Here is a 72,089-nt window from a genome sequence, read left to right as displayed (position 1 = left end):
GGGACTTAAGCTTTCTTGGAAACAATTTGAGCCTAGAGTTGAAAAGCAGGACCTTTTGTCCTGGCTCAAAGACTCTGGATGACAATTTCTTGTCATGCCATTTCTTTGCCTTTTCCTTATAGATTTTTGCATTTTCAAAGGCATTGAGTCTGAATTCCTCTAGCTCATTTAGCTGGAGCAATCTTTTTTCACCAGCTAACTTAGCATCCATGTTTAGGAATCTGGTTGCCCAGTAGGCTTTATGTTCCAGTTCCACGGGCAGATGACAGGCCTCCCCATACACCAGTTGGTATGGAGAGGTTCTTATAGGAGTCTTGTATGCTGTTCTGTATGCCCACAGAGCATCATCCAAGCTCTTTGCCCAATCCTTTCTACGGGCAATAACAGTCCGTTCCAGGATTCTTTTGAGCTCTCTGTTGGAGACCTCAGCTTGCCCATTTGTCTGTGGGTGATACGGAGTTGCTACTTTGTGGCTAATTCCATATCTAACCATAGCAGAGTACAGTTGTTTATTGCAGAAATGAGTGCCCCCATCACTGATCAGTACTCTGGGAACACCAAACCTGCTGAAGATGTGTTTCTGGAGGAATTTCAGCACGGTCTTAGTATCATTATTGGGTGTGGCAATTGCTTCCACCCATTTAGATACATAGTCTACTGCCACTAGAATATAAGTGTTTGAGTATGATGGTGGGAAGGGGCCCATGAAGTCAATTTCCCATACATCAAACAATTCAATCTCTAAGATCCCTTGCTGAGGCATGGCGTAACCATGAGGCAAGTTACCAGCTCTTTGGCAACTGTCACAGTTACGCACAAACTCTCGGGTATCTCTATAGAGAGTAGGCCAGTAGAATCCGCATTGGAGGACCTTGGTTGCTGTTCGCTCACCTCCAAAGTGTCCTCCATATTGTGATCCATGGCAATGCCACAGGATTCTTTGTGCTTCCTCTCTGGGTACACATCTGCGAATTATTCCGTCTGCACATCTCTTAAAGAGATAAGGCTCATCCCATAGGTAGTACTTGGCATCAGAAATCAATTTCTTTCTTTGCACTCTGCTGTACTCCTGGGGTATGAACCTCACAGCTTTATAATTTGCAATATCTGCAAACCATGGAGCTTTCTGAATGGCAAAGAGTTGCTCATCTGGGAAGGTCTCAGAGATCTCAGTAGAAGGGAGGGACGCCCCAGCTACTGGTTCTAGTCGGGACAGATGATCAGCTACTTGGTTCTCTGTCCCTTTTCTGTCTCTTATCTCTATATCAAACTCTTGCAGAAGCAATACCCACCTTATGAGCCTGGGTTTTGAATCCTGCTTTGTGAGTAAGTACTTAAGAGCAGCATGGTCAGTGTACACAATCACCTTTGATCCTACTAAATAGGATCTAAATTTGTCAATGGCATAGACCACTGCAAGTAACTCTTTTTCTGTGGTTGTGTAGTTCTTCTGTGCGTCATTTAGAACACGGCTAGCATAATAAATGACGTGCAGAAGCTTGTTATGCCTCTGTCCCAACACTGCACCAATGGCATGGTCACTGGCATCACACATTAATTCGAATGGTAATGCCCAGTCTGGTGCAGAGATGACTGGTGCTGTGACCAGCTTAGCTTTCAGGGTCTCAAATGCCTGCAGACACTGTGTGTCAAACACAAATGGTGTGTCAGCAGCTAGCAGATTGCTCAGAGGTTTTGCAATTTTCGAAAAATCCTTTATAAACCTTCTGTAGAATTCTGCATGCCCCAGAAAGCTTCTGATTGCCTTAACATTGGCAGGTGGTGGTAATTTTTCAATTACTTCTACCTTTGCCTTATCCACCTCTATTCCCCTGCTTGAAATTTTGTGCCCAAGGAGAATTCCTTCAGTCACCATAAAGTGACATTTCTCCCAGTTTAAAACCAGGTTAGTCTCTTGGCACCTTTTCAGGACAAGTGCTAGGTGGTTAAGACAGGAGCTGAATAAATCTCCATATACTGAGAAGTCATCCATGAAGACTTCCAGGAATTTCTCTACCATATCAGAGAAGATGGATAGCATGCATCTCTGAAAGGTGGCAGGAGCATTACACAGACCAAAAGGCATCCTCCTGTAGGCAAACACGCCAGAAGGGCAAGTGAATGCTGTTTTCTCTTGGTCCTGAGGATCTACTGCAATTTGGTTGTAGCCTGAATAGCCATCCAAAAAGCAATAATAATCATGCCCAGCTAGTCTTTCTAGCATTTGGTCTATGAATGGCAAAGAAAAATGATCATTTCTGGTGGCTGTATTGAGCCTTCTGTAGTCAATACACATGCGCCACCCTGTGACTGTTCTTGTAGGAACCAGTTCATTTTTTTCATTATGAACTACTGCCATGCCTCCCTTCTTGGGGACAACTTGGACAGGGCTCACCCAGGGGCTATCAGAAATAGGATAAATAATCCCAGCCTCTAGTAATTTGGTGACCTCCTTCTGCACCACCTCCTTCATGGCTGGATTTAGCCGCCTTTGTGGTTGGACCATTGGTTTGGCATTATCCTCCAATAGGATCTTGTGCATGCATCTTGCTGGGCTAATGCCCTTAAGGTCACTTATGGACCACCCAAGAGCTGTCTTGTGTGTCCTTAGCACTTGAATCAGTGCTTTCTCTTCCTGTGGATTAAAAGCAGAGCTTATAATCACTGGAAAAGTGCCACCCTCTCCCAGGAATGCATACTTCAGGGATGGTGGTAGTGGTTTGAGTTCAGGTTTGGGAGGCTTATCCTCCTCCTGAGGAATTTTCAAAAATTCTTTTGTTTCCTCTGGTTCTTCCTGATCAGGCTGAGCATCCTTGAAGATGTCCTCAAGCTCTGATTCTAGACTTTCAGTCATATTGATCTCTTCCACCAAAGAGTCAATAATGTCAGCGCCCATGCAGTCATTTGGTGTGTCTGGATGCCGCATAGCTTTTACAGCATTCAACTTGAACTCATCCTCATTGACTCTTAGGGTTACTTCCCCTTTTTGTACATCAATGAGAGTTCGTCCAGTTGCTAGGAAAGGTCTTCCTAGAATGAGAGTTGCACTCTTGTGCTCCTCCATTTCCAGCACTACAAAGTCAGTTGGAAAGGCAAATGGCCCAACCTTGACAATCATGTCCTCAATTATGCCTGATGGATATTTAATGGAGCCATCAGCAAGTTGGAGGCATATCCGGGTTGGTTTGACTTCTTCAGTCAACCCAAGCTTTCTGATAGTGGATGCAGGTATTAGATTGATACTTGCTCCAAGGTCACACAGGGCTATCTTAGTGCAAGCACCTTCTAATGTGCATGGTATCATAAAGCTTCCTGGATCTTGAAGCTTTTCTGGTAAGCTTTTCAGAATGACTGCACTGCATTCTTCAGTGAGAAACACTTTTTCAGTTTCTCTCCAATCCTTCTTATGGCTTAAGATCTCTTTCATGAACTTAGCATAAGATGGTATTTGCTCAAGTGCCTCTGCAAACGGAATCTTTATTTCAAGAGTCCTCAGATAGTCTGCAAAGCGGGCAAATTGCTTATCCTATTCCGCTTGGCGGAGTTTCTGTGGATAAGGCATCTTGGCTTTATACTCTTCAACCTTAGTTGCTGCAGGTTTATTCCTTACAGAGGTGGTTGGAGAAGTCTTTTTAGAGGGGTTACTATCAGCACTCTTAGGTGTCTAGTTCCCCTTTTGCGTTTGAACGCCAGGATTGGGTGGAAAATGGGCGTTTAACGCCAACTTTTCCCCCTTTTCTGGCGTTTGAACGCCAGAACTGGGCAGGGAATGGGCGTTTAACGCCAGCTTTCCCTCCTTTTTTGGCGTTTGAACGCCAATAGTATTCCTCTCTGGGCTCTTACTGTCCTCAGAGGGATTTTGGATAGTGGTTTGGCTATCCTCTGTCAATTGTTCCTTTACTGACTTTTTGCTACTTTGAGCAGTGTTATTCAGTGTCTTCCCACTCCTCAGTTGAACTGCTTGGCATTCTTCTGTTGTCTGTTTAGATAGCTGTTGTTTTGCCTGATTCAACTGTGATTCCATGTTCTTGTTAGCAATTTTAGTCTCTTGGAGCATCTCTTTAAATTCTGCTAACTGTTTTGTCATCAGGTGTAATTGTTGAGTAAGCTCAACCATCTGTTCTTGAGGATTAGGATCAGTGGCTAATGCCATAACTTCTTCTTTTGTAGAGGACTCATGGCTAGAGTACAAATGTTGATTTCTAGCAACAGTATCTATAAGCTCTTGAGCCTCTTCAATAGTCTTCCTCATATGTATAGATCCACCAGTTGAGTGGTCTAGAGACATCTGAGCTTTTTCTGTAAGCCCATAGTAAAAGATGTCCAACTGCACCCATTCTGAAAACATTTCAGAGGGGCATTTTCTCAGCATACCTCTATACCTCTCCCAGGCATTGTAAAGGGATTCATTATCCTCTTGTTTAAAGCCTTGGATGTCCAGCCTTAGCTGTGTCATCCTTTTTGGAGGATAAAAGTGATTCAGGAATTTGTCTGATAATTGTTTCCATGTCTTTATGCTTGCTGTAGGTTGATTATTCAACCACTTCTTAGCTTGATCTCTTACAGCAAATGGAAACAGTAATAATCTGTAGACATCCTGATCCACCTCTTTATCACGTACTGTGTCAGCAATTTGTAAGAACTGTGCCAGAAACTCAGTAGGTTCTTTCTGTGGAAGACCGGAATACTGGCAATTTTGATGCACCATGATAATGAGTTGAGGGTTTAGCTCAAAGCTGCTTGCTTTGATGGGAGGTATACAGATGCTACTCCCATATGCAGCTGCAATGGGGTTGGCATATGACCCCAGAGTCCTTTTGGACTGTTCATTCCCATTTATGTCCATATTGGAGAAAAGGGAATTGATGTGAATAGTAATCAAGATATATATATGTATATATATTTTTTTTGAAAAGAGGAAAGATAAAAACAACAAAGAGACACCAAACTTAAAATTTTTCAGAAAATCAAACATGAATTTTCAAAATTTTAAAGAAAAACACAAAGAAGACACCAAACTTAGAATTTTTAAAGATCAAAAAGGGACTAAGGACATGCAAATTCGAAAATTAAAAGAAAAACAAAAGCATGCAATTGACACCAAACTTAAAATATGAAATTATACTTAAATAAAAGACTCTAAACCAACAAAAACAAAACGGTCCTAATCTAAGCAACAAGATAAGCCGTCAGTTGTCCAAACTCGAACAATCCCCGGCAACGGCGCCAAAAACTTGGTGCATGAAATTGCAATCACACTTTTGCAATCCCGCACAACTAACCAGCAAGTGCACTGGGTCGTCCAAGTAATACCTTACGTGATTAAGGGTCGATCCCACGGAGATTGTCGGCTTGAAGCAAGCTATGGTTATCTTGTAACTCTTAGTCAGGATATCAAAAATTATCAGGATTGATTGTGAAAAGCAAAAGAACATGAAATAAGTACTTGTTTTGCAGTAATGGGGAACAGGTTGAGGTTTTGGAGATGCTCTATCTTCTGAACCTCTGCTTTCCTACTGTCTTCTTCTTCAAGGACGCTAGGCTCCTTCCATGGCAAGATGTATGTAGGGTTTCACCGTTGTCAATGGCTACCTCCCATCCTCTCAGTGAAAATGTTCAACGCACCCTGTCACGGCACGGCTATTCAGCTGTCGGTTCTCGATCATGTCGGAATAGAATCCAGTGATTCTTTTGTGTCTGTCACTAACGCCCCACAATCGCGAGTTTGAAGCTCATCACAGTCATTCAATCATTGAATCCTACTCAGAATACCACAAACAAGGTTTAGACCTTCCGGATTCTCTTGAATGCCGCCATCAATTCTAGCTTATACCACGAAGATTCTGATTAAGGAATCCAAGAGATATCTACTCAATCTAAGGTAGAACGGAGGTGGTTGTTAGGCACGCGTTCATAGTTGAGAATATGATGAGTGTCACGGATCATCACATTCATCCGGGTTAAGAACAAGTGATATCTTAGAACGGAAGCAAGCATGATTGAATAAGAAACAGTAGTAATTGCATTAATCCATCAAGACACAGCAGAGCTCCTCACCCCCAACCATGGGGTTTAGAGACTCATGCTGTAGAAGATACAATGAGAAACGTGTAAAGTGTCATGAGGTACAGATACAATGTCAAAAAATCCTATTAATAGTGAACTAGTGATCTAGGGTTTACAGAAATGAGTAAATGACAGAAAAATCCACTTCCGGGCCCACTTGGTGTGTGCTTGGGCTGAGCATTGAAGTATTTTCGTGTAGAGACTCTTCCTGGAGTTAAACGCCAGCTTTTATGCCAGTTTGGGCGTTTAACTCCAATTTTTATGCCAGTTCCAGCGTTAAACGCTGGGAATTCTGAAGCTGATTTGCAACGCCGGTTTGGGCCATCAAATCTCGGGCAAAGTATGGACTATTATACATTACTGAAAATCCCAGGATGTCTACTTTCCAACGCCATTGAGAGCGCGCCAATTGGGCTTCTGTAGCTCCAGAAAATCCACTTCGAGTGCAGGGAGGTCAGAATCCAACAGCATCTGTAGTCCTTTTCAGTCTCTGAATCAGATTTTTGCTCAGGTCCCTCAATTTCAGCCAGAAAATACCTGAAATCACAGAAAAACACACAAACTCATAGTAAAGTCCAGAAAAGTGAATTTTAATTAAAAACTAATAAAAAAAATACTAAAAGCTAACTAAATCATACTAAAAACATACTAAAAACAATGCCAAAAAGCGTATAAATTATCCGCTCATCACTTTGTCAACATGTGAGCCTTCCCGTTATTCCGGGTTTTCAGCTTTAATCTATACAACCAAGTTATGAATCATGAAATAATTGATAATTGCGTTAGAAAATTTTCTAATGGAATTGAATACAAAATACTCAAAGTAAGGCCTCATAAAAACCTAGATTAATAGAAAAATAGTGTCTTTAATTCTTAACACCTAAAGAAAATTTACTAGGAAAAATATTTATTTAAGTGAATGGCACTCCATGTTCTTGAAACCTTGAATCCATGTAAGTTTTCCAACTTATAGCCCCTTACCCAAATTTGCTTTGATTCTGAATGTCTTCTTCCAAGTAAGGCTGAGCTTTCCTTGACTTCCCAAGGCGACGACATCAACTTGTTTTAACACTAAGTCGCCAGCTTGGAAGCTCCTAGCCCTAGGCTTAGCATTATATCTTTTTGTAATCCTCTATTTTAATTGAATGCTTGTTCAATCAAATTAGCAAGGGATCTGACATCATCAATAAGTTTCATGTCAGAGTGATTTTCTGAGTTGTCGAGGAGTAATTTTAGACTGGGTTCTCCAATCTCCAAAATCACGGCTTCTTCACCATAAGTGAATTTGAATGGTGTCTCTTCAGTGGAAGACTGAGGTGTGGTGCGATAAGACCAAAGTAATGACCACACTTCATCAGCCTATAAACCCGAAAAATCGTCTAATCTTTTTTCTAAATCCTTTAAGGATCACTTTGTTGGCAGCTTCAACATGTCCATTAGCTTGAGGGTATTCTACTGACATAAATACTTGATGGATTACCAACCCACTCAAAAAATCACAGAACTTAGCATCTACAAACTGTGTTCCATTATCGGTAACAATTACCTCTGGAATTTCAAATCTCGTCAATATATCATGCCATATAAACTTTCGACATTGAGCTACCATTATTTTTGACAAAGACATAGTTTCAATCCATTTGATGAAATAGTCTATTGCCACTATAAAAAATTTGACTTGTCCAGATTCTTGGAAAAATGGTCCCAAAAGATCTACTATCTATTTTGCAAAAGACCATGTCAAAATACAGAGACAAGTTCCTGAGGTAGAGCTTGATGAAGATTTTCATGGAGATGACATTTTTTGGTACTTTTTCACATAATCAATTGCATTTTTATAATTGTTGGCCAGTAGTATCCGGCTCTACCAACCTTCTGGGCTAACAATTTACCCCCTATGTGATGACTGCAACACTCTTCATGAATCTCCTACAACACATACATGATACATTATTTGTTGGGGTGTCAAACATTTCAATAGGGGTTGTGAAATGCCCCTTTTATATAGTTGACCATTAATCATGGTATAATTAATTGCTTTTATTCGCAACTTTTTAGCTTCTTTGGAATCACTAAATAAAATTTCATGTTCCAGATACATGAAAATCGGGTCTCACCAAGTATCATGATTACTAGAGTGTGAAATCATGACACAAGAGATGCTAATAGAAGGTTCTAAAATCATCTCATGTATCAAAGTTCAATTACCACTTCTGGGGTTAGTACTTGCTAGTTTTGATAACACATCAACCTGTGCATTTTGTTCCCTATGCACATGCTTAATGCAAAAGGAATTAAAATGTGAAATCTCATCTTGTACCTTTTTTAGGTATAACTAAAGAATTTGGAGTTTGATACTCGCCATTTACTTGAAAAGTTACAATCTGAGAATCATTGTATGCTATGAGTTTCGTTATGCCAACTTTTCGGACTAACGTCAATCATACAATTAAGGATTCATACCCAACTTGATTGTTTGAAATGGAAAAATCAAATTTAATGGAAATTTCAATAACCATGTCTTCCCCTTTAGTGAGGATAATACCGGCACCTCCATTTTTCACATTCGAAGCTCCATCTACATGAAGCTTGCATCTCGGAAAATCGATAGCAGAATAAGTCATTTCAACTAAAAAATCAACCATTGCTTTGGCCTTAATAGTAGAGCGTGGCTCATATTGAATATCAAATTGTGATAATTTAATCAACCAACTTACTATCTGCCCTGCCAAATATAGCTTTTGCAAGACTTTTTTTAATTAGTTGGTCGGTTTGAACAATTATTAGGTGACTTTGAAAATATTGTCTTAACCAACACACCGACGTTAGAAATGCAAAAGCTAGATTTTTTAATTTTGTATATCTTAATTTTGGTCCTTGAAGAACTTTGCTAATGAAATACACAGGTGGTTGATGCTTACTTTTATCTTCTAATACTAAAGGCAAAGTCACATAATGAGTTACTGACAAATATAAGTATAATGGTTTCCCATGTTTCGGATTTGCTAGGACAGGAAGGGATGACAATAAATTTTTAAAATGTTTAAAGGCATTTTCACACTCCTTTATCCATGTGAAAGCTACTCCATTTTTCATTAAATTGAAAAAAGGCTTTGCTTTTTTAGCAGAAGCATCCAAAAACTTGGATAAAGTCGCTAATCGACCTATAAGACTCTGGACCTTCTTGAGATTTTGAAGGCTTGCCATATCTAAAATAGCTTGATACTTCTCAAGGTTGGATTTATTACCTTTTTGGGTAACCATAAAACCCATAAATTTTTCTCCCCAAATACCAAATGCACACTTAGTGGGATTCAATCTCATCTCATGTAGTCAGAGGCTCATGAAAATATCACGCAGATCAGTGATTAAATCGACATCTATCTTAGTTTTTATCAACATGTTGTCGTTGTAGACTTCTATGTTCTTCCTAATTTGGTGCTTGAACACCTTGGCCAACAATCTTTTATCAGTGGCCTCTACATTTTTTAAATCAAAAGGCATTACAGTATAACAATAAATTATTTCTGGCATAATAAAATCAGTTTTATCTTCATGTGGTTGATGCATTGGTATTTGATTATAACCACTATATGCATCCAAAAAACTTAAAATTCGATAACCCGATGTTAAATCGATCATTTATCTATGTTTGGTAAAGGAAAACTATCCTTAGGACAGACCTTATTTAAATCAGTATAATCTACACACATTCACATTTTTTTATTAGCCTTCTTTACCATCACAATATTAGATAATCATGTCGAGTAAGTGAGTTCTCTAATAAACCCAACATCCACTAACCATTGAACTTGCTTTTTGACCTCGTCAGCACGGTCTTGCGACACCTTCTGACGTCTTTGTGAGATCGGCCTAAATGTGAGATCAATCGCAAGTTGATGGGACATGAATACGGGATTGATTCCCGGTATATCGGATTGTTTCCAAGTAAATAAATTTCATTACCTCGTAGAAAATCCTAGAGTTCTGACTTCAAGGGTATAAGGTAGGTCCTTATTTATCATGGTGTATTTCTTTACATTTTTTCCAATCTAGAATTTTTTTCGTATTACCATTAGGCTTTGGCCTTGATTTTTTCTGAACTCAGGACTTCAAGTACACCAGAAATACTCCTGTAGAGTTTTTGGCCTTATCCCCCAAAATCAAGCTTGCTTTATTACACCTGATAGTGGCTATCCGATCTTTGCAGATTGTAGCCACACGAACTTCAGTGGTCAAATACTTGATACAAAATTTTGTCAAGATGAATGCACAAAGATCATTGAGCATTTTTCTTTCAAGGATCACATTGTAAGCTGTGGAATCCTTTAAAATAGCAAACTCAGCTTGCTCCACCCAAACATTGATTGCTTCTCCCAGAGTAAAAAGGAGGTCTTCCGCATCATCGGGCTTGATGAAATGATCTCCCAAACCCACCCCACCGAGAAGATGTGGTTCAGGTGCTGGTCCGTTAAACCCAACGCATCAAAAGCATTTTTGAAAATCAAATTTGAATCTGTCCCTATTTCAACCAGGATCCTTGACGATTCCATTTCCCAACTTGGCAGTGATCACACTGTAAGATTCTCGCCATTTTTTTGTGATTTTTTTCCATTTTGTAGCAGTTTCAATCCCCATAAAATGAAATATGGTAGTTTCTAAAATCTCCAAAATTGGAGGTGTCACGAGCTTATTTTTGGTAGTTTTATAAAACCGTCAGGACATTATTTAGTAGCGGTTCTTTGGCAGTTTTGTGGAAAATTTGAGTTAATGGATTCCGGCAGTTTTTGTCATTTTTTTGGTGGTTTAAAATCCCCACAAAGTTAATATTCAAATTAAAAAAAAGGGGCCACAAATTAAACAACATCAAATCACTACCATACTACAAGAATAAAAGATGAATTAAACAAAATAAAAAAAGAAAAGAAATAAAAAATAAAATAAAATAAAATAAAACAAGATCTAAGTTAGTGATTTAACCGGACGTATGTTGTCAATTTCAATTAATCCCCAAAAATGACACAAAAAACTTAATGAGCCAAAAATTAATGTACTCGGATATTGGCAAGTGCATCAAATCATTCAAGTAATACTACTGTGAATAAATATCGTTCCCACGAGAATTAACGGATTGGGGTAAGCAACGTCTAATTAAATCTCTAATTAGATCAATCAGACCTTGGCAAGAGGATTATGGATCTTAAAGAAAAGAAAGAACAGATAAGAGAATATTGATTTTATTTTGATTATTGGGCGAGAGAAGGCTTAGAGAGTTAAGAAGTAATCAATAAATGAGAATGTTGAAGGCTTCGGAGATGTTTGATTCTTAGGAGGAATAGTGCTTGTATTTTCTTACTTTAACTCATGCAAAAATCTTTTCACAGCAAATTATTTATAATCAAATTTTTTATTTCTGGGTAACTTAATTTCTATTAACTTAATTAATCGTCAATCCCTTGGCCAAGTAATTAAGAGAAGAGGTGAATAACGATTTCAATTTTAAACCACACAATATTTAAGATCCATTCCTAGCTGAATTATATGTCATGTATTCAAAGACTAATTCTAAATAATTGAAGATTATGAGATGAGCCTCAAGCTAATTTTAAAATTAATATTTCGAAGTAATAACAGAATCCAAGACAGAATTAGAATATTTGTTAACAATGCTAACCATTAGTGATGAAGAACAAAACTCAATCTTGAAAAATAGAAAAACATGAATTAAAATAAAAAAAATACTCACATTATAAATCATAAATCAAACAGAGCTCCTAAACTTCAACAATAGAGGTTTAGTTACTCATAATAATGAAGAAAACTAAAGAGATGAGAAAGATGCACGTATGTGGCTTCGTGGATGCTCTCTCTTGTGAACTTTGTTCACTTATTTATATGCTAAGTTCTATCTAAAATTCAAATTAAAAAATAAACTCTTATCTTATTTTATCTTTAGGAATGATAAGATAACTACCTACTTAAATTCAAATCAAATCTTAAAGGAATAGTTCAAGAAAGAGTTAATACTAACTAATTAATTGAATCTTGAATCTTCGGTTGATATTAGAGCTTTACAGGAGTGCATATTGAAATTGGACCTTGACAAGTATTGTATCCCTGGGAGTTTGGAGCTTGAGGCACTGGGGCCATTTCTTGAATTTGGGTGTTGGCCTAAAATGGCCTCCAAGGGACGAGGGCCACTGGGCGTCGATGATGGGTACTAGTGGTTGGCCACTTGACTTGATGTTTTGGGTGCTCAGTCTTGGTGTTTTGGGTCCTGGTAAGGCCTTTCTTGGATCATACTTGTATTTTCTTGTTAAAAATATTTTAATTCTTGATTACCTTGAGAATAAAAACTCCTAAAAATACAATAATACTAAAATAACTCTAAATACCTTATTAGTTTTAAAATTTCACTTGAAAACATAAGAATTTTGATCAAAATCTAAGAAAACAAATTAAAAATAAACATAAAAACTACTAAAGATGTCTAGACATCAATAAGCTTGATGGTGGCACCGGCAGTAGCTACGAACCAAGTCTTTTTCTGATCTAAAAAATTATTGCGTGTAGATGAAGGAGACAACACATTGACGTAGAAGCTTGATGGTGGCAATGACGAGGACATGAATGGCAGTAGCAGTGAGCATACTCTCCCTCTGATCTCATACGCTATGGTGAGCTTGATGGTGACAATGGCGAAGTGATAAATGTGGTGGTGGCAAGTAGATCTAGGGTTTCAGATCTCATACTTTTTTTGTTCTAAATTTTTTTGAAAAAGTTTTTGCTTGGAGTGAAATTTGTTTAGGTTTAATTAGAGTAAGATAGAGTCTGTATTTGTTTGGACAATTGGGCTTAGGAATTTACACTAGTATTAATCAATGATAGTTTTATATTTTGCTATAAATAAAATATGTTATCGAGGTTTTCTAAACCTTCCACACACAAAATCCCATAAATAAGCAAAAATCTTATAGTATCACTAAAGGCTCATCATCATCAGATGTGGCGTGCTGAAAGTCTTCTGAATTAAATTGAACATTCAAAAAATTTTGCACTCTCAACACTTTGGAACTTTCAATCTTAATGTCCTTCTTAAATGCATTCCTGGATTTCGTTAATCCATTCTTTTGTACTACTACGTTTATTACTAGTTGAGCAACGATGTCTTGGTTTTCATTGGGTTTAGTATCTCTAGGGTTCCTAGCTTCCTGGTCTTTATCATTCACTATGCCATCAAGATGGCCTAATGTGTTGAACAATCTCGGAAAGATTTTCATCTTGAATAGCCTGTTCCAAAGCATCATTTAGATCTATATAGTATTCTGTTTTATGACCGTAGGACTTGTGAATTGTGATAATTACAGTATTGTGATTTGTTCAAGGAAGCCCTTGGTCGTATTTGTCTTGCCTTGGGAAGTAAGCTCGTATGTAGGAGTGCACAAGACCTGGTCCGGCCCGAAAACCGGACCGAACCTGACGACTTCGAGGCTAATTTGGCCCGGCTTCGTTGTAACCCGGTCAGACCCGAGATTTCAATAGATATCCCCGGTTATTTATTAAATCAGGTTTGGGCCAAGGCTCGGGTCACCCGGCCCCGGCCCGTTAGACCCGTGTAGGTGTTAGTTAAAAAAAACAAAAAATATGCATTCTGTTTGGCTTTGTGTTCAATACTTCAATGTTCCTTCTTCACACTTCACAGTCCACAATGCTCAGGTGCTAGGGCACAACCCACACTCTCTCTCACTCAAACTCTTTTTTCTGAGGCGTAGCGTCACAGCCCCAACGGCCAGTGGAGAGCTCTTCCTTCACACTTCCATGCTATTTATGCTTCTTAATCTTATTTCCTTCACCACCAATCTTCTTTAATTTTTCGATGTCCCTTTTTTCACCTTCTTTCTCTTTCTGCACCACGTTAGATCAATTACCACAGTAACTCATCGTCAACCACTGTGCGTGCTAGCAACTCGCCGTCAACCTCCTCTCAGAGACTCAGAGTTCTCACTGATGCAGTGTTCATTGTATGACACAGAGCAGGTAATTTTTTTGTTAAAAATCATTGATTTTTATTTTTTTTTCCTGCAACTACTGGCCTATTGGGTGCTAAATAGTAAATACTTCACCTATTTTGTTTGCTTTGTTATTTTTTGGGAGAGAACTAATAAAATTGTTGATATTGTTCTTGCCATAATTAGTTTAATTTTGGAAAAAACTAACAAAAATGATTTTTTTGTTTAATTTTTTGGTTTGTATTTTGAATACTTCAATGATGAGAGTTACGGCTTAGATGAAAGCAGGGAAAAGTTGTTGATTAGAAATAGCAATTAGCAAATCAGAGGAATTGGGATATATTGTAAATCTCTGTTTAGGAAGTAGGAACAATAATTTCATTTTTATAATTTACACCACCAATAATTATAATTGATTCCTTCAATTTCAAATTTGATGTTATTTAGAAATCAAATTTCCTGATTTGTGCACTTTATGTTATTGTAAGTAAACTAAATATTTCTGATTCATGCCAATATCGGAAAATATAGTAAATGCCTCACTGTTCAGCAATGAAATATTCCACTAAGGACTAGGCTAGTGATATAATCAATACTAAGATAATCAAAGGGAGTTATCCTATATTATATTGTCCTTTTTAGAATAAAAGTTAAGTAAAAAAGGGTATACAAGCTTTCCTTTAAGTCTTATAATATGGTTAGGAGATAGAAAAAAAAGGAGAAAGGATAATAAAGTAAACTAATTCCTTTGTTTCAGAGTTTGAATACAGCTAGCAAGTAAAAGGAACTCAAGGGTGATAACTTGGCTCAAAGCTTACCTAGACCATTTCTTACTTAAGACGTCATAACAGAGAAAAATATAGTAAAATGTATAGTGATGATCCAAGTGCTATGACTTTTGAATCTTTCTTATTTGTTAAAATTTAAATGATGAGACTGAATAGTTGTTTAAGTATGTTTGGTGTTATTTAGATATATTGTATTTATGTTCAGTTATTTAAGTATGCTCAGTTTTTTTAGAGTTATTGTTAAATGAACTTTTTTTATGTTTAGATAAACATAAATGGGAGGAGGAGATTCTAGTTGTATTGCAGTCCAAAGTAATGAGAACAACAAAGCTATGGACATAAAGCATGAGGTTGCTACTGCTCCTATCCCAACTCCTGTCGCACCTCCCATCTCAGAAAATATTAATGAAGAAAACAAGGTTGAAAATAACGAAGGACGGTAGGCTAACGACGGACCGCAGGCTACTCGCAAGGGAAAAAAGTCTTATGTTTGGACGCATTTTAAACAGCTTCCATTTAGCGAGACTAAGGGAGAGCACAAGGCCAAATGTAATCACTGTCGAAAAGTATATCTATGTCACCCAACTAGACATGGCACAAATTCTATGAATAAACACTTGAAAGTTTCTCACAATTGGATATTTACAAAAGTAGGAAAAAATGGGACACTTCATGGCTATATGCCTAAGGTTGGTGAAAAAGGTGAAGCCGGTAAAACTTTCACCAAAGTCAATGACTATAGCTTGGAAGATTGTAGAAAGGCAATGGCTGAGTTTATCATCCTTGATGAACACCCTTTTAAAGTGGTCGAAGGGATTGGATTTCGCAAAATAATTAATCGATTTGAGCTAAGATTCACTGTACCATCTAGGATGACAATGTCAAGAGATTGCTTTCAACTTTATTTAGATGAGAAGAAAAATCTTAAAGCTTGGTTGGCAAAGTCATGTACTCGAGTTTGTTTGACATCAGATTGTTGGACATCAAATCAAAATGTTAGCTACATGAGCCTAACTGCACATTTCGTTGATGACGAATGGAGGCCTCAAAAGAGAATTCTCAACTTTTGCTTGATTGAGAACCACAAGGGCGAAACAATAGGAAGAAAAATTGAGAGATGTTTGAGGGAGTGGGAAATTGAAAAAGTCTTCACAATCACATTAGACAATGCATCTTCAAATGATGGGACTATCACTTACCTTCAAAGGAAATTAGCTGCAAGGGGTGGATTGGTGTGTGGAGGAAAATATTTGCAAATGAGGTGTTGTGCTCATCATCTAAAAGTCTTGTTTGTCTGGATGTTCCAACTAAATGGAATTCCACCTATCTAATGTTGAACATGCTGAAAAATTTGAAAAAGCTTTTGATAGACTTTATGATCAAGAAACTGATTTCTTTATATGGTTTTGAGAGGATAGTGGGGGTAAAAAGAAAGTTGGTCCACCCACAGCACTTGATTGGCAACATACTAGGCTATTCATTGATTTTTTGAGAATTTTTTATGAGATTACTTTGTGTTTCTCATCTTCTTTGTATGTTACTTCAAACAATGCTTTTATGAAATTGCATCTATACATTCTCAACTAACATCTTGGAGCCACAACAATTCTGAATTATTGGGAACTATGACATGCTCTATAAAGGCTAATTACGATAAATATTAGGAAACAGTTGACAAGTTTAATCCTTTGATACTTGTTGCCGTTGTTTTAGATCCTCGATACAAACTTGATTATCTTTCACGATAAGAAAGTGGCTACTAGTATGACTAGTTTTGTGAAATTTACATTGGAGACATTGTACAAATTTTATTCAAAAGAAATTGTAGATGATAAAGTTCTTAATAATGTTGGCAGTCCCTCTAGAGATATTTTGGATGATAAAGATACTGGTCAATCTAGTGCTAAGGGTGTTGCTGCAAATAGAGTGAATTTGTGGAAAAAACAAAAGAGAAAAAAAGCTAATGCAGATAGCAAATCAGATGTTGAAAAATATTTGGCCGAAGATTGATGAGCGGATAATTTATACGCTTTTTGGCATTGTTTTTAGGTAGTTTTTAGTAAGTTCAAGCTACTTTTAGGGATGTTTTCATTAGTTTTAATGTTAAATTCACATTTCTGGACTTTACTATGAGTTTGTGTGTTTTTCTGTGATTTCAGGTAATTTCTGGCTGAAATTGAGGGACTTGAGCAAAACTCTGAAAAAGGCTGACAAAAGGACTGCTGATGCTGTTGGAATCTGACCTCTCTGCACTCGAAATAAATTTTCTGGAGCTACAGAACTCCAAATGGCGCGCTCTCAACGGCGTTGGAAAGTAGACATTCAGAGCTTTCCATCAATATATAATAGTCCATACTTTATTCGAAAATTGACGACGTAAATTGGCATTGAACGCCAAGTACATGCTGCTGTCTGGAGTTAAACGCCAGAAACACGTCATGATCCGGAGTTGAACGCCCAAAACACGTTATAACTTGGAGTTCAACTCCAAGAAAAGCCTCAGCTCGTGGATAGATCAAGCTCAGCCCAAACATACACCAAGTGGGCCCCGGAAGTGGATTTATGCATCAATTACTTACTCATGTAAACCCTAGTAGCTAGTTTTGTATAAATAGGATAATTTACTATTGTATTAGACATCTTTTGACAGTTTAATCTCTTGACTGTTTAGTCTTTGATCATTTGGTCTTTTGATCATTCAAGGGGCTGGCCATTTGGCCATGCCTGAACCTTTCACTTATGTATTTTCAACGGTGGAGTTTCTGCACACCATAAATTAAGGGTGTGGAGCTCTGCTGTACCTCAAGTTTCAATACAATTACTATTACTTTTTATTCAATTCTCTTTTATTCTTATTCCAAGATATACGTTGCACAACACTTGATGAATGTGATGATCCGTGACACTCATCATCATTCTCACCTATGAACGCGCGTGACTGACAACCACTTCCGTTCTACCTTAGGCCGGGCGCATATCTCTTAGATTCCCCAACAGAATCTTCGTGGTATAAGCTAGATAGATGGCGGCATTCATGGGGATCCGGAAAGTCTAACCTTGTCTGTGGTATTCCGACTAGGATCCTGGGAATCCGGAAAGTCTAACCTTGTCTGTGGTATTCCGAGTAGGATTCCGGTATTGAATGACTGTGACGAGCTTCAAACTCCTGAAGGCTGGGCGTGATGACAAACGCAAAAGAATCAATGGATTCTACTCCAACCTGATTGAGAACCGACAGATGATTAGTCGTGCTGTGACAGAGCATTTGGACCATTTTCACTGAGAGGATGGGATGTAGCTATCAACAAGGGTGATGCCTCCAGACGATTAGCCATGCAGTGACAGCGCATAGGATCATTTTCCCGAGAGGATTAAAAGTAGCCATTGATGATGGTGATGCCCTACATACATCTTGCCATGGAAAGGAGTAAGAAGGATTGGATGAAAGCAATAAGAAAGTAGAGATTCGAAAGGATTCTAGCATCTCCACAGGCCTATCTGAAATTCCCACTATTGATTTACATAAGTATTTCTATCCTATTTTATGTTTATTTTTTATCATATTTTCTAAATTCCATAATTTTATCCTCCTGACTGGGATTTACAAGATGACCATAGCTTGCTTGCTTCATACCAACAATCTCTGTGGGATCGACCCTTACTCACGTAAGGTATTACTTGGATGACCCAGTACACTTGCTGGTTAAGTTGAACAGAGTTGTGTCCACACATAAGTGCCATAATAATGATTCCATACAACAACAAAGAGTACTACATTGATGTGATCACAATTTCGTCCACCAAGTTTTTGGCGCCGTTGCCGGGGATTGTTCGAGTATGGACAACTGACGGTTCATCTTGTTGCTCAGATCAGGTAATTTTCTTTTCAAAAATATTTTTCAAAATTTTTCTATTATTTTCGTTTTTTCTAAAGTATATTTTCGAAAAAATAATAAAAATTAAAAAAAAATTAATAAAATCATAAAAATCCAAAAATTTTGTGTTTCTTATTTGAGTCTTGAGTCAATTTTTAAGTTTGGTGTCAATTGCATGCTTTAAAAATTTTTCTTGCATATTTTCGAAAATTCCATGCATTCATAGTGTTCTTCATGATCTTCAAGTTGTTCTTAGTAAGTCTTCTTGTTTGATCTTGATATTTTCTTGTTTTGTGTCTTTTCTTGTTTTTCATGTGCATCTTTGCATTCATATTTTCCAAGCAATAAAAATTTCTAAGTTTGGTGTCTTGCATGTTTTCTTTGCATCAAAAATTTTTCAAAATTATGTTCTTGATGTTCATCATGATCTTCAAAGTGTTCTTGGTGTTCATCTTGACATTCATAGTGTTCTTGCATGCATTTTGTGTTTTGATCCAAAATTTTCATATTTTGGGTCATTTTTGTGTTTTTCTCTTTCATCATTAAAAATTCAAAAATAAAAAAATATATATATATATCTTTTCCTTATTTTTCTCATAATTTTCGAAAATTTGAGTTGACTTAGTAAAAAATTTTTAAAATTAGTTGTTTCTTACAAGTCAAGTCAAATTTTCAATTTTAAAAACCTTATCTTTTCAAAATCTTTTTCAAAAATTATATCCTTTTCATTTTTTTTCTATTTTTCGAAAATTTCAAAAAAATCTTTTTCAAATTATTTTCAAAATCTTTTTCTTATCTTTATATCATATTTTCGAAATTACACTAACATTTAATGTGATTGATTCAGAAATTTGAAGTTTGTTACTTTCTTGTTAAGAAAGGTTCAATCTTTAAAGTTCTAAAATCATATCTTTTAGTTTCTTGTTAGTTAAGTAATTTTAAAAATTAAACCTTTTTCAAACATATCTTTTTATCTTTTATCTTATCTTTTTCAAAAATTTTATCTTTTTCCAAATTTTATTTTAAAATATCTTATCTAACTTCTTATCTTCTTATCTTTTTAAAATTTGATTTTAATATCTTTTTCAACTAACTATTTGACTCTTTGTTTGTTTCTTATCTTTTTCAAAACCACCTAACTACTTTTCCCTCTCTAATTTTTGAAAATATCTCACCTCTTTTTCAAAAATTCTTTTTGTTCTAAATTTTAATTTTAATTATATCTTATATTTAATTTTCGAAAATTACTAACTCCTTTTTCAAAATTATTTTCGAAATTCTCCCTCTCTTTTCATATTCTAATTAATTATTTATTTACTAACACTTCTCTTCACCTATCTTCATCTAAAAATCCGAACCATTCTTCTTCACTCTTCCCCCCTTTCTTTTTCTACTAACATAAAGGAATCTCTATACTGTGACATAGAGGATTCCTCTTTCTTTTCTTGTTTTCTTCTCTTTCATATGAGCAGGAACAGGGAAAAAGACACTCTTGTTGAAATTGATCCTGAACCTGAAAGGACTCTGAAAAGAAAACTAAGAGAAACTAAATTACAACAATCCAGAAACAACCTTTCAGAAATTTTCGAACAAGAGAAGGAGATGGCAGCCGAAAATAATAATAATGCAAGGAGAATGCTTGGTGACTTCACAAAGCCAACGTCAAATTTGATGGAAGAAGCATCTCCATTCCTGCCATTGGAGCCAATAATTTTGAGCTTAAGCCTCAACTAGTTACCTTAATGCAACAAAACTGCAAGTTTTATGGACTTCCATCTGAAGATCCTTACCAGTTTTTAACTGGGTTCTTGCAGATCTGTGAGACTGTAAAGACGAATGGAGTTGATCCTGAAGTCTACAGACTCATACTTTTCCCTTTTGCTGTAAGAGACAGAGCTAGAATATGGTTGGATTCACAACCTAAGGATAGCCTGGACTCCTGGGATAAGCTGGTCACAACCTTTTTGGATAAATTCTTTCCTTCTCAAAAGCTAAGCAAGCTGAGAGTGGATGTTCAAACCTTCAAACAAAAAGATGGTGAATCCCTCTATGAAGCTTGGAAAAGATACAAGCAGCTGACCAAAAGATGTCCATCTGACATGTTTTCAGAATGGACCATATTAGATATATTCTATTATGGTCTATCTGAATTTTCGAAAATGTCATTGGACCATTCGGCATGTGGATCTATTCACCTAAAGAAAACGCCTGAAGAGGCTCAAGAACTCATTGATATGGTTGCAAACAACCAATTCATGTACACTTTTGAGAGGAATTCCGTGAATAATGGGATACCTCAGAAGAAAGGAGTTCTTGAAATTGATGTTCTGAATGCCATATTGGCTCAGAACAAAGTGTTGACTCAACAGGTCAACATGATCTCTCAAAATCTGAATGGATGGCAACATGCATCCAACAGTACTAAAGAGGCAGCTTCTGAAGAAGCTTATGATCCTGAGAACCATGCCATGGCAGAGGTTAATTACATGGGTAAACCTTATGGAAACACCTATAACTCATCATGGAGAAATCATCCAAATTTCTCATGGAAGGATCAACAAAAGCCTCAACAAGGCTTTAACAATGGTGGACGCAATAGGCTGAGCAATAGCAAGCCTTTTCCATCATCTTCTCAGCAACAGACAGAGAATTCTGAACAAAATACTTCTAATTTAGCTGAGTAAGAAAGTCATTGAAACTCCTCCTAGTATTCTCCCAAGCAATACAGAAGAATCCAAAGAGAGTGCAAGGCCATTGATATAATCAATATGGCCGAATGCACAAGGAGGAGGAGGACGAAAATCCTAGTGAGGAAGACCTCCTGGGACGTCCCTCAAGCAAGAAGGAGTTTCCTATTAAGGATCCAAAGGAATCTGAGGCTCATATAGAGACCATAGAAATTCCATTAAATCTCCTTCTGCCATTCATGAGCTCTGAAGACTATTCTTCCTCTGAGGAGGATGAAGATGTGACTGGAGAGCAAGTTGCTCAATATTTAGGAGCTATTATGAAGCTAAATGCCAAGTTGTTTGGTAATAAGACTTGGGAAAGTGAACCTCCCTTGCTCATTAGTGAACTGGATACCTGGATTCAGCAAATTTTACCTCAAAAGAAACAAGATCCTGGCAAGTTTTTGATACCTTGTACCATAGGCACCATGACCTTTGCAAAAGCTCTGTGTGATCTGGGGTCAGGAATAAATCTTATGCCACTCTCTGTAATGGAGAAGTTGGGGATCATTGAGGTACAACCTACCTTGTTCTCATTACAATTGGCAGACAAGTTATTGAGACAAGCTTATGGAATAGTAGAGGATGTGTTAGTAAAGGTTGAGGGCCTTTACATCCCTGCTGATTTCATAATCTTAGACACTAGGAAGGAAGAAGATGAATGCATCATCCTTGGAAGACCTTTCCTAGCCACAGCAGGAGCTGTGATAGATGTCAACAGAGGTGAATTAGTCATTCAATTGAATGGGGACTACCTTGTGTTTAAGGCACGTGGCCATCCCTCTGTGACAAAAGAGAGTAAGCATGAAGACCTTCTCTCAGTTCAGAGTTAAGAAGAGCCCCCACAGTCAAACTATAAGTTTGGTGTTGGGAGGCCACAACCAAACTCTAAGTTTGGTGTTAAGACCCTATATCCAAACTCTAAGTTTGGTGTTGGGACTATACAACATTGACCTGATCACCTTGCGGCTCCATGAGAGCCACTGTCAAGCTATTGACATTAAAGAAGCGCTTGTTGGGAGGCAACCCAATTTTATTTATCTAATTTTTATTTTATTTTATTTTATTGTTATTTTGTGTTTTATTAGGTACATGATCATGTGGAGTCACGAAAAAAATATAAAAATTAAAAACAGAATCAAAACAGCAGAAGAAAAATCACACCCTGGAGGAAGCACAGGCTGGCGTTCAACGCCAGAACAGAGCATGAAACTGGCGCTGAAGGCTAGAAACAAGCAACATTCTGGCGCTGAACGCCAGGAATGTGCCTAGAAGAAAAGCTGACGCTGAACGCCAGTAACAAGCATGAAACTGGCGTTCAACGCCAGAAACATGCTTTACATGGGCGTTGAACGCCCAGAACGTGCACCACTCGGCGTTTAAACGCCAGAATGGTGTGCAAAGGCATTTTACATGCCTATTTGGTGCAGGGATGGAATTCCTTGACACCTCAGGATCTGTGGACCCCACAGGATCACCTCAGGATCTATGGACCCCACAGGATCCCCACCTACTATATTCCCACCTTACCTCCTAATCCTATTTTACTCTTCCCCATGTCACACTTCCCAAAAACCCTTCACCAATCACCTCAATCTCTCTTCCCAATCACTTATTCACCACTCACATCCAGCCACTCTTCCCCATAAACCCCACATACCTTCAAAATTCAAAAACATTTTCCCACCCAATCCCACCCTAAATGGCCGAACCTACCCTCTCCCCTCTCCCTATATATACCCTTCCATTCTACTTCATTTTCACACAACACTACCCCCTCTACTATACCTTGGCCGAATTCATCTCCCCTCACTCTCCTCCATTTTCTTCTTCTTCTTCTTTTGTTCTTTCTTCTCTTGCTCGAGGGCGAGCAATATTTTAAGTTTGGTGTGGTAAAAACATAAGCTTTTTATTTTTCCATTACCATCAATGGCACCTAAGGCCGGAGAATCCTCTAGAAAAGGAAAAGGGAAGACAAAAGCTTCCACCTACGAGTCATGGGAGATGGAAAGATTCATCTCCAAGAGCCATCAAGACCACTTCTATGATGTTGTGGCAAAGAAGAAAGTGATCCCTGAGGTCCCTTTCAAGCTCAAGAAAAATGAGTATCCGGAGATCCGACATGAAATCCGAAGAAGAGGTTGGGAAGTCCTAACCAACCCCATGCAACAAGTCGGAATCTTAATGGTTCAAGAGTTCTATGCCAATGCATGGATCACTAGGAACCATGATCAAAGTATGAACCCGAGTCCAAAGAATTATCTCACAATGGTTCGGGGAAAATACTTAGATTTTAGTCCGGATAATGTGAGGTTGGCGTTCCACTTACCCATGATGCAAGGAGATGAACGCCCCTACACTAGAAGGGTCAACTTTAATCAAAGGTTGGACCAAGTCCTAATGGACATATGTGTGGAAGGAGCTCAATGGAAAAGAGACTCCAAAGGCAAGCCAGTCTAACTAAGAAGACTGGACCTCAAGCCTGTAGCTAGAAGATGGTTGGAGTTCATTCAACGCTCCATCATTCCCACTAGCAACCGATCTGAAGTTACTGTGGATCGGGCCATCTTGATTCATAGCATCATGATTGGAGAGGAAGTAGAAGTTCATGAGGTCATCTCCAATGAATTCTACAAAATAGCCGAAAAGCCCTCCACCATGGCAAGGCTAGCTTTTCCTCACCTTATTTGCCATCTATGTTACTCAGCTGGAGTTATCATAGAAGGAGACATCTCCATTGAAGAGGATAAGCCCATCACCAAGAAGAGGATGGAGCAAGCAAGAGAGACCCTTCACGGTTCTCAAGAGAAGCATGAGGAAGCTCATCATCAAGAAATCCCTGAGATGCCTCAAGGGATGCACTTTCCTCCCAACAACTATTGGGAACAACTCAACACCTCCTTAGAAGATTTGAGCCACAATGTTGAACAATTAAGGGTGGAATATCATGAGCACTCCATCATTCTCCAAGAAATAAGAGAAAATCAAAGAGCAATGAGGGAGGAGCAACAAAGGCAAGGAAGGGACATAGAAGAGCTTAAGGACATTGTTGGTCTTTCAAGAAGAAGACGCCACTAAGGTGGATTCATTCCTTGTTCTTATTTCTTTCTTTTTTTCGGTTTCTATGTTATGTTTATCTATGTTTTGTGTCTCTACTTCATGATCATTAGTATGTAGTAACCATGTCTTAAAGCTATGAATAAAATCCATTAATCCTTCACCTCTCTTAAATGAAATATGCTTTAATTCAAAAGAACAAGAAGTACATGAATTTAGAATTCATCCTTGAATTTAGTTTAATTAAATTGATGTGGTGACAATACTTTTTGTTTTCTAAATGAATGATTGAACAGTGCATATTTTTGATCTTGTTGTTTATGAATGTTAAAATTGTTGGCTCTTGAAAGAATGATGAACAAAGAGAAATGTTATTGATGATCTGAAAAAATCATGAAATTGATTCTTGAAGCAAGAAAAAGCAGTGAAAAAGAAGAAGCTTGCGAAAAAAAATGGCGAAAAAAATATATATAAAGCAAAGAAAAAGAAAAAGCAAGCAGAAAAAGCCAATAGCCCTTAAAACCAAAAGGCAAGGGTAAAAAGGATCCAAGGCTTTGAGCATCAATGGATAGGAGGGCCCAAGGAAATAAAATCCAGGCCTAAGCGGCTAAATCAAGCTGTCCCTAACCATGTGCTTGTGTCATGAAGGTCCAAGTGAAAAGCTTGAGACTGAGTGATTAAAGTCGTGATCCAAAGCAAAAGAGTGTGCTTAAGAGCTCTGGACACCTCTAACTGGGGACTCTAGCAAAGCTGAGTCACAATCTGAAAAGGTTCACCCAGTCATGTGTCTGTGGCATTTATGTATCCGGTGGTAATACTGGAAAACAAAATGCTTAGGGCCACAGCCAAGACTCATAAGTAGCTGTGTTCAAGAATCAACATGCTTAACTAGGAAAGTCAATAACACTATCCAAAAATCTAAGTTCCTAGAGAAGCCAATCATTCTAAACTTCAAAGGAAAAAGTGAGATGCCAAAACTGTTCAGAAACAAAAAGCTACAAGTCCCGCTCATCTAATTATAATTAATATTCATTGATATTATGGAATTTATAGTATATTCTCTTCTTTTTATCCTAATTTATTTTCAGTTGCTTGGGGACAAGCAACAATTTAAGTTTGGTGTTGTGATGAGCGGATAATTTATACGCTTTTTGGCATTGTTTTTAGGTAGTTTTTAGTAAGTTCAAGCTACTTTTAGGGATGTTTTCATTAGTTTTTATGTTAAATTCACATTTCTGGACTTTACTATGAGTTTGTGTGTTTTTTTGTGATTTCAGGTAATTTCTGGCTGAAATTGAGGGACTTGAGCAAAACTCTGAAAAAGGCTGACAAAAGGACTGCTGATGCTGTTGGAATCTGACCTCCCTGCACTCGAAATGGATTTTCTGGAGCTACAGAACTCCAAATGGCGCGCTCTCAATGGCGTTGGAAAGTAGACATCCAGAGCTTTCCAGCAATATATAATAGTTTATACTTTATTCGGAAATTGACGACGTAAATTGGCGTTGAACGCCAAGTACATGCTGCTGTCTGGAGTTAAACGCCAGAAACACGTCATGATCCGGAGTTGAACGCCCAAAACACGTTATAACTTGGAGTTCAACTCCAAGAAAAGCCTCAGCTCGTGGATAGATCAAGCTCAGCCCAAACATACACCAAGTGGGCCCCGGAAGTGGATTTATGCATCAATTACTTACTCATGTAAACCCTAGTAGCTAGTCTAGTATAAATAGGATAATTTACTATTGTATTAGACATCTTTTGACAGTTTAATCTCTTGACTGTTTAGTCTTTGATCATTCGGTCTTTTGATCATTCAGGGGGCTGGCCATTTGGCCATGCCTGAACCTTTCACTTATGTATTTTCAACGGTAGAGTTTCTGCACACCATAGATTAAGGGTGTGGAGCTCTGCTGTACCTCAAGTTTCAATACAATTACTATTATTTTTTATTCAATTCTCTTTTATTCTTATTCCAAGATGTACGTTGCACAACACTTGATGAATGTGATGATCCGTGACACTCATCATCATTCTTACCTATGAACGCGCGTGACTGACAACCACTTCCGTTCTACCTTAGGCCGGGCGCATATCTCTTAGATTCCCCAACAGAATCTTCGTGGTATAAGCTAGATAGATGGTGGCATTCATGGGGATCCGGAAAGTCTAACCTTGTCTGTGGTATTCCGAGTAGGATCCTGGGAATCCGGAAAGTCTAACCTTGTCTGTGGTATTCCGAGTAGGATTCCGGTATTGAATGACTGTGACAAGCTTCAAACTCCTGAAGGCTGGGCGTGATGACAAACGCAAAAGAATCAATGGATTCTACTCCAACCTGATTGAGAACCGACAGATGATTAGTCGTGCCGTGACAGAGCATTTGGACCATTTTCACTGAGAGGATGGGATGTAGCTATCAACAAGGGTGATGCCTCCAGACGATTAGCCGTGCAGTGACAGCGCATAGGACCATTTTCCCGAGAGGATTAAAAGTAGCCATTGATGATGGTGATGCCCTACATACAGCTTGCCATGGAAAGGAGTAAGAAGGATTGGATGAAAGCAATAAGAAAGTAGAGATTCGAAAGGATTCTAGCATCTCCACACGCCTATCTGAAATTCCCACTATTGATTTACATAAGTATTTCTATCCTATTTTATTTTCTGTTTATTTTTATTAATCATATTTGATTTTCTAAATTCCATTTTATCCTCCTGACTGGGATTTACAAGATGACCATAGCTTGCTTCATACCAACAATCTCTGTGGGATCGACCCTTACTCACGTAAGGTATTACTTGGATGACCCAGTACACTTGCTGGTTAAGTTGAACGGAGTTGTGTCCACACATAAGTGCCATAATAATGATTCCATACAACAACAAAGAGTACTACATTGATGTGATCACAATTTCGTCCACCAAAGATCCTGTGGACATGGAAGATGAGAATTTTGATATATTGGCTTGGTGGAAATTAAATGGATCAAAATATAGAATTCTTTCTCCCATAGCTCGTGATGTCTTTGGTATTCCAGTTTCAATTGTCGCATCTGAGTCATGCTTTAGTACTGGTGGTCGTGTGGTTGATCTTTACCGTAGTTCTTTGTTACCAAAAATGGCAGAAGCTTTAACCTGCACTTAAATTTGGTTGTATCCATCTAAGCAGATATTTGAAGAACTTGAGTTTGATCAATTTGACAGTAGTGACAAGATTGTTAATGGTATATTTACTTTATGATATTTTTATTCCTTCTTTATTACTTAATTTAATTCATATAATAATCTTGAGAGACTAATTTTTATGTTTTGCAGATGTTACTAAAACTTCCACATAGCAAGAATCAAGTTCACAACCTTGAGAGTAAGCTATGAATCAAATGAATTTTGTTCTATTGTTGTTTGCTATTTAATATTTTGTTGTTATTGATTAGTATGACACTATAAATTATTATTATTATTATTATTATTATTATTATTATTATTATTATTATTATTATTATTATTATTATTATAATCTTGTGTTGGTTGTTAACTTTGTTTTAATTGTCTTTTGAACTTTGAATGTTTACTGTGTAATTGACATAATTATTATTATGAAATTTTAAATTATTATTATTAGACTCTAAATTATTATTATGTGAATGTTGTGATGTTATGGAATAATTATTTTCCAAAATTTAGAGGTTTAAGAGATGTAGAATTCAACTTTTGGTGATGTCGTGATAAAGTTGATCAAGACCCGAGCTTCACCCGGGCTAGATCCGACTTTAGTGTGGCCCAAAAGTAACACGATTTCATCGGGTCTAGGATCGGGTAAGGGTCTTATAAATAGACCCGGTCATTATTTAGAGTCGGGTCTGGGTCAACGCGAACCCAGCTTCACCCGGCCCATGTGCACCCCTACCCGTATGTGATACTTGTTGATAAATTTCTACCAATGACGCAACTAGAGTGGTATACGTGGAGAACTTCCCTACGCGAGGAACTAATGACTTCAGAATAGTTTGACCCGAGCTCCCGACCTTATTGGTGAGGGGACTGGATTATTTCGTTTCGTCGAAATTTCTCTGAAAACATCCTCATTCCTCGTGTATTCTAGAGCAATATGATGAATTTCTTCCATGAATTTGACATTTTTAGAAGTGAGATGCCTTCTAAAACCTCCTTCAAGTAATCCAGCAATGAGACAAAGACACATAATCTTGAGAGTTTGTATGTTTAACTCCAAGAGCGCTTTATTAAAGTGATTTAGGTCATCTTAGATGCCTTTTTCAGATATTTTTTCCATGGCAAGTAATGAGATGGGATGCTTGGCTTGAGTTCGTCTTGTGGTGAAATGAACAAGAAACTTTATTTTGATATCATGAAATGAGGAGATAGAACCAGAAGGTAAAATATTAAACCATGTCATCGTTGGCCTAGATAAAATAACTGAAAATGCCTTACATCTTATAGAATCCCTTACACCTTCTAAGTTCATTCATACCTCGAAGGCATCAATGTGTTCTCCGAGATCGGGATCGCTGAGATTGTGAACGTTCTTCAAGTCTACGCTCTAATTCTTGCATCTTATTATGCATTTCCTGCATTGCATGAACGTAATCTGCCGGTCCCAGGCCGATGAAGTGCCGAGCTTTCGTGTTATAGTCCTGATGCTGCCCAAAACCTGAAGGAACTTTATGTTCATCTGTTGTATTGGGATTAGTTATGTTCCCATCCTCATGAAGCATTTTCCTATGAGGCGTGTTTGGGTTGATGGTTGATTGTATTTTGTGATCAGCCATGGTGCTAAGCGTCTCGAAGTCTCTACAGACGGTACCAACTGTTCGTACTTTTGGTTGGTTACGAGCTTATAAGTGTTTGGGACCTAATGTAAGCTGTGCGGACACCAGGCATGGAGGGCAACCTGCAAAGGCACTCCAAAACTTAAGTCAATTGTGCACTTAAAATGATTGTAGTGATAAAATGTGTCTTACCTTGAGGTCCCTTTTTCCTGTATTATACTGCTACTATGAGACTATTAGGCATTTACGGCCTTGAGTGTACATTTTGGTGTTGCGATTTGTCAGATTTCTAAGTTACGACTCCAATTATTTCTCTAATATGTTTTACCTTTGTGTCAAGCTTGTAACGTATGAAGAACATTTAATTGAATTCTCGGTATACTATTCTTATCCAAAACGCAGAGTGTTATATTTTTTATTATTATTAAACAAAGAAAAAAAGTTTAATGATTAGCAAAATTTATTAATTTTTGCCAATACTTTAGTTATTAGTCAAATTTTTTTAGTTTAGCAATTTAATAATATATTTTTAATTTATATTTTTAAATGTTAATGATTAAAAATAATAAATTTGGTTGGTTTTCTAATATTTTTTTAAACAAATTTTAATTTTTTATTTATTATATTTTATCCATAATTTATATTTAAATTTTTAGGGTTTTATGTTTAAAAATTTAAAATTTAAGATATTTTATTTATTTTTTTTATTTTAATAAAACTTAATTTTCAAAATATATTATTTTTTCAAAATACAGTAGCAATTAATATCTTTGGTAGAGACTTGGTGAAGTTCGATTAGGTTATTAGGCCCGGTTGATAATATAGTACATGGATGCCGCTTGTAGAAAAAATTTTTAGGTGTATATTAAAATTAGTCACTAAAATTAATGTAAAATATATATTTAAAATAATTTAAATTATATATATTTATATAAAAATATATAATAATTAATTTTAATATATAAATAATATCCTGCTACACATATAAGTCTTTTTAGTTTACAAGTCTTACAAAGTTGGTACAAGTCCAACAAAAAACACGCATTACACTCCCACATTTAAGAGTAAATAAACGCACTTTATTCAACCAATTCCTATTTCCAAAGCGCGCTACTCACCATGCATTATAAACGACTCTTCTTCTTCCTCCACGAAAACAAGTTTCTTGCCAAATTTGAAGATAATGGAACTTTAGAAATATATCCAAACGATTACAGAAATACACCCAAAGGATTACAGAAACTACACCCAAAAGATTTAAGAAATACACCCAAAATTCGTTGAAGTACACCTTATGCATAATTCATAACTCTTTCTCTTTCTCCTCCTCATCTTCTACTGCTTCTTCTTCTTCAAAAACGATTTCAGAGCTTGTTGTCAAAAAAAATGAAAATCGAGAATAACGAAGAAAGAAAACAGAGAGAAAAGCACGTAAATGAAGAAGGAGAAAGAGAAGGCAAAAAACAAAAGAAAAGAAGAAGAAGAAGAAGAAGAAGGAAGAAGAATGTGCAGTAAGAAGAAGAAAAAGGTGCAGTGAGTAACGGTTGAAGAAGGAGAAAGAGAAGGCAAGAAACAAAAGAAAAGAAGAAGAAGAAGAAGAAGAAGAAGAAGAAGAAGAAGAAGAAGAGGAAGAAGACAGACATGCAGCAAGAACAAGAAGAAGGTGCAGTGAAACCAGTAATGGTTGAAAAAGGAGAAAGAGAAGACAAGAAACGAAAGAAAAGAAGAAGAAGAGGAAAAAGAACGTGCGCAAGAAGAAGAAGGTACACTTGTAAAGACTTGTATAAAAAAACGCTTGTATGTGGAGAATTTCTCTTTTTAAAAATTACTTTAACAAATTACTGATTCACAAAAAAGAAAAAAATGAAGTGTCTGGAGCCCAATTTGAAGTAACAATCACGCCATTACTTTCGGCTTTTAATCCTTTTAAACCCCCACTACTTCACCCTTATGTAATTATGTTCCTCCACTATCCCCCACGTCTCATGCATTATTAACGTTCTTTGAGTAAAATGGGTCACTTTTCATGCTTCGTGGTTCTAGCTCTCTCATTTCTCACTCCCTCCTCGGCAGTTCATCAACACTCTAATCTGGTTGTACAAGATATAGACAGGTATACTTAATTACTAATAAGCCCTAAACTTATATTCTTCACTTCATATATATAGCTAAAGTAAACTTATATTCTTCAAAATAGAAAACAATAAAAATAGAATATGGGTTTTAAACCAAAATAGACCCTAAGTGATTTTTTTATTTTTGGTGCCTTAATTAAACAATTAACATATTCAAATAATTTTAAAATTTTAATATATTTAAGTAAATATGTCTAAATATATTAATTTTACAATATTTTCAATAAAAGAAACTTAAATTTTAAAATAGAGAAAGTATGTAATTACATAAAGTTTTACTTATTGTTATGCCAAGTTTCTAGCTCAATCTCAAGCCCTTCTATCCTTGCCTCCAAAATGAACCTCACAAACACATTCTATCGAAAATTAAGCCAGTTTTGTGTTTGATAATTATTTTGGTATCTTCCGAAAATTAATAGGTAAATTATCCTCTCTCATATATACTATAGCATAGTTATCCTAATTATACATGTATTGAACACATAAAATAATTTGTTTTATATATTTTAATTTATTTGAATATAAAATAGCATATTTAAATTAAATTTTAGATAATTAGCTTATTGTATTATTTTTATTTTCGTATTACTATAAAACTATTTAAATATTTTCATACATTAAGTTTATTTTTTTTCCAAATTTAAATTGGTTAAATGTGATCATTTCATCATATGTTAAAAATGTGCAAAACAAATCTATTATCCATTAATAATATTCATAAAAAAGATAATTTATCCTCTATTTTTCGAAGGTTATCCAAACAATTGTCTTTGTTTTTCTCTTTCTCCACTCTCCCTCTCTTTTTTGCATTCCTCTACTTTATATGTAGGTTTAAAAAAAAATATCCTTGAAGTTTTTATTGACCAAAAAATTTTCCTACTTATTGAACTTTTATATTTTTATACATTACATAAAGTTTATTTAGGAGGAAGAATAATGATGACTAAAAAAGAATTATTTTTTATGTACAATTAATTATAAAAGAATTTTCAAACTGATATCTAATCATATATAAATAACTACTTCATAAATTTCTTGTTTAAATAGTCATTTAAACTCATTAATATAATCGATTAGGATAAGAGCAACAAAAATGCTATATGAATGTTAAAAGTTTCCTTGAATCCTTGGTCATTAAATCAATTATTATCAATTATTATGTATTTATATATATGTGTTATTTAATTTATTTTTAATATATAAAAAAATATTAAGAGTCATTAAAATTATTGTTTTTGGCTATTAGTTTTTTTTTAACAAAAATAGAAAAATTTGAATTCGCAACTTTTTTAGACGAGTATGAAGAGACTATACCATTTGAACTATAACTCATTAGAATTTTTTATTATTAATTAATTATTAATATTTAAAAATATAGAACAAAGTACATTATTCAATTTCTAAATTAAAGTTATTAGACTAAAGAAATTAAATAGATGTCTAAATAATGAACAAACAAATACATTTTGATGGCCTATAATCTGTTGGAAAGTAATTCAAGGTCAAATGAAACTCTTAAGAAATGTATGTCTCAATTCAGTTTTGTTTTATAACCTCATTGCAGAGGCATGAATGGCTCAAGAAGAAACTTGGGTTACTTTTCATGTGGAACTGGTAATCCCATTGACGACTGCTGGCGTTGTGATCCAAACTGGGAAAACAACCGTCAAAGACTCGCAGATTGCGCCATCGGGTTCGGCAAGGACGCAACCGGAGGAAGAAACGGCCAAATCTATGTGGTAACGGACTCCGGCGACGATGACCCTGTGAACCCAAAACCAGGAACACTAAGACACGCAGTTATTCAAGACGAGCCACTATGGATCATTTTCAAGAGAGACATGGTGATCAATCTGAAACAAGAGCTTGTTATGAATTCCTTCAAGACTATTGACGGAAGAGGTGCTAGTGTTCACATTGCCAATGGTGGATGCATCACCATACATCATGTGAGTAACATCATCATTCATGGTATTCACATCCATGATTGTGTGCCAACTGGGCATGGGTACATAAGAGACTCTCCAAGCCATTATGGGTGGTGGACGGTGTCGGACGGCGACGGAGTTTCCATCTTTGGTTCGAAACATGTGTGGATTGATCATTGCTCGTTGTCTAACTGCCATGATGGTCTCATTGATGCCATCCATGGATCGACGGCTATTACCATATCCAACAATTACATGACGCATCATAACAAGGTTATGCTGTTGGGTCATAGTGACGAGTACATTCAAGACAAGGACATGCAAGTCACAATAGCCTATAATCATTTTGGAGAAGGCCTCGTTCAAAGGATGCCAAGGTGGGTACCGCTACCCCTTTTTTTATTTATTTAAATTAACATTCAGTTTTATTTATGAAAAAATAATGATTAAAAATTATTGCTTAAATTTATTAGATTATCTAATCATTTTTAATTATTAATTTTATAGAAAGATAATAGCATGTTAATGTTTACTTTTTTTGTCTTAATTACTATAAGATAAAAATTCTCGTACATTTGTTTTTATGTGAAATTAATAATTAAAATTAATTAAATAATTTAATATATTTGACTAAATTATCATCTGGACGGTCAATTTTACATGAAGATATAAGTGTTTACCTATTAGTACCCTTATTATAACAGTATACTTAAATCCAAAATTGTATTCATCTTCCATATGTGATCTTCTTAACCATCAAAATAATGTCATTGTTTAATAAGAGGTGAAAATTTACACACACACACACACACACACACACATATATATATATATATATATAATTGATAATTAAAAAATGTATAAATTCTAAATCTCCACCTTAAATAAATTAAATGGCTAATTAAAATAGGATCACTGTTTATCTACTCTTACAATCTTTGGATTTAAATAAGGGTATATAACAGTGTCCATATATAAAAACATGGTAATAAGGGTATATTAGTCAATTAAAAATGTGATCAAAATATGCAGGTAGTATTGATAGCTCAATACCTTTAAATAACTTTATATAAGATTGAAGATATCGCAATGAAAAGTATACATGTCTTTATATATAGGTTTGTGCGTACTTTTTTTTTTTTTTTTTTACATACTTTATGATGTTGGTATAACATATGGTTAATTAAATATAATGATGTTGCAGGTGCAGACATGGGTATTTTCACGTGGTTAATAATGCCTATACTCACTGGGAAATGTACGCTATTGGCGGGAGTGCTAACCCAACCATTATAAGCCAAGGGAACAGGTTTCTGGCACCGGATAACAGGTTCAGCAAGGAGGTGACGAAGCACGAGATTGCGGCACAGAAGGAATGGAAGAACTGGAACTGGAGATCTGAGGGGGACATGTTCTTGAATGGAGCATTCTTCCGAGAATCTGGTGAAGGTGCTCTTTATACCTATGCTAGGGCATTGAGTCTCAGTGCAAGGCCATCTTCTTTGGTTGAATCAATGACCACCACTGCTGGTGCACTCAACTGTAAGAAGGGTAACCGTTGCTGATTAATCCCTAAATGGTTGCTTGTTACTTTTGTTGCAAAATCGAACATGCTGGGCAAAAATAGTGCGAACAAAAACTTATCATGTAACAAAGTTAACACAAGATCCAACAATGGGCATGCAATTGCATTTTATAAGTTTAGTATTATATTATTTAGTCAGCTTAAAATTATCACCATAGCAAGGTATATATAATACGTTACTCCAATTCTTGAAACGGCCTCTTATAGAATTTAATAATGACTTAATGAGTCACACATATAACTACGTGGTCTTTAACTCGTCCTGTTGTCCACATAACTTAAACACGACTATGACAAAAGTCTCATCTTAAAAGTACAAATTGGTTCTAACTTATCATAAGGTATATTTGCTCTCAGAAAAAAAAAATGCATTAACCTCTCATGAAGACTTAATAAGCATACAAAAAATTGGATAATTGAAATGAAGATTGTTGCTTTTCAGAGTTTGAGAAAATATATACGGTCTGTTTGGGAATGATAGTAGAGAAGGCAACGGTGAAAAGGAGTGCCAAATTAGAGAGGAAATGACACATTAGTTCACTCTTCACTTATCTCTTTTATTTTATTAATTAACTACACTCGATTCCATCATCTGAAAAATCTTAAAAATAGCCTTTGAGTTTGACATTCCTTTAAATCAAACTTGCTATCCTGACTCGTGGGGGGAACAAAAGGTCCGTATTTATAAGGTTTGTAATTATCTTAGCAGAGTATACTTGCTTAGTCTATGTTTCATGACTAAAATATTGCCACTGCAGCAGTGCTTATGAGTTATGAGAGAGAAGGAAAATATCTGTCAAATTATAAGTAAATGACAAAAACACGTTATGAAATTATTAATTTAAAAATTATTTAATATTTGAGCTGCTTTTTGCCTTAATACAGTTAACGGTGTAAATTACTTGGTACAAATTGTCAACTGGTAACTTATATTGAAAATTGTTATCCAAAACAGAATGGTACCTCGGCTAACTACTATTTTTTGGGTGTTAACAAAATTGTCAAAAACACTAAAACAAAGGCTACTCTGTGATGTGTGAGGTGTTGCTACTATTTTTCAGGTCTGAGAAGGTACATATTCAACCAAACCTTATAAGTTATAATATACAAACGGAATCAATAAATAAATTTGGCTTGATTCACGACTCTGAACTTAGGATATGCAATAAAACATTTTAACACAAGCCAAATACTTAACCAAGAATTTTCATGACTACGCCGTTTCAGAATCATACAGGAATTCAAAACTCCATAAACCAATGAGATATCACACATCAGGGATGCAATTTTCCTCCTCAAGGGCTTTCCTCTTTGTTAAGTTGTTGATTAGTAACTAGTTATTCTGTTGCAGAGCCTCTGCTTCGGCCTTTGCCATGGGATCAATTTCGTCTTCTTTTTCTCCTTCCCGCTCTTCGGCAGCTTTTTTCCTGCGCAGGTCTTCTGCTGCCTGATTTGCAGCTCGACTCTCTGCCTCAAGACGACGCATCTCTTCTTCTTGTTGTTGCCGCTCAAACCAGGTGTCAGCATCAGCCCAAACTGAAATTCAAAATGCAGAGTCATCACAGATCAAGAAATTGGATCAGGAATGCTACCACAATGATATGCAAAGAGGGTTCAAACAATTTCTGCCTATCTACAGCTTTAAAGTTCAGAATGCCACAAATTAAATGTTTATCTACTTAAGGATTGTGTATATTTGTGCATAATACACTACCAAACTCAACATAAATTCAAAGAATTGTGTAAACACATCTCTCACTTTGTCACTTCTTTCTTGATTCAACGTGATTCGTATTGAAAAATATTTCACCATTGATTCCTTCCTAGATGTTATTCTCTCTCTACATCATTCGGAATGGTCTCCAATCCATCGATAACTTTGCAAACAAGGGTCATGACTTAAAACATACTGATAAAAACACAATGGTGAATATGGTAAGGTGAAACCTGATGCATCCATGTTAGGGTTATCTTTCCTCCATACCCACCCTTAATCCCTTCTTATTTGTAAGCATTAATTACTAGAGAGGCACACCTAAAATCATGGCTTGTAATAACATGTTTATCAAATAGGAAACTAAAAAAATCTACAAATGAGAAATCTTATTCAAAGAGGTCTTGACAAAATACAGGTTTACTAAACTTGAGAGTTGAAAATCAGCAATCAATACCAAGTCATAACGTTTACCCTATTCCTTCCCCCCCCCCCCCCCCCTCCTCCTCCTCCTCCTCCTCCTCCTCCTCGTTCCTCCTCTTTCTTTCACTAAATCCATCATGCCAATGCACATCCAAACCCGTACCTAGCTAAACTCCATCAATTGCCACCACCAAAAGCAATTCAGTTCAGATCAGACACGTTTAATATTAGCATCACTTTCCCAGCCACATTTTAAATTTTCAATGATCCAATCTTAGCAGGTTCCACTAACAGCAACACATCCATGAAGGACCAACCTATTGTTATCTAGCCAACCAACATAAAATCATCAACCTCTTTAGTCACCCGTATTTTCCAATAAAAAAAATGTACATTTGTTCCAAACCCCGATTATTTTTACAATTAAAAAGAAGAGAGAGGGGGGGTGGGGGACACCTTTTCATACAGACTCCTACTCAGAATCAAAATTGGGACTTTATTATTTCAGATTATGAGAATAAGTTCCGAACTTACAGTTAGGAGAAAAATGGTAGCTTCCACCACAAAAATATACTTACTAATTATTCAATTTAACCTAAATATCACATATGAATCAAAACAGTTGATAGCCATGCTGGAACTAGGGGGTGTTTTTGTGTGTGTGTGTGTGTGTGTGTGTGTGTGTGTGTGTGTGAGAGAGAGAGAGAGAGAGAGAGAGAGAGAGAGAGAGGTGACGTGTAATGTAAGCTTACTTGGTTGAGCGGCCCAGCCCTGCTCACCACCCTTGATTTTCTCAGGGAGGGCATAGTTAACAGTGAGTACACGGCCGTAGAGTTCAGCGCCATCCATGTTGTCCATGGCGGCAGCAGCGTCCTCCCTCTCAAGAAATGTAACAAAGCCAAACGACCTGTGCTTCTGCGTTGCCTGGTCAAGTGGGGTCTTAACATCCTTAATGTCCCCGAAGGGTATGAAGGCTGCATGAAGTATGGACTCGTTAACTTCCTCAGCTAAACCACCCACATATAGAGTGTTCTTCTGCACTCCTTGCATCATTGCTGCCATTGTTTCTTGCCCTCTCTTGGTGACTCGCAAAGTTGTCAAGAATGAGTTCCTACACAGGCACAAAAGAGGAGCATAGGAAAGAAGAAAGTAGGAGCCTAACAAAATGTAAATACCTACAAGGACTCATAAAAACACAAATAGAGAAAATAATCACAATTACGAAATATCAAAATACTATTATGTTATAATAGCTCAAAATGCATAGTGTTCAAACCTGGCCAAATTACTACTTAGTACTTAACTTTAAAACATATATAATGGTATTTAGTTCATACTCCTAACAAATGAACACGCCTCCAAAAAAAGGCAAGCATTCGAAAATAGACAAACAATATAGCACATTCCAGAAACATCCAAAAATTCCAACAACATTCATTCCACCCGTTGTCTTCATGCAATCACACAATCAATCCAATAGGCAAACACTCAAACATGACATATATAATTGAAAGTAGAATTAAAACTCTATTAAAAAAAATGCCATGTAAATTATAATAAAATCATAAATAATCACACAAAAACAAAACTATATTCTAATGTAAATCCAAAAAATGCACAAATAGAAAGTCAACATCACTGTATTTGTTTCCTATTCTTAGAACACAGATACCCTTCACAATTTTAACACTTACCTAAGTTGGTTGTCAGGTGCAAAACATGTCACTGTTGTTCTTGTTATATCAGAACAGCTGGGGAAAAAATGATGCATATTAGCATTAAAGAAAAAATGAAAACTAGGGAACTCCATGAGCAAAGAAAATTAAACAATTCCTTGAGCATCATGATACATAATAAAGCATATAGGATACAGACATACGATGAATTTTCAACTGTAAGCTTTAATTTTTGAAGAATGCTTTGCGATGCAGATAAACATAAAGGATGTTCAATAAGATGCTTGACTAGAAAATATACGTGTGCATGATCACAAACTAAAAGACCCGGCTGATGCCATTCCACAATCTTTAATCCCATAAAGATAAGCATGGACTCGGACAAAAAAAAAAACCCAGAAAGGGAAAATGAGATACATCTCAGAGGTTGACATATCACAAGAAGGTAAAATGGTATACATATTTCAGTAGAATTCGTTGTTTTGTTAACATGCCAAACACATGGAAATGGCCTAATTACTTTTCAAGAATTTCCTCTCCTTTAATATAAACATGTGAAAAATCCAAAGAGAATAAAAATAAAATAAATAACAAAGGTGGTTCTCCTTTAAAATAAAAGGATTATATACACTTAGTTTAGTCATTGGGTCAAATTCTCATTCACATTTCCCCAGCACTTGAGCATCAGGAACAAGGTTCTAAAAACTAGACCGGTTATCAAACCGCTCTAGTTACTGTTCACTGGTTTATTAGTCCAACCGGTTCAACTATAGTTCAACCAGAAAAACCGTTTTATGATAATAAGTTATAAATAATCACCCTAAAATATAATTATAGTCTAATATAAATCTTAAAATATCTTCCAAATTTAAAACACTACATGAAATATCATCAACCAAAATCTTATAATCTTATTAAAGTACAAACAAAAGTTAAATAACAAAAGAAAATATCCAAATATAAATGAAAGTTTGTCATCAATCATCAAAATCTACAAAAATTTGATGTAGATTTGTAGACAACTGACAAAATTATACTTCCATTAAAAATGGCTGGATTGAATCACAACGCACAAGTTAAAGATAGAGAATATTGCCTTAATGTAGCCGAGTCAAAAAGTAAAACAAAAAATGATAGTGTTGCACAACAAACACACAATAGAGCCTGAAACAAAAAACATCCAACACAGAGGAGAGGCAGCAAGTCAGCGGAGATCGAGAGCAGGGACAGTGCAACCAAACAATGAACAAAACAATGAAAACAAAGTTTTTTTTTCTTCATAAGAACAGAACAAAGAAAACATGAAGCATATAATAAATCAAAGATCACCAATATCCAGCAATAATCTCAAAGACAACAGTAAATACACAACAACAATATAACAAATAAACAAGAAAATCCAGCAAATTAAATCGCAGCAACCTAACAATTTAGCAAATTAAAACAACAGCAGCCCAACAATTTAGCAAATTATCAATTTAACAAGTTCAAGAACAGAAAATCACAACAAAAACAAAAAAAAAATTAAAGATAACAAAAGAACAACACAAGAACAATTAGCAAATTAACAAGTTCACAATAACAGTTAAAGCAATAAACAGAGAATAACTGAACAATTAAAACAAAGATCAACAGAGTAGGAAAATTACACCAAATCAAATTATAGTAAATTATAAGACAACAACAACGCCAATTAAAATTTAAAAGAAAGCAACAACGACAGCAGGAACAACTAAAAGTTACATAACAACACCACCAACAATTAAATCAAAATAACACAATAAAAAGTTAGGCAGCAGCAATAAAATTTTTCAAAAATTAACAAGGATTATAAGGTTTTCAGGCTTTCAACACAGTACCAAAAAAGGCAACAAAACAGAGTACAGCACAATAGCAGTGAGCTAATCATTCAACAATTCAATCTGAGTAGCACTAGCAGTAGCAGAATCCTAATCCGAAGAACAAAAAACCAAGAACGAAAAATTCAAATAAAAAACGAAGAAACAAACCTAAGTAGCACTAGCAGAATCCTAAACCTTCGTTCTGACTTCTGAGCACTCTGAGCAGAGGGGCAGAAGCGCGACGGAGACGAAGGCCAGGCGACGATCACGACTCGAAGACAGTGGTGGATTGGAAGTGCTGCGGCTGAGCAAACGAAGGGCAGACTCCAAGACGCCGAGCTCGAGGAAGAAGCTGCGATTGGTGGGTTGGAAACTTCGAGCACCACGACCAGACGAAGACAGTGGTGCCTAAGCGCGACGGACGACGGCAGGAGCACCACGGAGCAGACAAAGACCAGGGACTGACGCCCAGCTCGAGGAATAAGGTGCGATTCTTGAATGAGGAAGAAGAGCGGACAACCAAACGACGACTGCGTTGCCGGAGCGGGACGGGCGGCGGCAGTCCTTGCGGCGGTGGTGGAAAAGCTAGGTTTCAGGGTTTGGACTTTGAGCTTTGTGAATTTTGAACTGCAGAGATGGGGAAGGAAGGGATTCTGATCTCTCTCTTGGTCTTTTAAGTTCAAAACGTCGGTGTTTTTTATAAACCGGCCGGATCCCAATTTGGTCTAACCAACCGGTTCTTGACTGGTTCAACAATTTATAAATGGTTTTTAAAATAGCAGGTTTTTAGGACCAGTAGAAATGTTTGGTTTTTGGTCGAATTGGTTCGATTGTCGGTCCAGTTCAATTCGATTTCTAGAACCATGAATAAGAAATATCATAGAAGATATTGAAAATTACTCTGCTTTCTCTACACCTTAATAAATTTACTCTTTTATCATACGAGTTAATATTCAATAATCCATAAAATTTGATTTCTGACTCAATTTAGTCGTCTAAATTTTAATTGATCCAAGTTGTACCGTAAAATTTTTGTGGCACGATTAAAAGACGTAATTTTGTTGTTTGCGCCAAAACGATGTCGTTTTACTCCTTCTCCTCTTTTTTCTCTTCCTTAATGTTTGGACTTTCTACCACTCTCAATCATACCTTTTCAAGTGGTAACAACTAAATGATGAGAAAATTCAGACATTGAAGAAGAAAAAAAATAAAAAGAAAAAGAGTAAAACGACATCATTTTTTAGTTACAGAAATGGATAATGGAACTAATTTGAGTCATCGTTTTAAAATTTTATACTACAATTTGAATTAAATTAAAAATTAAAGGACAAAATTAAATTTAAATCAAATTTCATGACCATTTTAAATATTAACTCGTTAAATTACACGAGTCCATTTTTTAATTTTCCAAATATTTGTATTGTATGTCTTAAGACTTTTTTATTTGATATGATAATTTAATCAAAGGCTTAAATAGCAATAGATTCAAAATACAAAAATTCGACAACATAGCAAAAGATTCAATAGCAACAAAAACACAAAAAATTACAAAAAGCAACTGAGACAAAAACGACTCAACAAACATAGCAGCAGCAATAACAACTCAAACACAGCAAATTACAAGTAACAGTTCCAGAAAGTAAATTAAAATAATAATAATAAAACAAGATATGAGGACAGAAGACTTACCCGGATTAAGGCAGCGGCAGAAGAACGACAAGACGAAGTGACAGGAGGAAGCGTCGAAGACGAGCGACGATAGAAGCAAGGAAATGACGGGGTGAAAGGCGCCGGCTCAGACAGACAGAGAAGAGAGTTTTATGGAGGGAGAATGGGTTGGGATTGGAAGGTTTACAGGTTAGGATTGGTTCATTCCTTTTTGTCGGACCAAAACAATGTCGTGGAGCGGGCCTCCGATTTTTGGGAAAAACCCAAGAATCCTTCGAGTCGTCCGGTTTGCCGGTTCCCAGGTAATTTTCCAACTGTAAACTGGATTTTGAATTATTGAACTAATCGGTTTGCCAGATTTGGTCTAATTTTTAAAACAATGCAAAATGTGCATGAAATATTAAAAACTACAATAATGGCTTTTTTTTTTTTTGCTTATTAAAGTTTGTTCATATTATTTCAAAAAAGAATAATTATTGAAACGTTTATTTATTCTATTATAATAAATTTAATTATTTTAACAATTAATTATTTTATTAAAAGATATATAAAACAATATGTACTAAATACATAATGAATAATTTATTAATTACTTTTAATATTTACAAAATATTTTTTTATAATCATAGATAGATTAAGAGAAACTATTTAAATATTTTTTTATTCACACAATTTTAACTACGATGTTAATATTGATGAATATAATAATTAAATAATAAATAAACGTCTTTTGTAATTCTGATTATTTGTTTGAAGGATTAAATGTTTATTCATAATTTAAAATTTTTAATTGAATTCGAATAATCTAAGTAATTAATTTAAACGATTTTTATAAACAGTAATATGAGAATATATCAAAAATCATGCATAACTAAATTATTTGAATAATTGAAAATCAATTAGAATTTTTTAAATTATGAAAAGACATTCTATCTTTAGACCATTTTTTAATACAATTTTATACTTGAGAATCTCTTCCGTCAATCATTAATACGTTATTGACATTGATAAGATAGCTGTCTGTTTTTGAAAACAGAACACAGAGACATAAATAACAATGTTTGAAATGTATTTAGAAGTAGAGATATGAACATAGAATACATTATTTTTAGAACGCTATTTTATATTTTTGTATTCACTCCTTTTACTAAGGACAATAATAATACGAAATTTAAAAAAGTGGACACAGACTTTTTTATCAAAAATTTTTCTCTTTCTGTTTATAAATATTATTCTACTATTATTTCTTCTTATTTTTTCTTAATTTTAGCTTCTTCTTTGCATCGTAGTTCTTCTTTCTCTCTCTACGTTCTTTTTTTTTAGATATTCTCTTTTTTGGTAGAATTTCTTACTTGATTGGATAATTAATTTATTTATTTTTATGGTTCATTCTCTTTTCTATGGCATGCTGTATTAATAGAGACTTAATTCATTTTTCTACTTTATGTTATTTTATTTATTCTTAATTTTGTTACTTTAATATCATTTTTATCTTATTGGTTTATAAACCAATTTTGTTACTTAATTCACTCTTATTTTTTATTAAATTATTTTGTACTTGATGTAAAAAATTTGGAATCACATGACTATTTTAGTCATTTCGCATAATATCTTAATTTTGTCTATGTCTATCCAAACATAATACAGGACATTATATTAGTGTCTTGTCCATCATATTCAAAAATAATGCACAACAAATAATTTTTAGTGTTTTCGTTCTATTATTTCTTTTTTAATATCATGTCTTGTTCTGTCTCCAAAAACAAACACAGCTTAAATGATTGACATAAACGAACTTAAGAATCATGCTAGCTTTTCCTAATGATCTAACAAGCTTTAGCTGATGCTACAATCATTTGCTCTTCAGAAATGCCAGCATTGCATATGTTAGCAAAAGTCCTCGAGTATTTTTTCCCATAAGTTGATAAAGTGCCGCAATGGGTCTCATAAATTTTCATCTGCATGAAACCAAAGTGGAAGAAATTAAAGATTATTATTTAATTTAACAGAGACAAATATATTGTCTACCATCTCATCATATAGCCAAACAAACCTCGTACAAGTTCACTTACATAATTCTTGAAGCAATCCCAATCATCCACAAGAGGTTGTCCTGCTGAACGAACATTAGTGATCACCTTAGAGCCACTCTTTTCTCCAAATAAGAGATTTACAATACGTTTTATGTTATTGTCTACTTCCTCCCTCTCAGCTATTTCAAGTAATAATCTCCTTTCAGCTTCTGATTTTTCACTCGAACCTTCTGGAGCTATGCTCAACTTGAAATCATAAACAAACATTTTTTATTTTCTCTGATCTTCAACATTTAATTTCCAATTTCAAGTACAAAGTGAAAATAGAACGAGATAAATAATTTAGTTTTGATGTAAATATTAAACTGTATAATCTTTTTTATAAAAATATTATTTGCACACTAAAATCAGCCACCAATATATTTATACATATATAAATACATGTGTGGTTTAATTTATTTTTAATGTGTATTTATATTTTAACATATATTTTATACTGATGACTGACTTTGGTGGCTCATTTTAATATACACATAGCATAGCTATTTTTTTTATATTGTCATGTAAAATAATTAGTTCATTTATATGACAATTAAGTAAAAAGGTATGATGAAAGGTAATTTTTTATTTGTAACACACTATATATAAATATATAATCATATCTATTGATGTAGAAATATGTGATTAGCTAGATATTTATATAAAAATTTTGAGTGGTGCCACATGAACATCGATCTATCGCAAAATTAACAACTACATCACCTACTATAAATATTTGATTATAATCGCAAATCTAATTTGAGTTTCAAGAAGAAAAATAAAGAGAGAAAAATGAAGAAGGTGCGGGGAAATATATGAATGGAGAACATGTTATAATTGAACCAAAATTTACAATTGTAATAAAACCTAGATTCATATTTATTATAAAAAAATTGTAATGACCATGTGGGTTTGTGGTATACACACAAAGAATTTAAAAAAGAAATATATATTTATTATAAGATATAAGAAATAAATTTAAGAAAAAGTTAAAAAAATTTGTAATACCAACCAACATATTTTTAAACTGCTCTCTATATTAATTATAATTGTTTAAAATTGTCTGGTTAAAAATATATTTTTTCATATAAATAAGATAAATAAAAAGATATCCGACAAAGCCAACCTTGTGCCTTAGATGGAGAATAGTAGCATCTCTTTGGCTGACAAATATTGTTGGAGCATCGAAAAAATATGCATTATTCGTTTTACTACTATTCTTGTTGGTGGCAGGGTTTGCACCAATGTAGTTAACCAGAAAATCATTGCTGATCATTTTATCTCCATATTGCATGACCTCAGAACTGGAGCCATCGTCCCAATGTAATGTTCTCTCTCTAACCTACATATTATATTAACATATAGATTGTGCATGCGGGTAAACTTATATATGCATATGTTATAGCAAGGTTATCACATTGTTTTGGTAACAGAGGAATGTTAGAGGTAAGTAATTTTAGTGTTTTGTAATTATCAATTGATAATCTTTAGTATTTTTAATAGTATGAGATTATATCTATTAGTGGAAGATTACTTATTTTTATTTTGATGGTTAAGTGTTGGCCAAAAAACATAAAAATTGCTGTCTCCTATTAATGTGTTAGTGATTTTAGTTATTAATTCCTATTATAAAATTTTGTTAGTTGTACATTAAAATTAGTATTTAATATAAAATATATATTAAAATATAAAATACACTTTAAAATAAAATTAAATAATTTATATATTTATATATAAATATATAATAGTACTTAATTTTAGTGATTGATTTTAAAATATAGATAATATTTTTATTATAAGATATATACATATATAGTTGAAACTAAAGGTTAACACTATTAGAACATCAAGTATTTTTTAAAATATTTAATAAAATTTTGTATGTTATATCATATTTTTTAATTTGCATATAGTTTTGAGATTTGTAATTTTTTAAAAGAATAGTGTAATATCGTTATTTACTGAAATATGATTATAAGATTTTTCTATTGGTGAATTGTATTTTCAAAAAAAAAGAAAAAAATTCATTATCAACAAATTCACCTTTTAAAAATTTTAAAATAAAAAGGACAATTTTTGCCAATGACAAATTAACAATACGCTTATCGATGAATTTAATTTTTAAAATTTTAAATTAAAAATTATAATTTACCAACGATAAATTTTATAGCGAAAACTTACATACAGTTGTGTTTATATGAAGTTGCTAATTATATATATAAACTGCTAAATAATTTGATTAATAAATTATTATTTAATAATTTTCAACTATTAATTTTACATGAAAACAACTGCACGTGAATGTTCATTAAATTTTATTTATTCCTATAATTTTAAAGATCACTAACAATGCCTCATTTTTTAAATTTCACCACCCAATAAATCATATGCAAATGTTTTTGCCGTTATACCATGCACATTTTATTCATCATATGGATAAAGTTTAGAACTTTAGACAATGACTTACCCTTTCATATTGCCGTTTCAGAGTTTCTTTCCTCCCATCAGTTTTGTCACTGCCTCATCAAAACAATCGAAATAATGGCTTTAAAATAATATATATTATATAATATAATGGACAAAGATCAACCGATGCTATGCTCTTTCTATGTGAAGAACTAATTTTAAAAATTTTTAGTTTAGCGTAAATCACTAAAAATATTTTTGAAATCAAATTTTGTTTTATTTTTTAATAATTATCTAAATATTTCTAACAAAAATTAGATTAGATGTGTAAATTATTTATCACTTATTTGAAAAGTATATCCTTTTCTTGTTATTTTTATTATATGTTTTTAAATTTTTTTACAATATATTTCGTCTAACAACTAAATAATTTTTTGAAAATATTTTAGTGGTTTATTATTTATTGTAACTTTTTTATATTAGAAATCCCCTGTAACCAAGCACTATAAATTAATTCAGGATAAAAATATAGAGAATGAACTTTTAATTAGATAATATTAACTAATTGTATGGTTTAGATTTATAATTTAAAATATAAAATTTAAAATAAATGAAATAATTTTAAAAAATTAAACATCTAGACCTAGCATATTGTAAATTGAAACATTAAATGTACCTGTCTTCTAACCATGAAACACTAAAGACGTCGCCCAAGCAAGTGTCATATTCATTATCACAATAAGCAGCAAAACTCGGATCAGTTGAATTGGAAGCAGTGGTTGCGTATATGTTTAAATTATTCGTTAGAATCCCTTCGAACATGCTCCCAGATTCACATGCTTCCAAGTATATCACCTTTTAATTTGTTTTCCAGTCAAATGAATTAATGCATCAAATTCAATATCTTATATATGGAAGTTCTTATTAATATTAATAGGGCAGCACACGGATTGGATCAGATTGTCTAGATTGAATTGGATACGATATTCACATTTTTTTAATTTGGATCTGATCTGATCCGATCCGCATATTTGCGGATTGGATTGGATATTGGGTATATCTGCATAATTCAAAAAAAATATTTTAAGGCTCTTTTTGGCTCTAAAAAATCTATTTTTTACCTGTTTAAGCTTATTTACTCTTAAAATATTATCAATAAAAATTTTCTTAAATAACAAAAGAAAAATAATAACACAAGATCTAAGTTTAATTATTCTAAGTTAAAGTACAATATAAAAAATTAAAAACAATATATCATAAAATTCATAAAACAATACACTAAAATTCATATCATATTAGGGTTTACTTTCTTAAACTATGCTATTTATATGAGATATGTGGATATGCAAATCTGCGAATTGGATCCATGAATATCACTGCCAAATCTACAATTCGATCCTACCATAGTGCGGATTGGATCCGATCCAATCCGATGGTTCTGCAGATCGAATAATATCCATAAAATTTATATCGGATGTGAATAATTACCGTAAATATGCAGATATTATTCGATCTATGTGCAACCCTAGTTAATAACTTGCTGCTTGAAACAATTCTACATTTACTAAAATCTGATCTAGGTTATTTTTCTAGGGAAATGTAAGATTCTTTTTTTATCCTCAACAACTATAAAGAACGAGAGATTTAAGAGAACTTACGATCTTTTTATAGCCCTTAGCGGCGTGTTTCTTTTTCAACACATCTATAAAATCGTTGGCAAAAACATCCTCACCAACCGGCATAGCTGATCAAATAATAGAATTTTGTGATTAATTATTTCTGTTTTTTTTTAGTAGGAAAAATGAATTAAATGTAGATTCTAATAAACAACACACATGTTATGCAAAGTACTTACTAACGAAGCCGGGGGCACCATGATCAGCATAGTAAATAAAAATGGTGTCATTAGGGCCACTGTCCACCACTTTACCAGTGCCTCCAGTAATAGCACTTCGGTTACCACTAAGCACCGCATAAAAATTTTTGGCATTTGTATGCTCTCCACTGTAATCCTACATAACTTAAACAATGACATTCACATTGATCAGTGATATCATCATCATGCTCCATATATTTTAAAATTGTTGTCATTTTAAAACTTTAGTATACCAATAATTTAATACGTCTAAATACAGTACAATTTGTATTAAAATACATTGTTATAATAAATGTATCAAATTTTTTAGTAATGAAATGGACGAGTATATTAAAAATAGGATGAATATCCATTAATTACAGACTTTTAATTTGTCTTTAAATTTTTCGACACATGATAATTACTCTCTTATTCTTTTAATATACTACATGTAATATATATAATTAAGGATAAAGTATATTTTTTTCTTCTAAAATTTTGGAAAATTTCAAAAAAAATTTTAATATTTATTTTAATTTATTTATTTTTAACATTTCAAATATATTTCAATTATACTCTTAGAGAGTTAACACTATTAACGAAAATGCTGTCATAACAATTGTATAATGACGTATCATTACATGTAGTAACTGTTAAATGACATATCCATGATATATAAACATAAAATTGTCACATCATATATTATCCAACTTAAGGATATAATTGAAATACATTAAAATCTAATAAGGAGTAAAATTGAAATCAAATATTAGAGGATAAATTAAATAAAATGTAAAATGACACCGAGGACAAAAATAAGATATATTATTCAATTTTATAAATAAAAATGATATTAATAATACTCTTAAAATATATTACTTTTATTGATACTCACTTTAATACAATAATCTTTTTATTAAAAATAAAATTGATGATAAGTACTACATATTATTCTTAAAAATTATAAAATAATATTTTAAAAAAGTATCAGTTTTTTATGCAAATAAAAATAATTTGGATACCATTAAAAAAGTCTTTAATAATATCTTTAATAATTTTCTAACAAGTATGTGATTATGACAAGTAATTAAGTATTATATATTTTTATTAGTAAATTATACAAAAATATTTTTAAAGGTATTCAAGTAACTTTTATATAATAAAAGTGGTATATTTAAAAAATCTTTTTATATAATTTTTTAAGAAAAATATATAATAATTATACAAATTTATATTTTAATAAAATATATTATTGCATTAAAATGAATCTCAATAAAAATGATATATTTTAAAGGTATTATCAATATAATTTTTATTTGAAAATAATTTTATTATAAATAATATATTTTATTTTTTTCTGCAATGTTTATATTTTATTTTAATGTCATCTATCCTTAACGATCATTTTGACATTTTAATATGTTTTAATTATATTTTTAAATTAGACAATATATAATATGACGACAATCCTATGTTAACGTGTATCTGACACATCATCATACAATTGTCACGTTAATATTGCCGTTAATGGTATTGACCTTTAATAGTATAATTAAAATATATTTAAAATATTAGAAACAAAATTAAAACAATTTAAACATTAAAAATATTTTTAAAATTTTTTGAGAACTTAACAAAAAAATGTATACTTGATCACATACTAAAATATTATGAGAAATGAAAGCAAAAGTGTATGGTTAGTTAGTTAATTAGTTTCAAGAACAAAAACACAATAATATTGATGTGTAAATTGAACACACTACTACTTACCTTGGGAACACCATTATAAACATCTGGACCGTTGGGTTTATTGATTATAGTACCAGGTTTTGGGTTCTGTGTGTTACTGGCGATGTCATCATACATGAAAACAATGATGTTTTCATCCTTAAGACCACCTTTCTTTAGTACTTGATAGGCATGGCATACATCAGCTTGGTGCCTAAAGTTTTCATACCCATTAGAACCAGCAACAAGGACACCCCATCTATTTCCATTTGCACCCTTTTGTTGTTGAATATTACGCATTGGACGAACACCCTCCAACGTTGTTATTGTCGAACTTAGCCACATTGAGAGTATCAATGCAACCCAACAATTCATCTTGCTTGAATGCAATATTTGTGTGGATGAAAGAAGGAATTCAAATAAATTAAAGGAGAGATGTATTATGTAGTAGCTATTGCATGCAATAATATCTTCTAAATGAATTTATAGCGGCAGAATTTAGTCTCACAATCACATGCAGCATGCATATCCGTTAGTTCTCTTGCTTTAAGTAATCTTATCCCATTTAATTAATGTGATTTTGCAAAGAGTTACTTGCAAATACTCGCCGGTTTGTTAACAAAAAGGTTCGTGCATATTAGCATGAATAAAGAAGTCATAAATAGAAGTCATTATTAGGGGGGAAAAGAACAAAAATATTTATAAAATAATAGAAAATTAAATAAATTTAAAATAGTCCAAAATTATTTTATTTTATTATTTAATTATGACAATAATAGCATGACTATGAGAGTGACAGAGTGTATATGAGACTGTATCTATCAATTTTTTCATCATATGACATGTTTTATGTGTGTCATTCATATGTGTGAGATACATGTGTTATGAATATAATGATTTCTTGTAATTATGAATTACTGCCACTATTTTATTGATTTCTTGTTTTCAATGAATAAAATCTTTTTTTTTACAATATAAAAATTATTATTGTGATGGTATATATAAAAAATTTTTTGATGACTGAGAATTAGAAAAAAAAAACAACAAACAAAAAAGAAAAATAAAGTCCTAAGAGACTACAAAGACACAAGGCAGCTCAATATTCATTTCAAACTCCTTTTAAAAAAATATATATTTGTAGATTCTACAATTAAGCAAAATCCATTGTAAAATAAAAGTACAAGAATAAATAGATTCGAATATTATTTTACAAATTTGATAAATATTATATTAAACAAAGTTAATCTTGTTGACCAATTTTATCTTAATAATAAATGTTCAATTTCTCAATATGACTTGTTTTAATTATTTTTCAAATAGATCAAATCATGGTTCAAGTTAATCCTGGAGTTATTGGACCATACCCTACTTATAGAAGTATGAGTACTTTTTTTAACATAATTTTTGCTATCAGTGTCAACCCTTTTGACGCTACGAGAGGATTTGGTAATCAGAATATCCCTGTTTGGTATTCATCATACCAATACCAACAAGGATATAATGATCTATTTCTTTATAATGCAAGTAATAGAAATGATGTTCGGAGAAGTAGCAGCGGTGATGACAGTGAAAATTGTCTTTACCTTTCAAATTCTAACTATAACAATAGTGGAGACTTTTTTGGTTTTCCATACCACAATAATCTATTTAATAACGGTTATGGTTTCGGAGGATTCTTCTAATAGAATTTTTTGGCGATAATAACAATATAAATGCATTGATCTGTTATAAATTTATATGACTATGTTCTAAATAAAGTTACTATCAATGTGATGATTTTTTATATTATTTGTATTGATCATGGGTTTATGTTATTAGCCTATTGGTTCTATTCAATTCAATGTTTGTTTTTCAATTGTTGAATCTTGAAAAATAGATATATATTATAGTTTGCTATTATAAATATTGTCCTAAATTAGATATGTTAAGTTGTATATTATATATATATATATATATATATATATATATATATATATTCTTACAGTATCTTTCATTTTAATAGGTTAAAAACAAATCTCTTGAGAAATTTAAATTCTTGACACTTGTACTACTAGGAAAATTATTTTTTTGCGATAGTTTATTTTATTTTTAGCAACAAAAAAATAATCGTTAATATATTTATTGGCAATTAAACATTAATTGTCTTATATTCTGTCGCTAAAAAATTTTAAAGTTTAATTACCCTGTTGGTCCTTATAGTTTTGCGAAATTTTCAATTAGGTCTCTACACTTTTTTTTCCTTTTAATTGGGTCCCTACAGTAAATTTTTTTTCAATTGAGTCTCTACACTTTTTTTTTTCTTTTATTCGAGTCCCTGAATCATTTTTTTTAAGTTGGGTCCCTATACAATTAAGCCAATTATTATCAAGAGGGACCTAATTGAAAAAAAAATTTGGTGCAGGTACCCAATTAAAAGAAAAAAAGTATAGGAATCTAATTGAAAATTTCACAAAACTATTGGGACCAACAAAGTAATTATATAATTGCCAGTAAAGACCACTTTAATAGCCATAAAAAGTTTATAATTATCATTATAACTTATAGTAACAATGACGAATTTATAATTGTCGCAAAAATATAAATTAAATAAAATATATAGTGGTATTATGTAATTTCCACTAAAAATTTATCAGTAAAAATGATTTTTATTATAGTAATTAATTAAATCCAAGCGAATGAACCAACTACTCATAAACGAAAGTTGTGTCCTATTATATATTATATGTATGTGATAAAGACATTGTTCCTACATAAGAAATTATACACTATAATGAAGTCTTAACTTTGTTTCATTAAATGCGTCAAATAATTATAGTGGGTAGAGTTAATAATTAAAAATCATCATCATCATCATCATCATCATCATCATCATCATCATTGTTGTTATTCAACCACACAGTTTAAAAAGATATAATAAAAAGAATATAGGATATAGGATTTAGGTTTAAAATTTTTTAATATTTAGTGTTTAGAGTTTAGAATTTAAGATTTGTTATTTTTATTCAAATTGTGTTTTTTTAATTTAAATACTTCGATTGTTAAATTTTAGGATTTAATATTTATATTTTAGAATTTAGGATTTGTTATTTTTGTTTAAAGAGTAAAGTATTGATTTAGTCGCTAAAGTTTGTGTTAAGTCTTAATTTTATTTTTATGTTTAAAACATTCTATTTTTTTATCTCAACTGTTTTATCTTGTCCTCATTTAATCCTCTGGTCAAAATTAAAAATTTTCCTTTCAAAAATATCCCTTTTGTCATTATGATTTTCTTCTAAATAACGACAAAAATTTATAATTGGTCATAGTAGTTGTTATAGTGATCTATGAGTGAAAATGACAGAACTATAAAAAAAAGAGCAAAAAATAGAGGTTAAAAGGGTATTCCTGGAAGAAAAGATTTTAATTTTGACCAAAAGACTAAAATAAGACAAAATAAAATGTTTGGAAAAAAAATAGAATGTTAGGGATAAAATTTTGTCTTAACCCAAACATTAGAAAGTAAAATAGTATTTTACTCTTGTTTAGATTATATTTTGTTTTAAATTTAAATACATTTATTTTTAGAGATATTGGTTTTGTATTTTAAATGTAAGAGAGAGAAAATACGAGACACTAAATCTAAAGATATATTTCTTATATTTATTTAAATGATTTTAAATTTTTTGGTTGAATAAAAATTTAATTTTATTGCTTACCTAATTGTATTATTTCGGTCTTGCAAAGAAATCTCACTTTCTCTTATGTTCTTGGCAAAATAAAAAAAATAACTAATTAAATATACTCTTCTTTTAGAGTGGATTCTCTCAAATTTTTTTAATTGTTTTAGTAAAATATCATTTAATTTTTACCATTTAATATCTTTTTTCACATATTTTTTTATTCCACTTAAAAAGTGTAAAATGACAAATTACACTTTATTAAACAATTAAAAAAAAGTTGAGAGAATCTATTTTTCTTTTTTTTTCTCTATATAAAAAAAGATTGAAGATATAGAAATGTTAATATATTTTCTAAAAGAATATTTCTCACTTAACTTTTATATTATAGACTTTTTAACCCCTGATTTTATCACCATATATTTTTATCTGATATCTGTGTGATTAGTTTTTATTAAAAAGTCAAAGATCAAACGATAATAAATTATCTGAGAGAAACAAATAATGCAAAAAGTAAAATAGAAATTAAATATCCTAAATATTTATTAGTCTATATAAACATAATGCAACATGTTAGTCTTCATCATTACACAATACTCTATACTACTCACATCACATACTCTAGATTACTACTAATCTCTTATTTTGAAAATGGAGAATAGTGGTGAAATGATCAAGAAAACTAAAAGGAGACAAAAGAGAGATATAAAGAGGATTGAGAATAAGAAAAATTGTCAAATCACTTTTACAAAGAAAAAAGACAGGTTACTGAAAAAGGAAAATGAAATAAAATCTTTATGTGATGCTGGTGTTGATTTGATAATATATTCTTCAAGTGAAAAAGCCTATTGCTTTGGCGATTCTTCGTTAAAGAGAATAAAAATGGCTCTCTCAAACAAACAACAACCTCAAGTTAGTAATCAGTTCCTTGGTTACATCATGGAGGAAATGTCTAGGATGGACATGCCGAATCTCGTTAGAAAGAACGATTCACTTGTGGATCGATTAAATGATGAGAAGGAACAAGATGAAACTCTTTCTAAGGTTTTAAAGACAATTAAAAATGACAACAACACCAACAATTGGTGGGATACGATTAGTCAAAGTTGTGAAAAAATAAAGAGATGAAAAAAATTTTGTAGTTCTCCAATAGACTTTGAAAAATCAAATTTCACTCAAGATTGTTGCAAATCAGGCAGCAGTTACGACTGCAGCTGAGAGTGTGGTACTTATATTTTATCATGGTGGTAAGTTTTCTTTGTCTTTCTTAATTATATTAACTTTGGATATTTTGAATGATTTGATTTTGGTTTTAACAGTCATTTAGAAAAAAAATCAGAGATAGATACTTGCATCGTACACGTAAAGATCTCATGTTTTTTGCTCAAAAATTAAATTTTGGCGAGATAACTGGTGCAGAATTTACAACCACAACCTAACCGGTAAGTGCTGACAAATTCCAATTTGACGGTTTATTTTGTATTGAATTTAGAGTGTTTTGATAACCTTTTGTCACATTTAGCCTATGAATTAGCATGGTTTTGTTATCTCTCCCGTATTGGTGCCTAAGTGTAAAAACATGCTTTTTAAGCCTTATTTTGATGAATTCTAGTTTCTCTTTGGTTCCATAAGATGCCTTGATGTGTTTGCTAGTAATTCCAGGATTGAAATAGGCTAGGCATGGATCAAAGGAAGCAAGGAAGGAAGCATACAAGTGGAGAGAAGCGTAAAAAGTCAAAGAAGCAAAGTCAGCCGTGCACGCGTACGCGCACAAGGCGCCCGCGCGCACATTGCGGAATCGGCCAGGAACGCGCACGCGTACCGTGCGCGCACGCGTCGGTGATCGCACATGACTCCATTAATGCAACACGTGCCTGGCGATTTTGGAAGGCGTTAGCAACCAACTTTGGCGCCAAAATGCATATAAGAGCCAAGGATTGAAGAGGATTGACACACACTCACATCCATAGACTAATTCTTCATCCTTAGATAGATATTTTTAGTTAGTTACATTTGTAGAGAGAGAAACTCCAACTTCTCTCTAGGATTCATCTTCATTTTCTCAATTCTCAACCATTCCTTGGTGAGATCTATTACAACTCTCAATTTACTTTGTTCATGTTGTAGATCCTCTTCTCTAATCTTAATTAGTGTTTGTAATTGTTCAATTCTTATAGATCTTAGGTTTAACTTTGTTATTTTGGATTCTATTGATTCATTGAAGATCTCATTTTTCATTGTTGATTCATTGTTGATTGTTGTTAATCTCTTGTGTTGAATTGCTTTGATTCTAAATCTCTTCTCAATTTTACTATGTCTTTCATTCTTGCCCTCTAAATGTTTGAGAAAATGCCAACTTTAGATATGGAGTAGTATCCCCTCACTTGGCCTAGTGGTTGAGTCATTAGAGACACTTGAATAATGGATGTCAATTGTTGATTAAGAATTGAGGATTGCTAATTGACTTAGAGTGCACTAAAGCTAGACTTTCCTAGGGTAAGACTAGGACTTGTGACTTAAATTAGTTACTTTTACTTGACTTTCCTCTATGATTAGGGGTTAACTGAGTAAAGCAACACTCCTTTGTTATCACAATTGAAGGAAGCTATAGTGATGGAACTTCCAATGTTCAACCTTGGCCAAGGCTTTTAATATTGATTGATTGTTGTTTTCTTTTATTAGCACTTTTATGTCACACTTTTCAAGCCACAAAAGACCACTTAACCAATAACATGCATCCTTGTAGCATTCCTAGGGAAGAACGACTCGGGACTAATACTCTCGGTTATGGATTGTAAAATTACTTTGATAATGGATTTTGCGTCGGTTTAGACTATACTACGATTGATTACTTGATAATTTCTATACCGGCAAAAATTCATTCATCAAGTGCCCCAGGTCATACCAAGTAGTACCTCAAGTGAATGAGGGTCGATCCCTCGAGGATTGATGGATCAAGCAATAATGATTGAGTGATTGGCTTAGTCAAACAAACAGAAAATGATGTTTAGAAAGTTCAATTGCATTAAACAGAAATTTCAGTAAAATAGAAAGCAAGCAGTAAACAAGATGTGAATAATATATGGAGAAACAGTTAAGGCTTAAGAGTTATCTATTTTCCGGATTGACTTTTCTTACTAACTATTTTAATTATGCAAGATTTAATTCATGGCAAACTATATGTGACTAAACCCTAATTCGTTAGACCTTTTTAGTCTCTTCTAACCTTCATCAACCGCAAATTCCTTGGTCACTTAATTCCAATTAGAGGGTGAAGTTCAATTCTAGTTTATATGCCACAGAAATCTTAATTACCCAAATATAAGAGGATTATATGTCACGTATCCCGTTAAGTCCAGATAATTAGAAGTTTAGGAAAAATTGGTTTCAAGCTGTTGTTCAAGTAAAGAGCTTTTCCAAGTTATACAAGAACTCAATTAGAACCAAGGTCATACTTCCGTTTTACCCAGATGCATAAAATAAAGAACGAAAATAATTCTTGAATTATAAATTAGTACATGAATTAAAATAGAAAAATAATAGTATCAATCCATATAATAGACAAAGCTCCTAACCTTAACAGTGGAGGTTTAGTTGCTCATGGTTCGGAGAGAAAACTAGGATTCGTCAAAACTGTAAATTGCAGAATGAGGTCAAAGAGAGGAGAAGAGCCCGAAGGGCTGATTCTTTTCTCTTTTATATCTAATCCTAATTAATGTAAAATATATTTTCTAAAACTAAAATAATATCTTTTCCTAATTATAAATAAAATAAAAATTAAATCAAAACTAATTAACTTTACGCACAGCCTTGTATGAGTGCCTGGGAACCACTGGGGTATTGAGGTCCACGCTGAACTTGGGAAACCTCAAGTTCAGCGTGGAATAAGCAGAGGCTTCCTTGTTAGTTTCCCTTGAATCCACGCTAAACTTGAAAATTCTCAAGTTCAGCGTGGATGAGGCAATGTCTCCTTGAGTGTGTTCCTTGAGTCCACGCTAAACTTGGGAATTCTCAAGTTCAGCGTGGGTGATGTGGAATTCTTCCTTTGTGCAAGGACTCCATGCTGAACTTGGCAAATCTAATCCTAATTAATGTAAAATATTTTTCTAAAACTAAAATAATACATTTTTCTAATTATAAATAAAATAAAAATTAAATCAAAACTAATTAACTTTACGCGCAGCCTTGTATGAGTGCCTGGGGACCACTGTGGTATTGAGGTCCACGCTGAACTTGGGAAACCTCAAGTTCAGCGTGGAATAAGCAGAGGCTTCCTTGTTAGTTTCCCTTGAATCCACGCTAAACTTGAAAATTCTCAAGTTCAGCGTGGATGAGGCAATGTCTCCTTGAGTGTGTTCCTTGAGTCCACGCTGAACTTGGAAATTCTCAAGTTCAGCGTGGGTGATGTGGAATTCTTCCTTTGTGTGAGGACTCCATGCTGAACTTGGCAAATCTCAAGTTTAGCATGGACAAGGCCGAAAGGATTGTATGAAGGATTGGTGTTGGCGCTAAACTTGAAAAATTTTAAGTTCAGCGTGGACTGGACAGCATCACTTCTTCATTCTCTCCATTATCTAACCTTGGCTTAAACTCCGTAAAATTCATCCAATATACGACCTGAAATAAACAGAATTGTACACAACTCAAAATAACATTCATAGTGGCTGAAATGTATTAGATTCTGATTAAATTTAGCAATTCAAGTGCAAATTCACAAGGAAAAGATAAAGAAGATGCTCACGCATCAATAACAAGAATTATTTTTTTTTCCAAAATCTCCATATACCATTTTACACAAAAATTTCTTTTAGCTATGAAATAATAGGTATGGATCATATAGTAGAGATCCCTTATATTTTTTTATTAAAATTTTAACTTTTAGAGTTATAATAATTTTTTATTTTTTGTATAGATAAAGGACATAATCGAGTGTCATACACTAAAGAGATCTATATAAAATCCTTTAAAACCTTAAATTGTTAGTTAAAATATTAAAATTTTATCTTTCTATTAAAAAAAATCTGCATTTGTAAATTCTACAATTAAGCAAAATCCATTGTTAAATAAAGATACAAAAATATATAAATTCGTATATTATTTAACAAATTTGACAAATTTTATTATTAAACAAAGTTAATCTTGTTGGGCAATTTTGTCTTAATAATAAATGTTCAATTTTTCAATGTGACTTATTTTAATTGTTTTTCAAATAGATCTAACCATGGTTCAAGTTAATCCTGGAGTTATTGGAACATACCCTACTCATTGAAGTATGAGTACTTTTTCTAACATAGCCTTTGCTACCGAATCTTTTTGACACTACGAGAGGATTTGGAATCAGAATGTCTATGTTTGGTATCCATCATACCAACACCAACAAAGATATAATGGTCTATTTCTCTATGATGCAAGTAACAGGAATGGTGTTGGGAGAAGCAGCGGCGGCGACGACATTGAAAATTATCTTTACCATTTAAATTTTAACCATAACAATGGTGGAGGCTTTTTTGGTTTTCCATACCACAATAATCCATCTAATAACAGTTATGGCCTCGGAAGATTCTTCTAATAGAATTTTTTGGCGATAATAACAATATAAATGCATTGATCTGTTATAAATTTATATGACTATGTTCTAAATAAAGTTACTATCAATGTGATGATTTTTTATATTATTTGTATTGATCATGGGATTATGTTACTAGCCTATTGGTTCCATTCAATTCAATGTTACTGTCTTATATTCTGTCACTAAAAAATTTTAAGGTTTAATTACTCTGTTGATCCTTATAGTTTTGCGAAATTTTCAATTAGGTCTCTACACTTTTTTCTCTTCAATTGGGTCCCTGTACTAATTTTTTTCCATTGAGTCTGTACACTTTTTTTCTTTTATTTGAGTCCCTACACCAATTTTTTTTGTTGGGTTCCTATACAATTAAGCCATATACTACCAAGAGGGTCCTAATTGAAAAAAAATTATTGCAGGGACCCTATTAAAAAAAATTACAAAGACCTAATTGAAAATTTTATGAAATTATAGGGACCATCAGAACAATTATATAATTGCTAGTAAAGACCACTTTAATAGCCGAAAAAAGCTTATAATTATCATTATAACTTATAGTAACAACGACAAATTTATAATTGTCGCAAAAACATAAATCAAATAAAATATATAGTGGTATTATGTAATTTCCACTAAAAATTTATCAGTAAAAATTATTTTTATTGTAGCAATTGATTAAATCCAAACGAATGAACCAACCACTCGTAAACAAAAATTGTGTCCTATTATATATTATAGAGGTAACTACCAAATCGGTACCCGGAAGATTCTGACGCTGACAAAATGGTACCTGACTTTTGTTATTGACAAAATAGTCCCTAAAATATTTTAAAATTTGACAAGCGTGTCCCCGAGCTCGCCGGAACAAATTTCCGGCAAGCACAATGCTGACATGGCCACCGTATTTTGGTGACCTGGCAAGCCACCTCCCAAACCCTAATTCCTCCTTCCCCAACGCAGACTCCCTTTCGTCTTCCTCCCCATCGCAGCCCACCCCCTACCCAACGCAACCCCCTCCCCCTCCCTCCCATCGCAACCCCCTTTTCTCTTCCTCCCCATCGCAGCCCCCTAACGCACACTCTCCCTTCCCTTTTCTCTTTCCTTTTCCTCCCCATCGCAACCCACCCCCTACCCAACGCAACCCCCTCCCCCTCCCTCCCATCGCAACCCCCTTTTCTCTTCCTCCCCATCGCAGCCCCCTAACGCACACTCTTCCTTTCCTTTTTCTCTCCATCGCAGCCCCCTTTCTTCTTCCTCTCATCGCATATCATATAAAGACACAGATAGAAAAAGAAAAAAAAATTCAGTTACAAACCCCCCAAATTTCTTTTCTTTTGATCATACATCCAGATTCACAATGACCAACACATTCACAATAACCGCAAAAAACAGCAGAGGAAGAGAAGGATATCAATTGCTATAATAAGTAAAACCAAGGAAATCACGAAGACAAAATTATAGATGAACATCAAAAGCGTGACCCAGAGGTAAGTGATGAACAAAACGCTTGAAGACTTTGGAGATTGCGAAGACGGTGGAGAAAAAGGAGACATCTTTGTTGGTGTAGAGGGAAGCGATGGTGAAGACGACGGCGGTGATGGAGAGGAGAGAGAAGGCGAAGAGGAAGAGAAGGTAGCAGAACTGGATTGTGAGGAGAAGAGTCCATTCATGGTTAGCCTGGAAAGAGTCCTGATAAGGGTTCTGAAACTGAGTGAGAAATGGGTGTGTGAAGAGTGAGTGTGCGAGGATTGTGAATCAGAGAGGAAAAATTAGGGTTAGGGTTATGAGGTAGAACGTCTTGCAGCTCCTCTAGTGCTAGATCCATTATTCCTTCTTCTTCTTCTTTTTCTTCTTCTTCTTCTCAAATTCTCGTTTTGGTTTGTGAATGCTGTGAAGGGATGTGATTTTGAGGTATCAGATTTTTGTTCTTCTTCATTGCAGAAATGAGATGAGATGAGATGATATGAGAGGGAGGGAGAGGGAAGAGGGCTGCGATGGGGAGGAAGAGAAAAGGGGGTTGCGATGGGAGGGAGGGGGAGGGGGTTGCGTTGGGTAGGGGGTGGGCTGCGATGGGGAGGAAGACGAAAGGGAGTCTGCGTTGGGGAAGGAGGAATTAGGGTTTGGGAGGTGGCTTGCCAGGTCACCAAAATACGGTGGCCATGTCAGCATTGTGCTTGCCGGAAATTTGTTCCGGCGAGCTCGGGGACACGCTTGTCAAATTTTAAAATCTTTTAGGGACTATTTTGTCAATAACAAAAGTCAGGTACCATTTTGTCAGCGCCAGAATCTTCCGGGTACCGATTTGGTAGTTACCTCTATATTATATGTATGTGATAAAGAGATTGTTTCTATATAAGAAATTATGCACTATAATAAAGTCTTAACTTTGTTTCATTAAATAGGTCAAATAATTACAGTGGGTAGAGTTAATAATTAAAAATCATCATCATTATCATTATTGTCGTTGTCATTGTTATTGTTCAACCACACATTATTAAAATGTAAAATATTAGAATAAAAAGAATATATGAAGTTGGTGAACTAGTTCCAACTCCCATTGAAACAACTCCCTCCTCCAATGGAAATTCCAAATCCACTCTAACCCATCCCAAAACCCACAATCCCCTATCACAGATCCTTGTTGGTTTGAAATAGAGAAGAGCCTTGGAAAATGCACTTTCAGAGGACTACCCTGGACCCAGTTATCTTTCCAAAATAGTGTCCTTCGTCCATCACCAACTTCCATTGCCAGCCAACTAATAACTTTTTCTTTTACCTGCTATGCTTTTATATCCAACTGGCAGATCTCTTTTCAGGGGCCACTCTTCACCGGTAAAGTCTTACTAGAAAGCTTAACCTTGGGATCCAAATTGTTACACGAACAGATAATCTTCTTCCATAATGGACAATCTTTCTTCGAAAACCGCCACCACCACTTAAACAGCAGTGCTGTGTTCCTGAGCACTACATCCCCGACCCCAACCCCCCACCCTTTTTAGGTGCCTGAACCACTTCTTACTTTACTAGAGGTATACCATTGTTACCATCCTCCTTACACCACAGGAACCTCCTCTGTAAGGCAATCAACTTGTAAGCCACCGCCTTCGACATCTTGTATAGGCTAAGGTAGTATACCAGTAGGCTATTCAACACCAATTTAATAAGAACTAGCTTGCCTGCTTTGTTTAGAACCTTCGCTTTCCATAAACTGAGCTTCTCTTCCACCTTATCTATGACCAGTTTTCAAGTCTTCACCAAACGCGAGTTTGCTCCTAGAGAAATCCCGAGATACCTGACAGGTAAAACAGCTTGCTTGCACTCTAGGAGGCCACACACATGCTCCACCTACTCCTGCTCACAGTTAACTGAGATCAGATTCGACTTATCAAAGTTGATGCTCAAACCCAACATCAGCTCAAAACAGTGCAACAACCTCTTATAATTCACAATTGTCTCTGTCTCTGGAGGACAAAACAAGATAGTGTCATCCGCGAATTAGAAATGTGACAGTTCAATGTGATCTCTCCCAACTAGTAACGAATTAATACGCCCATTTCTTACAACTTCTCCCAGCATCCTGTGCTACAGATCCACCACAAGAACAAACAAAAGAGGAGACAGTGGATCTCCTTGTCTTAGGCCCCTCTCCATCTTAAACGACTTGGATGGAGAACTATTCACTAGGACTTACATAGTGGCCGTACTAATACACTCCTTCATCCAACCCCTCAATCTTTGCCCGAATCCCATCTTTTGTAACACAATATCCACAAAGCTCTATCTGACTCTATCATATGATTTCTGAAAATCTAGTTTTATAAAACAAGAATTAAAACATTTTTTGTTGAACATTTTAAAATTTCTAAGATCTTATGTATATATTTATTATTCTATTTATTATAAAATTACTTATTAATATTGTCGACAGTTTTAAGTTTATTAACATTTTTTTATATTATCTTTTATATTTTTCATTTTATTATAATTTTATATATATTTACTTAATTATTACTTGATCAAACAATTTGACCAATAATCTGACAGTTGAACCTCCAATCTAAATATCTAATAAATTTAACTTTTAAAATTTTAACAAATGGCTCACACGTGACTGGAAATTCCAGACAGCGCAACTCCGTTCTTTTTCTTCAACTCTTTGCTTTCGCTCTAAGCACAAAAAGAATAATAATTATGGTTTTTTTTCTTTTAATAAGTCCCTGAAGCAATGGCTAGGAGTTCGTTATGAGGATTAGGCTAAGCATATTATGAGATACTGATTCCTACAATAAGTTTTCTGTTCATATTCCTCTTGTACTTTTCAGGTCCAAACCGCTATTTCCAGAGTACCAGAATAACTACAATAATAGTATAATAATACCACTCCTTTGTGCACCCTTCAAGTTATAATAAAGATTGCAGATTCAACTACACGCCTGTTGTTCTATCTTTACTGCAAAAGAGTGGTTTCTTGATTCTCGGTTTTCAGTTTTCAACTTCTTTTACTGCCACTGAAGGGAAATAGTTCGGAGTTTTGGATTTCCTTTTAGCAGAGTTGAATAACAAATTAGCAAGATGAGGGCCAGTTTGTGAGTGTTCCGGTTTTTTCTTTTCGAGATCTGGGTTAAAATGGAACCTCCTACGGGATTCTGTGCTACTTTGTGGAGCTTCATTCGGTTTCTTCCTTTCTTCATTGGGCTTTTGCTTCTTGGCACCATCAAAGGTGAATCAGTCTTATCACACTTGTTCTTGTCTTCTTACTTTTTTATTTTTAATAGGTTATGTTTGTTCCCTTAATCCCTTTTGTCTTTTTGTTTTATGACAAATTGTTATTAAATTAATGGGAATCAAGCATAATACTGTGAATGAGCACAAGAGATAATTGAATAGAAACACATTGTTTTACTAGAAGAGTAATTTCGTCATAGTAGAAGTGAAATTAGGGGTTCAAATCTTAATCTTAGTAAAAGACTAAGAATAATGATTGACAAACGTGTATCTAATGTTTCTGGATCAAATTATTTAATATTTCAGGGTTAGTTTTTACATTCTCTGTTGAGCAAAGCTAAGGAATCTTAATCGAGTTTAATTTCTATGTAGTGTTACATTGACGTCCTGTTAAGTGCTGCCATGAATGCAAAAGTAGTTTTGTTTTTATATCTTAACATCTTGTTTGCTTGATTCATTCCACAAGTAACTGAATGTGCAAAAAGCTACTTCCATGATGTATTAGGAAAGAATCGAGTGAAGAATATGATTGTAAGTTGTAAGCCTTACTTACCAATGCTTGAACTGAACTTCAGGAATCCTTCTCTGCCCATTGATATGTCTACTAATGACAGTTGGGAACTCTGCTATCATTCTTGGACTCTGGCCAGCACATCTTGTTTGGACATATTACTGTGTTGTGAGGTGCTTTTCTTGGTTGCCACTTTTTCAAACTCTTTCCATTGATATACCTATTATATGTAATTTTAATAATTTTCTGATACTGATTTCCCTGATGGACAGTGCTAAACAATTAGGGGCTGTTCTGAAGCTTGTTATTTGTATATCTGTGCTACCGGTGCTGCTTATTTCATGGCCAATTGTTGGAATTGTTGGAAGTTTTGTAGCTGGAACAGCCTATGGATTTCTTTCACCAATATTCGCTACCTTTGAAGCTGTAGATGAAGGAAAAGAGGACAAACTTTTCCATTGTTTTGTTGTATGTTTTGTCCTTTCCCTGTAAAAGCTGTTTTGTTGTGAAGACTGTGATCTTGTTATCAATTATGAATACTTCATGCTACATTCCCAGGATGGTACGTGGAGCACTATTACAAGAAGTTGCATGGTTGTCAAGGATGTAAAAGATGTTTGTTTCCATTCTTATTTCTCGGTTATGGACGACCTACAACAAAAGGGACCACCAGATGTAAAATACTATGAGATCAGGTTTGGTCATTGTATCCACTCTGTATCTGTTTACATTTTTGTTATTATGTCTCATGTTATTCATTGTACTTCTATACACATCTGAATCCTGCTCTTGGCTGCATGATGAATGTAAGACATCTTTTGCATTTAACTAGTATATTTAATGTAATGACTACTAGTATTTGGTATTCAGCTTAATCTAGCCTAGAGGTAGCCCTTTCCATGGCACCGACAACCAGGTTCTTATACCATTGTTAAGTATCTAAGGAATTGTTAAGTATCTAAGGAAAGTGGGAAACCACACCTTAAAAGCTAGCTGTTAAGGGGGAAGAACTACTCTCTTTAAATACAACATCAAGCATCCCGTACTACCCGATGTGATACTTTGCACAGCCCATAATACTCAAATCCCTAACTCTTGAAGGGAGATTTTGCTTGTAGGCTGCTCTTAAAACTTCCCAGTATCTTATATTTTCAAATTTAGTATTGTTTGGGACTTGGGTATTATGGGGTTCCCAAAGTCCCACATCAAGTACTATGGGATGCTTAATGTTGTATTTAAGAGTGGTCTATCCCTTTTAAAGGCTAGTTTTTAAGGTGTGGTCCCCACTTTCCTTAGATTCTTAGTAAGGGTATCATAGCTAGGTATAGATCACACTTTACCCTTTAAAGTGAAATCCAAAATTTAGAGGATCCAAATCCCCCTAGGCCAATGTTGATAAAATGAAGCCACCATGGACGTCGTCTCTCGCCAGTGTCTTCTTAGGTAGCGTTTGTTTTGAGGTACTGAGACAGAGACTAGAAAACTAAGATTCAGTATCATGTTTGTAGCGTTTGTTTTGAGGTACTGAGACAGAATATTTCAGTACTTTCAAAAAGTAGTTTGTTGGTTGAGAAATTGGTACTAAATTTTCTGTTTTTGTCTCTAAAATTTCAGTATTTCAGTACTTTCAAAAAGTAGGGACACAGAGGGCTAAAATTTTTAGAGATTGAGACTGAAATTTTAATAACATTTTATACCTAAAATACCCTCCTTTCAGTTAATTAATTCCAATTTTACCCTTTGTGTAAATTAAATTAGAGTTTCGTTCTTGTTTCAAGTTCAGTCTCCCACTTTGCACCAAATAGAATACTGAGATTTATTTCAATCTCTGTCTTTTAGTCTCTGTCTCTCAGTCTCTGTCTCTCCACCAAACACTACTTTAGGGACTTAGGGACTTGTGGTATTAAGGGACGCCCAAAATCCTATGCTTGATATTGAATTTAGGAAGAGTGGTTCTTCCTCCTTAATAGCTAGATTTTAAGGTGTAATTCCCACTTTTCTTACGTACTTAAAAATGAAAATAGAGTGGGACCAGCTGATGTAACAAATAGGACAGCTGGAAAAGTTAGCGGGAACAGCCTGAGTGAGGGATGAATTCTCTTATAAGAGAGAGGATTGTAAATGTATATTCTCCAATGCTACCTTGTTCTCTACCTCAGTATTTGGTCTTTAAATTAATTCATCAAAGACTTGGAAGAGCATCACCTTAATATCTTCGAGCTCCTCTGTTTCTCATCCACTCTCGCTTCTATAATTCTTCCTACATTTCCTATTCTTACTCTGTTGTTACTGCCTAGTCTTACATGTAGATATAAGCAAATGGTGTCCAATAGGTATAAGAATATGTGTAAAATAGACGTAGGATTAGAAAGAATGCCAATGTAGTGCTTTTCCTCTTGCTGTATGTATATTTCTCCATAAACTGTTTGAAAAATGAAAGAATAACACTTCAAATATTTGAGGTACCCACAATCCCCTCCTAGTTTGGTTCTATTCCAACTCCCTGAGATGTTCCTCTCACTATCTGTTCCAGTACCCTTTATAATTCCCAGCTCCTCTGGTCACAGAATTCTCTCTCACTTGCCAGCTGGATAGGCTAGTTACAGAACCCATCCTAGCCTATGATTCATTCAGCTACAATTGAGTCCCCTTGTTATTATAGTTGGATAAGTTCCTAACAGCATACAAGTTGATTTTGAGTTAAAAAGATGCTGTAAATTAAATTTAAAACCAACTAAAATTGCTTTCACTTGATCCTCGAAAGGAACAACTACCTTATCCACTATCTTGTTCTTGAAATATACGTTATCCCTTATCCACTATCTACCTTGAAAAGACACAGTAGTTTGCCCTTAGTTTAGCTGCATTGGTCTGGTGATATTTTAATGTGGATCATTTGCATGCCAAAATTATAACAAAGCTGCAGCAAATTTTCAAAGAAGATACCCACATAGGACATGGTTCGCAAATGACAGATTTTGGTTGTAGGATACCTTCTGTTTCAGTTGAAGTTTCAATAAGCAAGAAAAAACCAAAGTATTGAAACTTTTACAGCCAAAATTATTCTTTCAATTAATTATTACCATTTTTACCCAACATGGCAAACATTCTCCACTATTCTTTGCATTTTTTATGTTAGTCATATGTTTAGTGTATGATATATTTTACATGAGGTTATTCGAGGATACCAGATTTAACATGAGCTTTTTGACCATCCCTCTTCAAAAGCAAATAAGTTATCTGTATTGGTGGATTCTAGGCACTTATTAAAGCATAACAAACTTGTGAATTCTATTGAAAACAGGTAGAACGAATCTATTATTGTTCCACACAGACTAGTATGTATTCTTTATTTTGAAATTTCATGTTGTGCAGGCTGCTTTATCTTCCTGGTGCTGCAGTAGCTGCAGCTATTGGAATCATAGTTGATGTGCCAGTTATATCATTTGTTGCTCTATGCAAAGGCCCTTTCATGCTTATTAAGGGTTGGCACCGATTGTTTCATGACCTCGTTGGCCGTGAAGGTCCTTTTTTGGAGACAATATGTGTACCTTTTGCTGGCCTTGCTATCCTTCTATGGCCGTTGGCAGTTGCTGGGGCAGTTCTGGCATCCATGATGGCAAGTTTCTTTCTTGGTGCATATGCAGGTGTTATTGCTTATCAGGTGAATGTTCATATCCACTTCCTGTGTACTATAGGCATAAACAATTATGTTATACTTGAGTCAAAATTACAACTTTGTTGCAATTTAGTGGACCATGGTAAACTTATCTAGTTGGTTTCGGACTGATAAACTAGTGTTGTGATTGTACGGTAAAACTAAACTGTGGAAGCAAAAATTGTGGATTGGAAGGCATAGCATTTGTTGTTTTATACATCACAGCGTCCAATTTTGAGACTGTATTGTTCCCCTTCCCTTATATAGTACATGATAAAAATAACTTGCAAACCCAAAATGCTTAAATATGTTAGCTATGGCGGGTTATCTTTTGTACCCATCACATGATAAAAACAAAACTAACATAGCAATATTTTAAACCTTGGTGCAATGAAGCTTTACAAATTCCTTCCAAAATTGTACCTTTATGGTGATAATGCCTAGTGAAACATCCTCAAGGCATACATAAAAATTAAAAATCATCATAAAGTTTCATTTATGTTGAGATGAAGTACATTCATTTTGTTCTTTGAAAAAACAGGAGTCTTCTTTCGTGTTGGGCCTTCGATTCATCATTGCAGCTATGGCCCTTTATGATGAATACAGCAATGATATTCTTGACATGCCAGAAGGATCCTGCTTTCCTAGGTTTTATTCCACTCCCCTTCTATTTGTCAATGTGACTAGCTTGCTAAAGCTCTTGTCTTGAGTTTTTCCACAAGTGATACTTGATTTGATAGGCCTCAATATCGGAAAATGGTTGACTCATCAAAGAGAACTGCACATTCAAATTCCTTCTCAAGATACAGCGGCTCCTTACGAAGGGCGCCTTCTCGTTCATCATCAATAAAAAATAATATTGTTGAGTTGAAATCACTTGAGGTACGCTTTGTATTATTTCATATCCCTTCCAACAATGCACAAATTAAATATTCCTGTTTGAGAGTCTCTACTAATGAATCGTTGTGTGTGTAGCTGTTGGATGGCTTATTTAAGGAATGTCGCCATGTTGGAGAAAAATTGATTTCCGAAGGTCTAATAACACCTAAAGACATTGAAGAAGCTAAGACTAGTAAAGGGAGTCGAGTTATAAGTATCGGTTTACCTGCATATTGCCTTCTCCAGGGGCTGTTGCGCTCTGCAAAAGCTAATGCCACGGGTATATTGATAAGTAAGTGGAAATCAGAACTTATGCGAAGATTATTTTGTTATAACCAAGTTGAAGAAATTTTGTTTGCTTCCTCATTGTAGATGATAGTACCGAACTGACTACCACAAACAGACCAAGGGAGAAATTTTTTGAATGGTTTCTTAATCCTCTTTTGATAATTAAAGAACAAATCAGAGCAGAACAACTTTCTCCCCCAGAAGAGGATTACCTATGCAAACTAGTACTTCTGAGTGGGGATTCAGAGAGGTTGAAAAATTCCAGTACTGCTCCAGCCCCTGAATCTGAGGTCAAACGTGCTGAGCTTGATGCATTGGCTAGAAGGTACTTATCACGCAAAAGATCAGTTACTTTTATTTTCCTGATGATCCATTAAACAAGGCTTTGTTTATTTGTTTCTTTTTCTTTTTTCACATATTTAGACTTCAAGGGATCACGAAATCTATGACAAGGTTTCCAACCTACAAGCGCCGCTTCGATGATCTTGTAAAACAATTGTCGGATGACTTTGCTGAGAAGCATGGAGTGAAAACAATGACCAGATCAAAGAGCGCATTTGCTCGGATGGTTAGCTTCAAATCCTTAAAGGGACCAAGAAATATTGGTTCCAATCAAGGTTCGGAAGATGTAAAAGATGTAGAAATAGAAGGCCCTTGATTGAGAATTCCATGCTATTATCATCAACCCAAAGAAACAAATTAGGTTATTGCTCACTTTAGTCCCTGTAGGTACATCAGTACATGATTGTATTATTTTGGTTCCTGTAGGATTTAACGAGTCAAGATAGTTCTGTTAGATAGCAAACATGAGTGAAGTTAGTTCCATTAAAGGACTGATTTAAATCATGTTTGTTCCACAATTACTATTTTGATTCATTAAAATCTATAGAAACCAAATGATTCACACGTGTATTCGTAGAGACCAAAGTGAACACAAACTCAAAGAAACAAAATATCATGCCGCAGGTGTACTGGAGTCTTCAACTCCATTTTGGTAGAAGACTGAAGTGTAATTGATACACTTGTTCATGTTACTGAAACGTATGTCAGCATGAGTGATGATGCTTTCATATTGAAAAAATGAAAAGTATAGGAATGTACCAATTGATTGATAATGTATTCATGTTTTTTTAGACCATATGGCTGTGATCCAAAAGTCAATGTATAACAGTTTTGTAGCATATGTTGTCGCTAGTAGGATAATGCAAACTGAATCACACGAGTCCCTTTAGCAGCGTAATCATTTTTCATTATGTCTGCCCATGAACTGCTTGCGGTGAAAGCTAAGGGAGCGTTCTATAATAGTTTTTTCCTTTTCTTTCTTCTCCTTTATTTATTTATTTATTTATTTTTTGTGGACTGGTATGTTCCAGTTGTGTTACATTGTTTCTAGCTCATGCTTGGAAATTTTTTATTTTTTTCATAAGTCGATGCAGCCATTCTTCAATGTGTATGTTGTGTATGTTTATAGGGTTTTGATTTCCAAGTAAATAATAATAATAATAATAATAATAATAATAATAATAATAATAATAATAATAATAATGATGATGATGATGATGATTTTTGAATTAATTTTACAGGGGAAAAAAAGAAAACTACCATCACATCATACATGGTCTTTAAATATATAGTTCACTGATAAATTCACATCATTAGTTTTAGAATATTTGGTTTCTATTCCTTACCATATCTTCATTTTCTTTCTTAAGTGATGGGAGAATAAGATTCTTAGGCACAGTGAGATCTTTGAAGATATCAAGGTTATTCTTTGATATTTTAATCATGACAAGTGTACTACTCAAGGATAACGAGTTTTGGCAGCATATTTAAACAACGGTATGCTTTACAAGTTCATTAAGCAATAAAACAAAAAAATGCGCCTCTCCACATACGTTGTATACACGCGCTATATAAGATCCCGCGTATATCTAACTACCAAAATTAAAAGATTCGTTTTCGTTATTTTGAGATTTGGTTGTTCTTCTTCTCGCGCCTCTTCCCTCCTTCTTCTTCTCCATCGTTCTTTTCCTCTCCTTTTCTCACTGGTATGTTCTTCGTTTACGTTACTTTCTTCTCTTTCTGTGCAACTCGAGCTTTGTTTTCTATTTTGATTTGTTGTTTTCTGAAATCAAAGTTTGAACTCGTTTTGAAGATAATGGATCATTCAACCCCAGATTGTCAGCTGAATCCAAGCGAAGTGGATTATGAATTTGAATCTAACGAAGTTCCTGAGGTTTGATTTACATAGGATTAGTATGAATTTTCTTGCAGTAATTTGTATAGCATTGTGTAGTTGAAAAATTGCTGAACATTGACTGTGAAACTAACACTTTAACATGAATATGTCGACTCAATGTATTATTTGTGATTAATTATCTAGAATTTATAGCAGACGTTCGGGTGTAGATCAGGTCCTTTTTGGGTGTATTTTTGCTAGAAGTGTGGGTGTATTTACACT

General features: G+C 34.1%; 4 protein-coding genes across 7 annotated transcripts; 2 read left to right on the top strand and 2 right to left on the bottom strand.

Moving 5' to 3' along the window:
* Positions 1-31,295: 31,295 nt before the first annotated feature.
* Positions 31,296-35,095, top strand: LOC130935503 (pectate lyase-like). Its single transcript, XM_057865270.1, has 3 exons — positions 31,296-31,427; positions 33,014-33,754; positions 34,582-35,095. The coding sequence occupies exons 1-3, from the start codon at positions 31,327-31,329 to the stop codon at positions 34,940-34,942; spliced, it is 1,203 nt and encodes a 400-aa protein (XP_057721253.1). The 5' UTR covers positions 31,296-31,326; the 3' UTR covers positions 34,943-35,095.
* Positions 35,096-35,874: 779 nt separating this feature from the next.
* Positions 35,875-42,457, bottom strand: LOC130936144 (uncharacterized). 4 transcript variants are annotated; one of them, XM_057866149.1, is made up of 5 exons: positions 40,785-41,005; positions 39,872-39,939; positions 38,794-38,850; positions 37,852-38,210; positions 35,875-36,498 (listed from the first exon to the last, which is right to left on the bottom strand). In XM_057866149.1, the coding sequence occupies exons 4-5, from the start codon at positions 38,159-38,161 to the stop codon at positions 36,296-36,298; spliced, it is 513 nt and encodes a 170-aa protein (XP_057722132.1). In that variant the 5' UTR covers positions 38,162-38,210; positions 38,794-38,850; positions 39,872-39,939; positions 40,785-41,005; the 3' UTR covers positions 35,875-36,295. The 4 variants fall into 4 exon arrangements, with proteins under 4 accessions (XP_057722132.1, XP_057722133.1, XP_057722135.1 ...); XM_057866150.1 differs by lacking the exons at positions 39,872-39,939; positions 40,785-41,005 and adding an exon at positions 42,306-42,457; XM_057866152.1 differs by lacking the exon at positions 39,872-39,939 and having other exon boundaries at positions 40,785-41,268.
* A 1,653-nt stretch (positions 42,458-44,110) lies between these two features.
* On the bottom strand, positions 44,111-53,245 carry LOC130934638 (vacuolar-processing enzyme-like; the record flags this gene model as incomplete). The annotated part of the gene is made up of 9 exons (XM_057864188.1): positions 44,111-44,242; positions 44,357-44,563; positions 45,483-45,698; positions 46,824-46,872; positions 47,439-47,617; positions 48,421-48,506; positions 48,618-48,774; positions 50,388-50,619; positions 53,202-53,245. Coding segments are annotated over 9 exons (1,302 nt in total), but the record flags the coding sequence as incomplete, so codon positions are not given.
* Positions 53,246-63,684: 10,439 nt separating this feature from the next.
* Positions 63,685-71,054, top strand: LOC130935660 (uncharacterized membrane protein At3g27390-like). The gene is made up of 10 exons (XM_057865509.1): positions 63,685-64,287; positions 64,868-64,976; positions 65,076-65,271; positions 65,362-65,498; positions 68,179-68,467; positions 69,003-69,109; positions 69,202-69,343; positions 69,437-69,632; positions 69,713-69,953; positions 70,052-71,054. Exons 1-10 carry the CDS (start codon positions 64,194-64,196, stop codon positions 70,284-70,286), a joined length of 1,746 nt encoding a protein of 581 aa, XP_057721492.1. The 5' UTR covers positions 63,685-64,193; the 3' UTR covers positions 70,287-71,054.
* The last annotated feature ends 1,035 nt before the right edge of the window (positions 71,055-72,089 follow it).

The sequence above is a fragment of the Arachis stenosperma genome, chromosome 6, assembly GCF_014773155.1.
Source record: "Arachis stenosperma cultivar V10309 chromosome 6, arast.V10309.gnm1.PFL2, whole genome shotgun sequence".
Classification (NCBI taxonomy): domain Eukaryota; kingdom Viridiplantae; phylum Streptophyta; class Magnoliopsida; order Fabales; family Fabaceae; genus Arachis; species Arachis stenosperma.
Note: the sequence above shows the minus strand (reverse complement) of the source record. Positions and strands in the feature narration are given on the sequence as shown.

Excerpts from the sequence above, each read along its gene's own strand:
- LOC130935503 (XM_057865270.1), top strand. The coding sequence starts at position 31,327 with ATGGGTCACTTTTCATGCTTCGTGGTTCTAGCTCTCTCATTTCTCACT. Across the intron at positions 31,428-33,013 it reads GTTGTACAAGATATAGACAG|AGGCATGAATGGCTCAAGAA; the intron begins GTATACTTAATT and ends ACCTCATTGCAG. Across the intron at positions 33,755-34,581 it reads CTCGTTCAAAGGATGCCAAG|GTGCAGACATGGGTATTTTC; the intron begins GTGGGTACCGCT and ends ATGATGTTGCAG.
- LOC130936144 (XM_057866150.1), bottom strand. The coding sequence starts at position 38,161 with ATGGCAGCAATGATGCAAGGAGTGCAGAAGAACACTCTATATGTGGGT. Across the intron at positions 36,499-37,851 it reads GGGCTGGGCCGCTCAACCAA|TTTGGGCTGATGCTGACACC; the intron begins GTAAGCTTACAT and ends TTTGAATTTCAG.
- LOC130935660 (XM_057865509.1), top strand. The coding sequence starts at position 64,194 with ATGGAACCTCCTACGGGATTCTGTGCTACTTTGTGGAGCTTCATTCGG. Across the intron at positions 65,499-68,178 it reads GTAAAATACTATGAGATCAG|GCTGCTTTATCTTCCTGGTG; the intron begins GTTTGGTCATTG and ends CATGTTGTGCAG. Across the intron at positions 69,633-69,712 it reads TGCCACGGGTATATTGATAA|ATGATAGTACCGAACTGACT; the intron begins GTAAGTGGAAAT and ends TCCTCATTGTAG.